Source organism: Musa acuminata, chromosome BXJ1-9 (assembly GCF_036884655.1).
Source record: "Musa acuminata AAA Group cultivar baxijiao chromosome BXJ1-9, Cavendish_Baxijiao_AAA, whole genome shotgun sequence".
Taxonomy (NCBI): domain Eukaryota; kingdom Viridiplantae; phylum Streptophyta; class Magnoliopsida; order Zingiberales; family Musaceae; genus Musa; species Musa acuminata.
The window spans coordinates 33,155,031-33,227,119 of NC_088335.1; the positions used below are offsets into that span (position 1 = coordinate 33,155,031).

Here is a 72,089-nt window from a genome sequence, read left to right on the forward strand (position 1 = left end):
GATCCCAAGTGCTGATCCCGAAGGAACCTTCATAAGGCACATTGCAAATTACAGTAGAGAAAATTGTTATAATTCAACAAAAGCGATCCTCTAAATCTTTCTTACAGAACTAAAATGAAGACATTTCATATATGATTAAATTTATTGATGATGATCTAACATGGCAACTGACTGGAAAGCAAAGAATTACCTTCCATGACTAGCACGACCGAATACAATTGCATCAACATCTAAATCTCATGGTACTTACTACTTGTTTTGAAGCCATTTCCCTATATGTAGAACAAACCACACAAATGAAAAGCAAATAAAGTAGCATGTAAAAGTGTAGTGTGATGTCGGTAACCTAGTAAACACTTTTGCAAACAAGGGTAGCATCAAAATGATCGACATTCATATCACCTTATTGCAATGCACTAAGCATTCTTACAATCCAAGTTCAAAATACTAGTTCGAATGCTGACATAAAAAATAGGAGCAGGAATCATATGCAAAATGCACTCGGTGATATTATGATAACTAAAATTTCTTAAAGAAAGTATCCAAAATGCGGTGTAAATGTGATTCACCATTTAGCATCTTAAACTGGAAAGAAGCATGACAAACAAACATGACATACAAGCATAAGAAGGGCACTTCACCGAGTGTAAGATAGCTGCCACATTACAAGTCAGCAGCTTTGTTGCTAAATTCTACTTGACTCCCACCAGGGATGTTCCAAACATACACGGGAAGCTTTGAAGCAGGAATCTCCCAACTGTGGCACCAGACCAAGTAAATAATTTAGCAAAATCCAGCTCCTGATCCATACGGTTTTCGATGAACCAAATCAAAAGGCATAAAGAATAGGATGGAGAACACTATTACTCTATTATAATTAACCTGAATCGAAATGGAAAAAAGGTACTCCTAAGCCCTAACTTAAACATATCTATACTAAAAGTTTCTATTTTATTTAATTTTAATTTTAATTTTAATTTTAATTTTATCACAATTAATAAATATTTTAATGTTCATAAATTGCTTGAACTTAGGCCCATATTGTTGACTAGTAGAATGCGTTTGACATAACACTGAATCAGACTTAAATAGGAACACGATTAACTGTTTTCTTTATAAGCTAAGCTACTCGGTTTGATTGTGTTCAGTCTAACAAAACATCGATTTGAAAGAAAATTAATAGAATATATCATGAGATGTAGATCAAATAGATTTTCTAAGTTATAAAGTATAATTCTTTCCCATTTGCATCATATATTTTCCTCTCCTCTTTCCTTACTCCCTGAAGACCCTTAACATCTCATAAAATTAAATTTTGATAACAGCATGGACTAGAATATACCCCTATTCAATGGTCAACAATTATGCAGACTAGATATTTTTTTTTATCAAGAATTCTATACTTATAGAACTCATTAACTTAGTATACTTAAAAACAATGACAAAATCTACACAAACAACCAAAAAATTGATACATGCATCGAAAAATATAGATGAAATTCATCTAAAGATACTTACAACAATTTGTGCCATCTCAAATAACTACAGGTAACTTAGTTAATCAATATAGATGAAATAAAAAATAACAATGCCTAGACTAATTATTGACTCCATATAAAGTGATTCAGCTGTAGTGTAGGCTAAATGTAACTTAATCTACATCAGAGTTTAATGTGGAGAATAACTACGACAGAGTCACATCCTTTCTTTAAAATAAAAAGTCCCATGAGTGTTCACATCACCCAATGCACTGAGAGCTACATAAATGACCATGCAGAGACTTTTGTCAAGCACCCCAGTTTTGTCTGATTACATTATAAAGACATAGCTTAAGGATGAGTCTTCACGAAACAACTTTTGCTAGAGGTGAAGTCAAGTGACTTCACTTTGTTATTGTGTCAAAATAGATCCTAACTCACATACAATTTCATGGAAAAAGTATTCACTATCAGAACAAAAAGATTGACAGGATTATCTTCCCTATATTGTTATTTTATACTAACAATATATAGCAGAATAAACAAAACATAACTTGGTATGGCATGTGACAAGTTTCCCAGAATACATATTCTCCAGTACAAAAATATATTAGATATTGTTCAACAGATATGACAATGCTACTCTCATAAGTAATCTTAAGACAAAGCAGCAGGCCCTACAACCATAGAAACTCACTAGTGTTTGTGCTATATGGACTTTCAGTATTATCTAATACTATATAACTAAATAGTATGTACTTTATGTAACGTTTTCTCTTTGCAGGCTAATCATATTAATGTTTCTCCTCTATATCCCAGTAAAGCATGCCAGAATTATGGTTAACATAGAGTCGTAACCATAACAAGCAATAACTTGGCCTCACATAATTTAGCAGGAAGGCAATCATAGTAGCCAATGCATCATCATATAATTTCACTATATGTAATAACAATAACAATTCTAGGATATAGTAGTTAATCGTAGTTCCATTAGATATTGGTTCTGCCCCATAAGCTGATCCAACTCTAATTAAAACATGAAGCTTGCTTCTCGATAAACATCCGATTCTTGGCATTTACATGTTATCAGAAGTGCTCTATTGCGGATGCAGTTTTTTCCTTTATACATTATTTGTTTGAAAAATTATGTGCGACACATGTTTTATCCTATGATCTTATTTAATATAAAACTAGGAAATTTTGCCGTCTAAGAGATTTTCACCAGTATAGAAGGCCAAAGAAATCTCACCAAAAATTAAAATAAACAAAAAAAAAACCAATGAGTGGATCATATGACAGCATGTCAATATATAATGATGTTTATAAAAAAAATAAAAAATAAATAGCAAATCAAAAAATATTTTTAAAGGTTTTTTTTTATCTTATTTTAATTTTTTATTAAATTTAAATAAGAATAAAGTGTATATGAGGCATAAATGACTAGGAATATCTAAGTTATAAATATAAGAAAGTGGCTATATCATTTTTTTATCCATCTAGGAGAAACTTCATCACATGATCCAAGAAAATTGCTTCCTTTAATCTTGAATCACCTAAAAAGAGATAAGTTAAGATATTATAAAAAAAGGTGATTATTGTCACTTTCTATGATAACCTCGATGATGAAATAAAATAGACATGGGGATGTTCTACATCTATAAATAAAAGATTTTTTAGATTCCTATAGCCTCATCAAGCAAAATTATTTTCAAATTAAGCCGAAAAGTAAGATGATGTACTTAATGATTCATAAACTCCAGAGAAAGACACCGATCACCCTTAAAAAATATGATTATGCCTAATTATCCTAAATTTAAACTTAAAAAATAAGATAATGGATGTAATTGAGGCCAAACTTAAGAAATAGATTCCAATCATCATTAACAAACTTTGATTAGGTATAATTAATGCTTGTTTCAGCCTAAAAATAAGACAATAGCCCTCATTGAGCTCAAACTTAAGATATAGATATTAATCACTCATTAAGATATGATTAGTTAAAATTATCATCATCTTGAGCCTAAAAATAAGATAATGGATCGATATAATTTTTATTTATTATCAACTAATACAGTCGATACATATTTGTAATAGTCAAATTTTGACTATATCAAGTGAAACAATGGGTGTAACACCCATATAGGGGGGTGGTGAATTGAATGGTATATCCCGGGTTTCAATTGAAATAAAACAGTCCGCATGCCGATCATTGGGTGGATTGATACCTATTTTTGACTTGGGGATAATCACTCTTATAGTGTCCCGGCTTTTTGCACTCATAGCAAATAACTTGGTCCTTCTTGGGTTCAAATTTATTTTTTGTTTCATTCTTAAACTTGTTTCTTTTAATAAATTTTTTAAATTTCTTGTTAGAAGTGCAAGTCATCGTCACAGTCCTCATCACTTGAGTTTTCTCTCAAGTGGTCTTCTGAAGTTCTAAGTGCCATATCCTTCCTGTTCTTTGGAAGGATGTCTTCTTGCTCTTCATGAGCTTTGCAAGTCATCTCGTAGGTCATTAATGACCCGATTAGTTCTTCAAGAGGGAAGTTGTTTAGATCTTTCGCCTCTTGAATAGCAGTGACTTTAGGATCCCAACTCTTAGGAAGGGATCTTAGAATCTTATTTACGAGCTCAAAATCTGAAAAGCTTTTTCCGAGTCCTTTTAGACCGTTGACGATATCCGTGAAACGGGTAAACATGTCGCCAATAGTCTCACTCAATTTCATCCGGAAAAGTTTGAAAGAATGTATCAAAAGATTGATTTTTGATTTTTTCACTCTACTTGTGCCTTCGTGAGTCACTTCGAGTGTATGCCAAATATCAAATGCGATTTCACAAACCGAAACACGGTTGAACTCGTTTTTATCAAGCGCACAAAAAAGGCATTCATAGCCTTTGCATTAAGAGCGAAAGCCTTCTTCTCCAATTCATTCCAATCGATCATTGGAAGAGAAGACTTCAAAAATCCATTTTCGACAAGATTCCAAAGTTCAAAATCCATAGAAATAAGAAAGATCCTCATTCGGGTCTTCCAATAGGTGTAGTCCGTCCCATTGAACATGGGTGGACGTGTAATAGAATGACTCTTTTGGTTTCCGGCGTATGTCATCTCTCTTGGGTTTTAATCCGTTTGAGAGTTAAACCCGCTCTGATACCAATTGTTAGGATCAAGAGCACTAAGAGGGGGGGGGTGAATTAGTGCAGCGGAAAACTTTCGACGATTAAAAAGGTGTTCGTACGATAAAAGCGATTTCGGTAGAAAAGTCGATTCGTAAATCTCTTTAACTTGTAATCAAGCGAGATGTAGTTAAAGGAAATCTATGAAGGCAGTTTGCAGTTATGATGAAAGTTAAAATGTAAGCGCAAACTGAAATATGATGTTCGTACGATAAAAACTGATTTACGTCTAAACGCCGATTCGAAAAATACTGAACTTTAAAACACAATCATAAATGTGCAGAATGTTAGGATCAAGAGCACTAAGAGGGGGGGGGGGGGGTGAATTAGTGCAGCGGAAAATCTTCTGCGATTAAAATCGAAAACTGCTTTCGTTCGATAGAAGTGATTTTGGTAAGAAAGCCGATTCGTAAATCACTTCAACTTTTGACTAGGAGAGATGCAGCAAAGATATGAACGCAGTTTGCAGTTATGATGGAAATCAGAATATAAGCGTAAACTGAAATACGACGTTCGTACGATAAAAGCGATTTCGGTATAAAAGTTGATTCGTAAACCACTTTAACTTGAGATAAGGCGAGATGCAGTTAAAGCAAAGATATAAAGTCAGTTTGCAGTTATAATGGAAATCAGAACATAAGCGCGAACTGAAATACGACGTTCGTACGATAAAACTGATTTGCGTCTTAAACCTCGATTCGGAAAGCACTGAACTTTGAAACACGTTCGTAAAAACACAGAAGGCAGTAGCTATTTAGGAGGTTTGCAGTAAAGATAAGATGCTCAAAGTAAATGCAAACCGAGATTTAGAGTGGTTCGGTCAATCTTGACCTACTCCACTTTTGGCTTCCTCCACCGACGAGGTCACTGACGTCAACTAGAGGCCTTCCTTCAATAGGCGAAGGCCAACCACCCTTTTACAGTTTCACTCCTTTTGACGGGCTTAGGAGACAACCCTTACAGAATTTTCTCTCCTCTCTTTATAACTTAGAACTTGGAAGAACAGAGGGAGAAGAACTTTTGGCCTTTACAACAATTTTGAGCTCTAAGAATCACAGAAAAAGATCAAGATTTCAGTGTAAGTTGATACCCTTTTAGTGTTGAATGAGTGGGGTATTTATAGTCCCCAACCCAGTTCAAATTTGGAGCTCAAAACTGTCAATTCCCGGAATTCCAGGATCAGGCGGTTGCACCTCCTGACTGGAGCGGTTGCACCGCCTGGCAGAGCTCGAAGATTGAGCCTCTGGGTGGTGCTACCTCCTATCAGGGGCGGTTGCACCTCCTGACAGAGCTCGAAGACCGAGCTCAGGCGGTTGCACCTCTTGACTGAGGCGGTTACACTGCCCGGCAGAGCTCGAAGACCGAGCTCAAGCGGTGCCACCTCCTGTCAGGGGAGGTTGCACCGCCCAATCTCGCTCGGAGACTGAGCCCCAGGCGGTGCCACCGCCTAGCTGGAGCGGTTGCACCTCCCAGTCTCGCTCTAAGACTGAGCCCAGGCGGTGCAACCTCCTGCCTTGGGCGGTTCAACCGCCTGGCAGAAATTAGGGTCCGAATGGGTTGATCCATTCGGCCCAATTTGGGTTTTTCAGGGGCCCAATTGCCTCAAGATTAAGTTAATGGGATCACCTCCCATTTCCAACTTAATCAATGTGCTAACTACGATTTTTCCTAAGACATTTACTGCAACTTGCTCCGGTGCATCAATCGCTTCTTCCGGCGGGCTTCCGGCGAACTTCCGTCGATCATCCGATGAACCCTCGGTGATGCTCCTGCGGACTTCCGGCAAACTCCTGGACTTGCGACGATTCACTTGGCGAGTTCTGACGAGCTTCTTTGGCAAGCTTATGGACTTCTCGGATTTGTTCCCGCAGAACTTCTGACGACTGTCCGAACTTCCGTCGAACTCTCGAACTCCCAATATGATCAATGTCTTGACTCCGGCGCAACTCCTGCTGCATATCTCACTTCATCGTAGTTAATCCTGCACACTTATCTCAACATATAGATTAGGTAACAAATGACAATTGACTTCATCATCAAAATCCGAGATTCAACAATCTCCCCCTTTTTGATGATAACAATCAATTGATAATGGAGTTAACCTTAACTCCCCTTGTCTATATGCCATACTTGAGATAAGTCATTCTTGAATTCAAAACCTAAGAATTCAAGATACATATTGATAAGTTAAAATCATTTGAACTTATCAATACTCCCATCATGATTCCCATCATGATGTATCTCTCTGAAGATGATGTCAAGGCTCGACATTCATTTTCAAATATAACAAGTTTGAATGATGGTAATAGTAGCAATTCATCATATAGTAAGATATCAACATGTAAAGCTGTGAAGTAAGATTTTGATATCATTACATGATGTACACATTTCAAATATTTTAACAAGTATTGTGTTTCTTCACATGGTAAGATATCAACTCAAGGCAAAATGCAAATTAATGCATGGCATCTGTTCATATATCTCTTGGTGATGCAAGCATGGCATAATCATAGCATCAGTGTTTATAGCATCAATTCATATATTTCTCCCCCTTTGTCATCAACAAAAAGCATGGTAGTTGTGATACCAGCAAATTATCAAGCATATAAAGGAAGGCATGATACGTAGATTGCGTTGAATATTTCTTCCTCTTTTTTGTTATAATTATTTTTGCATGAAGGAGGAAAGCCATTTGTGATACCAGCTATTTGTGAGTTTACTTTAGTGTCAAGATATATGTGTGAAATAGCTTTTTGTAAGTAAAAATACTATTATCCATATTTCAAGATGGAATTCATAAGCAGGAATCATTTCATCAAATCCATTTCAGAAAAAAATATTATTCATAAGAGTGTATGAGAGAATTCGATTTTTAGCATTCTAATTGTTAAGCGAATCCGAAAAATGAAATGAACTCTTTCATGCATTCGGACAAAACTATGCTATAGATTTTCAGATACAATACAAAACATTTTTGTATTCAACACATAATTTCCAACATGTTATTTAGGCATGTAATGGCAATCAAGTGATTTGAGCATTTAATAAAGTCTGAAAAATAATTTTAACTAGTTTATGTATTCGGACACATCAACATTCCTAATTCTCTTCTTATGAAATCAAATTGCTCTTCACTCAGAGATTTTGTAAAAATATCAGCTAGTTGATGTTTAGTGTTAATGTCATGACTTATCAACTGCATTGGTATATCACTTTCTCAAATTATATTTATCATGGAAATCAAGGCACAATGTTTTCAAAACATTTAGTTTTAATGTAAAATCCGAGATAAACAATGAGAGATGTTTGTAATTCTACATATGCTCAAAAAAAATATATATCAGGTAACCATATCAAGGATCAAGGCAAAGCCCATCATGGTGAGTAGCATAAGGAATTTACAATAACAATAGATGATTGTGTTCATACAAGCTCATTCATGAGGTGGAAAATTAAAGTGCCTAAACAAAGAATCAAATTGTCGATGAATTTGCTGCAGCTCAGATAGGATTTGATCTTATTGATGTTCAAGCCGTTCTTGTCTTTGTTTGAATCGGTCCATCCGAATCTCAATATCTTCAACAGATGATGTATGAGTTTGCTCAAATGGATGTGTTTCCTCAAAGGGACAGATCGGAGGAGATTAGGTACCCCTAAAGACTGGTGTTTCCAGTTCTGATTCTGGTTGAGGGGGATCGGTTCTTCTTGGCATTCTAACCCAGTTACCGTTTCTATAAAAACATCTCAATCGGTAAAGTAGATTTTTATTTATTATGCTAAACCTATCTACTTTTATTACTTCTTCTTCCGGTGGTATTAGAATATCGTAGGCTTTCATTATTCTAGTGATTATACCACCATATGGGAGCATCATGTCTTTCTTAGATAGTTCTAACATGTTTTGTTGGATAAGATAACCAAGACAAATGTCATGTCCTTTCATGATCAAATACATAGTTCCTAATTCTAATTGGCTTACCTCATCATGATGGTATTATTTAGGGAGAATGATGCTAGTTAGGATATGATGAAGTACCTTAGTGTTTAGAGGCAGTAGATGTTCACAAATTTTAGGAACAAATGCTAAGTTGGGATTGGCAAAAATTTTTCCTAAGGCTTCAACATATGTTGTTCCAACAGTTTCATCATCCCATGATCCTCTAAAGTAAAGTCCTCTACTTTTTATGGGAATGCCTATCATGTCGCAAATGAATTTATCTGTAATGGAGATGTGTTGTCCTAAAAGATAGGTAAACATTCTTTCTTCTTCATCTATTTGTATGTTGTTGTAAAACAATCTAACAAGTCTTGGATAGATGGGTTCATTAATTTACAAAATGGGGAGTAGATCTAAGTTTGCAAACCATTGGATTGTCTCTAAGTCTCTTAGTTCATTTAAATCTACATATTTTCCCTTATTGACACTCCTAAGTTCGAAAGAGGAAAACTTTTCAGCATGGTATTTTGAATCGAAAAGGGTGAGATCAAAATCTTCCACTAATCTCCTCTTCCCTTTGTCCCTTGAGGATCTTCTAGATCCCATAACTACTGTTATTTAGAAGAATAGTGATGAGCAAGAGTAAATGAATCAAAAACAGAATTTAAGGGTTTCTTAGAGAATACCTTAGTGAGATCTTCAAGAGAGGGAAGGATTGTTGATGTTTTGCTCCAAAATGAGGGCTATTCGGGATGCTATGAGAGGAGAAATGGGGATGGAGGAGCCTTGGAAGAGTAGAGAGGGGAAGGGAGTGAGTTGGGGTCGGTTTCACCGCCGGCCCTAGCTTGGGTTAAAAAGGGCAGAGTTGCGGGCGGTTGCACCTCTGGCTGGGGTGGTGCAACCGCTTGCAACACGTGACAGCCGGAGGTGCTACCTCCAGCTGGGGCGGTGCCACCGCCTACAGGCGGTGAGCACTTGTTCTGATCGTAGTGTGATCTAATTTGAGAGTTTTTATCTTGAGAAGAATTTTCATTTAGAGCAATCAACTTTACTTACGTAATTACGTAAGAGTTCTCATTTTAAGACAAGAACTTTTGCACGATCAAGATAGATCTTTTAACGTGCATACTCTCAATGTCGTACACATGTTTGTGACAGTTTGTTCAAGTTGGTAAGCCTTGCAAGTTCATGACAGACTTAGTCAGTTCATGATACAGAGTTGGATTCGAAAGTTATGAACGGATGAAATTGATGGGTTCGAAAATCCAGAGGATATGTGAATTGAGAATCATGCGTTTCTAATTCTGAAAAATCAAATAGGATTGTATCTAAATCGCATTTGTGATTTTAAATTTCTAATCTCCATCTGTTATTTAGGCTAGAGATCATTGCGAGTTCTTTTTGGATCTTGGGTCATGAATATCGAGAATCCAAGGAGGAGAATATTATTTCTTGCTCCAGCTTATAATTTTTTATGTTTTTACAGGAAAGGGTGATTTTTATGTACCCATTTGCTTTTGGGTGCCTCAAAAATAGATCTACATTATTTGTCATGTTGCATAGAATTTATTATGGTTCCTTTAGAAACCCAAATTAATTTGTTTGGACTAATTTTCTTGAATGGACAATAATGCGTTTTATGTCCAAATTTGCAACAAAAGTTGCATTTGCTTTGGTGTCGAACATGTAAGATGGGGTTTTTTATGAAGGTGGTTGGATTTTGGTGAGGACTTCTCACAAATCCAATTCCACTTCTTTTGGGAACATGACCCTTGTTTGCAAGGATCATGTTCAATGACTTGCTACCAACCTCGAATTTCTTCAAGGTGTCCTTAAGTAGTAAGTTTTTTTTTTGGAGAGTTTCTAGATCATGGAATTTTATGCATGAACTTAAACTATCATGATATTCAGTTTTTAACTTATCAAAATTATAAGTAAGACTATCATGCTCCTTTTTTAGCAATTTGTATTTTCTACTAATAATCTTGCATTCATCAAATAAGTCATGGAAGGCATTTAATAATTCATCAAATGATAAATCTGCATCTATTAAATTTGTTACCTCCTTTCCGATGGCCATTAAGGCGTAGTGAGCAACTTGCTCGGTGTTGGACTCCTCTTCTTCGGATGCGCTTGAGTCATCCCATGTTGCTTTGAGCGCCTTCTTCTTTGATGTTGTCTTCTTGACTTGGGGACAATCACTCTTGTAGTGTCCCGGCTTCTTGCACTCATAGCAAATAACTTGGTCCTTCTTTGGTTCGAATTTATTTTTTGTTTCATTCTTAAACTTATTTCTTTTAATGAATTTTTAAAATTTTCTTGTTAGAAGTGCCAAGTCATTGTCATAGTCCTCATCACTTGAGTTTTCTCTCAAGTGGCCTTTTGAAGATTTAAGTATCATATCCTTCTTGTTCTTTGGAATGATGTCTTCTTGCTCTTCATGAGCTTTGCAAGTCATCTCGTAGGTCATTAATGACCCGATTAGTTCTTTAGGAGGGAAGTTGCTTAGATCTTTCGCCTCTTGAATAGCAGTGACTTTAGGATCCCAACTCTTAGGAAGGGATCTTAGAATCTTATTTACGAGCTCAAAATCCGAAAAACTTTTTCTGAGTCCTTTTAGACCGTTGACGACATCCGTGAAACGGGTAAACATGTCGCCAATGGTTTCACTCGGTTTCATCCGGAAAAGTTCAAAAGAATGTAACAGAAGATTGATTTTTGACTCTTTCACTCTACTTGTGCCTTCGTGAGTGACTTCGAGTGTGTGTCAAATATCAAATGCGGTTTCACAAGTCGAAACACGGTTAAACTTATTTTTATCAAGTGCACAAAATAAGGCATTCATAGCCTTTGCATTAAGAGCGAAAACCTTCTTCTCCAATTCACTCAAATCGATCACCGGAAGAGAAGGCTTCGAAAATCCATTTTCGACAAGATTCCAAAGTTCAAAATCCATAGAAATAAGAAAGATCCTCATTCGGGTCTTCCAATAGGTGTAGTCCGTCCCACTGAACATGGGTGGACGTGTAATAGAATGGTCCTCTTGGTTTCCGGCGTATGCCATCTCTCTTGGGTTTTAATCCGTTAGAGAGTTAACCCCGCTCTGATACCAATTGTTAGGATCAAGAGCACTAAGAGGGGGGGGGGGTGAATTAGTGCAGCGGAAAACCTTCTGCGATTAAAATCGAAAACTGCTTTCGATCGATAGAAGTGATTTTGGTAAGAAAGCCGATTCGTAAATCACTTCAACTTTTGACTAGGAGAGATGCAGCAAAGATATGAACGTAGTTTGCAGTTATGATGAAAATCAAAATATAAACGCAAACTGAAATACGATGTTCGTACGATAAAAGTGATTTCGGTATAAAAGCTGATTCGTAAACCATTTTAACTTGAGATAAGGCGAGATGCAGTTAAAGCAAAGATATAAAGTCAGTTTGCAGTTATAATGGAAATCAGAACATAAGCGCAAACTGAAATATGACGTTCGTACGATAAAACTGATTTGCGTCTTAAACCTCGATTCAGAAAGCACTGAACTTTGAAACACGTTCGTAAAAACATAGAAGGCAGTAAGCTATTGAGGAGGTTTGCAGTAAAGATAAGATGCTCAAAGTAAATGCAAACCGAGATTTAGAGTGGTTCGGTCAATCTTGACCTACTCCACTTTTGGCTTCCTCCACCGACGAGGTCACCGACGTCAACTAGAGGCCTTCCTTCAATAGGCGAAGGCCAACCACCCTTTTACAGTTTCACTCCTTTTGACGGGCTTAGGAGACAACCCTTACAGAATTTTCTCTCCTCTCTTTACAACTCAGAACTTGGAAGAACAGAGGGAGAAGAACTTTTGGCCTTTACAACAATTTTGAGCTCTAAGAATCACAGAAAAAGATCGAGATTTCGGTGTAAGTTGATACCCTTTTAGTGTTGAATGGGTAGGGTATTTATAGGCCCCAACCCAGTTCAAATTTGGAGCTCAAAACTATCAATTTTCGGAATTCCGGGATCAGGCGGTTGCACCTCCTAACTGGAGCGGTTGCACCGCCTAGCAGAGCTCGAAGACTGAGCCTCTAGGCGGTGCTACCTCCTGTCAGGGGCGGTTGCACCTCCTGACAGAGCTCGAAGACCGAGCTCAGGCGGTTACACCTCCTGACTAAGGCGGTTGCACCGCCCGGCAGAGCTCGAAGACCGAGCTCAAGCGGTGCCACCTCCTGTCAGGGGAGGTTGCACCGCCCAGTCTCGCTCGGAGACTGAGCCCCAGGCGGTGCCACCGCCTGGCTGGAGCGGTTGCACCTCCCAGTCTCGCTCGGAGACTAAGCCCAGGCAGTGCAACCTCCTGCCTTGGGCGGTTCAACCGCCTGGCAGAAATCAGGGTCCGAATACGTTGATCCATTCGGCCCAATTTGGGTTTTTCAGGGGCCCAATTGCCCCAAGATTAAGTTAATGAGATCACCTCCCATTTCCAACTTAATCAATATGCTAACTACGATTTTTCCTAAGACATTTACTGCAACTTGCTCCGGTGCGTCAATCGCTTCTTCCGGCGAGCTTCCGGCGAACTTCCGTCGATCATCCGATAAACCCTCGGTGATGCTCCTACGGACTTCCGACAAACTCCTGGACTTGCGACGATTCACTTGGCGAGTTCCGACGAGCTTCTTTGGCAAGCTTATGGACTTCTCGGATTTGTTCCCGCAGAACTTCCGACGACTGTCCGAACTTCCGTCGAACTCTCGAACTCCCAACGTGATCATTGTCTTGACTCCGGCGCAACTCCTACTGCATGTGTCACTTTCATCGTAGTTAATCCTGCACACTTATCTCAACATATAGATTAGATAACAAATGACAATTGACTTCATCATCAAAATCCGAGATTCAACACAGAAGGCAGTAAGCTATTGAGGAGGTTTGCAATAAGGATAAGATGCTCAAAGTAAATGCAAACCGAGATTTAGAGTGGTTCGGTCAATCTTGACCTACATCCACTTTTGGCTTCCTCCACCGACGAGGTCACTAACGTCTACTAGAGGCATTCCTTCAATAGGCGAAGGCCAACCACCCTTTTACAGTTTCACTCCTTTTGATGGGCTTAGGAGACAACCCTTATAGAATTTTCTCTCCTCTCTTTAAAGATGGAAGAAAAGAGGGAGAAGAACTTTTGGCCTTTACAACAATTTTGAGCTCTAAAAATCACAGAATAAGATCAGGATTTCGGTGTGTTTTTGGTGCTCTTTCAGTGTGGAAAGGGTGGGGTATTTATAGGCCCTAACCTAGTTTGAATTTCGAGCTCAAAACTGTTAATTCCCGGAATTCCAGGATCTGGCGATTGCACCTCCTGACTAAGGCGGTTGCACCGCCTGGCAGAGCTCGAAGACTGAGCCTCTGGGCGGTGCCACCTCGTGTCAGGGGCGGTTGCACCTCCTGCCAGAGCTCGAAGACCGAGCTCAGGCGGTGCCACCGCTTGACTGAGGCGGTTGCACCTCCTGCCAGAGCTCGAAGACCTAGCTTAGGCGGTGCCACCTCCTGTCAAGGGCGGTTGCACCGCCCAGTCTCGCTCGGAGACTGAGCCCAGGCAGTGCCACCGCCTGGCTAGGGCGGTTCAACCGCTTGGCAGAAATCAGGGTCCGAATGGGTTGATCCATTCGGCCCAATTTGGGTTTTTCAGGGGCCCAATTGCCTCAAGATTAAGTTAATGGGATCACCCCCCATTTCCAACTTAATCATTGTACTAACTACGATATTTCCTAAGACATTTACTGCAACTTGCTCCGGTGCGTCAATCGCTTCTTCCGGCGAGCTTCCGGCGAACTTCCGTCGATCATCCGATAAACCCTCGGTGATGCTCCTGCGGACTTCTAGCAAACTCCTGGACTTGCGACGATCCACTTGGCGAGTTCCGACGAGCTTCTTTGGCAAGCTCATGGACTTCTCGGATTTGTTCCCGTAGAACCTCCGACGACTGTCCGAACTTCCGTCGAACTCTTGAACTCCCAACGTGATCATTGTCTTGATTCCGGCGTAACTCCTACTGCATATCTTACTTTTATCGTAGTTAATCCTGCACACTTATCTCAACATATAGATTAGATAACAAATAACAATTGACTTCATTCTCAAAATCCGAGATTCAACACCCACAACATTGAAGGCTGTGATATATTCGAAGCTGATGGATGGATTTTAACTTATGATAGCAAAGACTAGGAATTTCTTGCAATGATTACTACACTGAAAGATCGACCTATTGCTTACACTGTCAAAAAGTGGAGACCATACTTACTTGATCAACGGGTTGTGATGCATTGCAGATAGCCTTTAACTGAAGTGCTAAAAGATAAGCTCCCCGAGATTGATGCTGCTCAGCCTTGAGGACAAGGCTGATTTGAAGAGGGAGGAACTGTTAGGACCCTTTTTCTGAGCTTTTGAATAATGTTTATTGAGTCTGTTTAGTCCAGTTGTTTATTGAGTCGGTTTGGTTCAGTTAGAGTCAAGTAGAGGTTTATTTAATATTTATTTATTATTAGAGTTCAAGTCTTGATGGATTTTGGGTGGAACTCTATAAATAAGGATGTAACTGCTTCTTTTCGGTAATCTATGAAAAATACTATTCTGTCTTTTGACAAACCCTAGGAGGCCGATCCCCTCGAAGTGATCAAGGAGGGCCGATCTCCTCGAAGTGATCAAGGAGGCCGATCCCCTCGAAGTGATCATTATCATCCCCTTTCTCTTCTTTTTTTTTACGATAAGACTTAGGGTCTTATCATTTGGTATCAGAGCGACGATAAGACTTTAGGGTCTTATCACAAGATAATAAGAACAAAGCTTTTACTGTTGAGAACACTTGAGATAAATCAGTGTTTCAAATGTTACAAGTATGATCACTATGCCTTACACCTATAAGAGAATAGACCAACATATGCAAAACAAGATTATAATGACTAAAAAAATTATTTTACTAAAAATGATGATACAAAGAGTACACAAATAATGATGAAGGATCACCAAATTGTCGTTATGCACTGTGTTTTAGCTTTGCCCAAGACTTCTGAAGATTAACATCACATAATTGAGTGGATGTATCCATGTCGGACACATGTGAATATATTACTAACACAATTGGGCACATGTATATTTTATTTTAGGATACGATAGATCCGTGTATGATATTTCCTTCTTCTATGCGCTCTTCGTCTCGCATGACACTCACATGTGACACTAAGCTCACGTGGCCATCACGTGAGGACAGCATGAAATTGAAGGAATGAAGATGTAAAAGCTTGATGGTTTCGGGATTTCTTGTTGAACCTAGAGGATTGTCAGTGAGGTGGGCACGCACAATTCGTCGTTGGAACTACAGTCGCCGTGTGCTACTCATCGCAATCACCGCAGTTGCCCACTTGCTTCTCACCTTTCATCTTCCCTCATTCTTATAAATGGAGATTTGGGAAATGACAAAAAAAAAAAAAAAAAGGAGAGAAGGAAGAAAAGAAGACGATGTGAGAGATCTCCCGCTCAGCCTAAATCTAACCAAGACGTCGAAGATTCTTCTCAAGTGAGTCCTCTGTCAGCTTGCCACTATGCTCGTGGCAGCAACAACATAGAGGAAGAAAGTTGACCATTGACTCTACTCAACTATAGTCAACATCAGTCAAATCTTGGTCAATAAGGGTACTTTGTAATTTTATTACTTGGTTGTATTTGGGAAAGTTTCTTTCTCATTTTCTCCCGAAAAGACCATCATCTCCCTTATCGCTGTACGATTCAAAGCCTTTTAAAGAGAATTCTTTTTTCTTCTCATGGACATAGAAATGATGTTTGTATTATAATCTAACAAAGTTAAATCACTTGCATTTGTTTTGTGCTTTGTTGTTCGATTATTTTTGTTTTTTGGACTCGGTCTATATCTTATGACTATGTAACTTACTAAGGCCTTCTCCTGTGAATCCTCCGACTGAACTGATCTACTATTGTGCTCATGACAACAATCATAAAGAGGAGGAAGAAGTTGGATTGTTGACTCTAGTCAACTCTAATCAACATTGATCGACTTTTAGTCAATAGAGGTATTTCTATAATTTTTTATTGCTTTCCATTTTTGTTATATTTCAGCAAGTTTGTTTTGGGTTTTATGATCGTGTACAGAGATTCTTTCTTCTCTCCATGACGTAAAAACGATATCTATATTGTAATTTAAATCATATTAAATTATTAATATTTATTTTATGTTTTATCATCTTATTGTAATTTTTTTTTTGTTCGACTCGAACTATATATATCTCACCAATACGTATAATCCTTCCCAATGCTGAAAAATAAGTAATGAAGGCTCAGACCCGATCTTTGGTTATAACAATTACTTAAATAATCGCTACTGCCAAAAGAGAAATATTTAAATAAACTCCATGGAGAGTATCTGCACAAATAAATGACACCGACAAGCACTGGTGCAGCCCCAATCAATGTGTATGAGTATGAATATGAGCTCAGCATTGTCGCTCTCATCCCATTTCCATATTAGAATTCTCCCCTCGTGTCCGTCCATTCCTTCTCGCCTTCGTCCAGCGGCCCTGCGCCTGCTGCGATCAACTCCTACCGGCCTCTCACTATCTCTACACAACTCCGAGCGAAGGTCTTCCCTGCGAACCCTCACAATCGCAGCTTCCGGTTCTTCTCCCTCGCCGGCGCCGAAGATGGTGAAGGCCATCAGGGTCTACGAGCTTGGCGGCCCCGAGGCAAGATCAGAACGAACTCCGATTTTTATTTTCCTTATTCCTTCTTTTTCTTCTTCGTTCGTTGTTCTCTTCTTGAGTTCCGAGCCTTATGCCCCGTCCCGCCTGTAAATTTAGGTTTTGAAGTGGGAGGACGTGGAGATCGGCGAGCCCAAGGAGGGCGAGATTAGGGTCAGGAACAAGGCCATCGGCGTCAACTTTATCGATGTTTACCACCGCAAGGGAGTGTACGTTAAAGAAACGCCCTTCACTCCTGGTGCGATTTCGTCGAGTTTGTTATTCGCTTATCACTTGTTTGTCGTTATGTTCAATGGAGATTCTTTATATATTATACTCTGCGATGCCTTAAAACATTATAGAAACACTTGTAATATGTAGATCAAACACATTTTAGTGTCACGTCCGAGCTGCTTCATATCTTACCTTTACAACATTTGCACAATCAACTAGTCCGTATGGTGTTGCATCGGTGGATCATGTTGATAACTGCTCTCCATGTGTTTAATCTGCTGGATAAGGATGAGACAGTAGGTTGTTGAAGACTTTGTCTTGGAGTGCTAATGTTCTGGTTTTCATATTTTGTTTTAGATTTTCAAGTTCTAGAGAACATTGAACATAATTGTTACTTCAGATTTCGGTTGTCTGACATGTTAGAAATCCAAATCCAACCCAAGTTCTACATCCTAGCTTGTTGCACGTCCAATTTCGGGAAAATTGGAGATTTCATAAATATCCTATGAAAAACTACGTCGAGAATATACTCGATAAAAGGTATCTTCAGCGCTTAAGTTAGCAAAAGTTTGAAGGATCTGGGAGTAGAAAATATATAATATTCTCAAATGGGTCATAAGATGCACCTAAAGGCCTTCTTATAGTGAGATTGGGTAATCATTAAATCGAAGTGGAGATCTAATTTGCAAGATAGGTATTTACAGTGATTTAAAAAAGGCACTTGGGCGCTCGAGTGAGGTGAGGCAAGGATCCAACGCCTCACACGGTAGTTGGGTGACGCGCTTTAGTGAAGCGCTGCATTGAACTTAACTAAGCAAAACATTTAACCCAACTGCCATCGGCGCCCCCCCACCCCCCCCCACCCCAACCCCGACCCATAAACCCTACTTCGCCACCTTGACTCACCTATGCTCCCATCATTGCTTTCGTGCGCAATCGTTGCCTCCTCCATTGATGCACAGGTCCGATGCTTCCTTTGTCGTCGACAGGCGAGTCCAAAGGCCTAGCTTTCATGCGCAATTCCCTTTGGCACCGCTACTTCTGTGTGTAGCTCCTTCCACGTTTGAGGGATAGGATTGCAGCTTCCTTTGCCCACAATGTTACCCTATACAACTTTCGTCGCCACCGTTGTTGCCACTCGAAGCTTTCTTTATCGTTGCTGTCATCGTCTGCAGCTTCCTCTGCCGCCGTTGCCGTCGTCTGAAAGCTCCATCATCGTTGTCGTCATCTGAAAGTTCCTTTGTCATCGTCACTCTCTCCTTCCCCACGTTCCATCGTCGATGACTCTTTTCTCCCCTCTAATTACTATTTATAGTGGATTAAATACTATTAACAGTAGATTGTTAATCCTTAATCGATATTAAAATCAAGGTTTGAAATTTCGTTCCATACCGGTGTATCGAGCTTTGCTCGATACGATACGGTATGTTGTATTGAGCGGTATGCCTAAAAAAAATATATATAATTAATATATAAAAATATAAAAAATATATTTTTTATAAAAAATAAAAATCAATGTATAAAAATATAAAAATTATATAAAAATATTTAAAAAAAGGCGTATGCAGCCTCGGCGATGTTGCCTCTTCTTCTCCTCGTCGCCTCGTTTGCGGCATTCGGCGAGGAAGACGGTGAAGACGTCGAAGGCCACAGACGTCTCTGACTTTTGGCGAAGAAGGCCGTAGAGTTGCATACGAGGCAGTGAAGGAGACCGCCTCTTCCGCTGCTCTAATTGCTGCCTCCCCTGATCCCTGTGCCTCTAGATCCTCCTCTTTACGACTCTCCTCGTCGTTACCTCTTGGATCGGGATCGTCGAGGGAGGGCGGCATCGGATCGGGATCGAGAAAAGGCGTGGAAGCAAGTTTGCATCGGGGTTCTCCCAATCTCCCTCTTCTCGAATGCTCTCTCCTTCCTTCTTCGACGCTTCTCTCTCAGCCTCGCCGCAGCTAGGCCGTTATATCGAGTGGATCACCCGATAGCAAGCTATCACGGACTTAGCTGGTTTTGCCTAAGTCGTGCGGCACCCTTGCGTGTCCGTCCGCAAAGGTCAGCCTCCCCGAAGCCTCCTATTGTCCCTTAGGACCAACAAAAGAGAGAACGGGTTAGAGAGAACGCCTCAATCGGGATCCACAAGCAAACATCTCCGAAAAACACTTCATAGACAATGCAAATTACAAACAGACTTTACAAGCTCTGAACAGTGGCACAACAAAGGGTAAAATGGTCCATTACAGATCGAAAATCTCTCGCACGTGTCCACATGACACAACCTTTATTTACAAGCCTAAAGAGGCCACCAACCCAACTAAAATGTGACTATTAAGCCTTCGGCCGCCCCTCTACATTCTGTACAAGGCATGAACATGCCAAAAGACACGGACATACATAAGCATTACATCAAACATCCTGTTTAGAAGTTTGTCCGTGACATTCTCCCCCACTTATTCCTTCGACGTCCTCGTTGAAGCCTTTGTCGACACTGTAACTCCTCGCCTTTGCTGAGTCTTCAATCTTCTGCTCTAGCTACAATGCGCCTCTTGGCTCCTAGCTGCTCTCCGCTGCTGCTTTTGAGTAGTCGAACCTTTGATCCGCCATGCTGCTTCAACTCACCAATGACTCTGACTCTGGTGTGGGGTTGGCTGAGTTGTGTTGATCCTTGTTGATTCCTGCGGATCCCCCAGATAAAGGAAAAGACCATCCTTACTGCGCCAGTCTCTCAAATTTCTCATGCTGCTTGAACTGGGTGGATGCTTGTTGGAGCTTTAACGAGCATCGTCTCGCAAACTTCTGAAGTTTTGGGTCCTTCCTCCACAAAATTTGTTCATTGACTCTTCTTTCACTTAGTTGTCGCATCCAAGTAGGTTCGCATCACTTCCGCTTTCGATTGACATTTCGTTGGGAAATGAAGCGGACAATCTACTCTCAGTAGCATTGATCACTGTTGGTGAGGATTTGACAACTATTGTCTTCCATTATCTTCGAAGGGTCTTTGAACATATGCAGAGCTCCTTTGCTGGATAGATAAGAGAATTGGGGTACTCGGTTTCGCCCATTCTCTTAAGAGTTGAGAAGGCAAAGGTTACTTGACTTCGCCCGCCTCCTCGAGGTTGTACTTCATGCATCGAGCTGGTTACTGGCCTTCGCCTGCTCTTTGCTCACACTTCTGAAGCACATGAAGTGTTTGCACTCCTTGCGTTGAGTTAGCTACTGTGATTCACCTTCTCAATGCCATTGAACTTCTGGAATGCAGGAAGTTTTCACCCCAACTTGGAGTAGTTCTCTCATAGGTTTGGTCGCCTCTGGGATTGTACCGTCTTCTCCATCAACCCTGCCGCCTACTCCACTGAGTAGCAAAGGTACAGCACCGCGTACTGCCTGCTTCGTTCCTTGGTTATGCACTCTTGCATGACCCGAAGTCCTTCACTTTCGGCTATCTTGATGAGAAGCACATTGACACCGGTCTTACGAAGTTCTTCGGCCTCTGCCCTTCAGCCTTGTCTCGGTACTTGGAGATTGCCTCTGCATTCTCTACCTCCTCGGCCCCTTTCACGACTAAGCGCTCTCCCTCCATGAGAGCAAGGGATCAATGACTTTCACGGAAGTCCCGCCTCTGCGGTACCATAGCGCTGCCATGCCCATGGCCCTACTATCCGTCGCCTCGCATCTGCATCCCTTTTCTTCACGATCAGTAGATATGTCTCCGTGGCACTCCTCTGAGTCCACCTCCATACTAACTGATGCTTGATTTTGGGTAGCTAAGTCCCTCTGGACTTATCGTCGCTTCCTCGCTCCTTTCGACCCCCTGCTTCAACACCTCTGTGTTCTCCAAGCAGTCTGTTTGGTCGATGGAGTGACAGACTGCAACTCCCATGCATGGCCTCTGCCATCAAGTTGTAGGGTTTGCACCGATTCTGTTCTCCTTAGCTTCCTTGGTAGCAACGTTCGCTTACTCGGCCTTGTCCTCTGACTTGTCGGGCTCCCTTAAGCGAATATGAGCTCTGGAGCAGTCCAACTCTCCAGCTGCTTCAACCATACCTCTGTATGATCAAGTCCCTCCCATGGGACTCACTGGTACTTGCATTCGAACTTTTCTCTTGGTGGAACATAGCCCTCATATGCTAATGACCAAGGCTTTCATCCGATGCAAAAATTCGATGCACGCCCGGAAGACCCGCCTCTGCGGTACCATGGCCTTCACTCCTTGAATCCATAGTCCTTCTTGCCGTCGTGTTGTTCACCGAAGTGGAGCTCCCAGTAGCTCCCAATCATACCTCCATATAATCTAGTCCCTCCCGGGACTAAGTCGTGTGTATCGCATTGCCACGAACTGTTCCACCACGATCCGCTGCACCATGTCGCCTCCTGGTGACATCTCCATTGCATTCTGATCCTTGTGGAATAAACTCGAATTGTGAACCCTCCATGTGTGGCCTTTGCTAATACATCGCAGGGTCTCCTCCACCTTCGATTTTGTTCGCTCCTTTGGCAATCGACCTTCATCCACCCACTCTTGGGTCACACCTAGATGAAGCACCGCTCTAGGACAGTCCGTCGCCTAGTAGCTCTCGAAGTCCACCGATTTCACTGTAATTTGTGCACCATTGTCTGGATCCTGGGCCTCTGCCCCTACCAGCACAATCTCCGCTGCGCACCGCTTCCTTCATGGTAACTTGAATGACAACACTGTGGCATATTCTTCAAGAGTACCCGCCTCTGCGTCCTCTTGCCCCATGCTAAGGCCTTCTGAACTCAACTTCACCTCCGCAAATTGAGTCGCCTTAGTTCCTCCATCAAATGCTCCTCCGAGATGAGGTGCATGTGCCCCGAAGCTCCCTTCGTCTTTGGCACCATGCAAGATGAGTCCGCTCCGTCAGAATGAAGGACCCATGGAACAACATGATCTTACTCTTGCCTCTGCAAGAGTTCATGTCCTTGACCTCTGTCTAAGGAAAGCACTGTGCCTCTGCTCCATGTTCCAACTTCTATGCTGGCTCCCTTTAAGCGGCTTGAGTACTTCGCCAAGTTACCCCCAAGTTGCTCCGCTCCTCGTTTTTGCATTGAGTTGATGGTGGCCCTCGCGCCTACCATTCCACGGGTCAGCCCTCCCTTGAGTCCGATCTCCATATCGACTCCAAGTGTGCCTTCATTTAAGTTGCTTTGGGTCGCTCCCCCACTTGATCTCGCAATGCATTCACCAATGCATTCTCTCAAGCGAGATCATGCGACGACTCCTCGCCGCTTGCTCAGTCCATTGAGCTTATGCATGGGAATAAATAAATCTACATCTATTCAATAAATATTTATTTGTTATTTCTTCATGTTTATTTTTTCCCTCTTGCTATCGATCGATAATCTCCTGTTCCTTTACATGTTTTTCCTGTCATACATTGTCACAGAAATAGTTTTGCAAGCATATTGCAGATTTTGTTTAGACACTGTAATCATTTATGTCATCCACTGCTACATCTTTTTCCTTCTCTTAACTCTTCTTTATATAAATTAGAGAAATACAGTTTTTACGTCTAGCCTAATCATGTTAATTCTTAATCCAACCAAGATCAATAGCTCAAGGATTACAATTTTGAATAATACCGCCCGTATCGGGCGGTACGTACTAGTCCGTCAGTAGATACGGGCGGTACATACTAGTCCGTCAGTAGATTGATATATGGACCGCCCACTACCGAGCGATATGTTATATATAATATATATATTATAATATATATATTATATAAATATGCGACGTCGTCGAGGCGAAGTCGCCTTTTTCTCCCTAGGCGGGAAAAGGCGACGTCGTGTCTCCTCGGCAATGTTGTAGAAAAAGGCGACGTGACGTCGCCTCGGCAACGTTGCCGAAAAAGGCGACGTCGTGTCGCCTCGGCACCAAAATTTTTTTTTTTATATATAAATATATATAAGTTTTTTTACTTATATATATCTCGACAGCATCGCCCCGCTTGGGGAGAGGAGAGAGGCGATGTCGACGAAACGTTGCTTCGACGATGTCACCAAATTATATATATATATATATATATATATATATATATATACTGAACGATATATCGTTCTGTATACAGTATGTACCATACCGAGAGAATGTCGAAACTTCGGTACGTTACAATATTTCAATCCTTGTAATAGCTTTCATGACCAAACTGAAAGAAATTCCTTTATGGTTGGTAAAGACCAAGGACAATGGTCCATTCACATTCAATCTCCATTTCACAATAAGGAAATTTATGTGCATGAATGGTTATATCTTGGCGTCAAGCACATTTTGCTTTTAATTTCTGATGTGGGACTCAAGTCAGAATATGCAAGCAGAAGTTGATGTTGATCCTCTTTAAGAGGACATGAATTTAGAAGCATAGTAAGCTTAGAATTTAATACATATGTATTTATGGATTTTAGATAATGTTATTAATGGGATTCTTGCTATAGTTTGTCAATGCATATAGGTGATGAAAATTCTGAAATTTTTTTTTGTAATATTCAAGATGTATATATGGTTTCTTTTTGGCATCATAAGACGATGCATTTTTATTGTTATTTTTTAATGTAATTGCTTGTACCCTTGAAAATATTACTTCAATCAGGAAGCAGTATGGTGACGTTGGACCATTTGGATGCCCGAACTATGTATATGAACAAGTGTGTGTCTGCATTTCTTTCTAGAGCACTTGGATTTTGTTCTGCTTCCTAATCTACCATATTTGAGATGGAGACTGAAGCAACTATGTTTACCATACTTTCTTCTCACCTCGAATAAGTTTCGAGGGGCATATGGAATCAATATTATAACAAAATAACAGTACCAAGGCCTTTCTTTTGTACTTTGAGATGCTTTTTAATTGGGAAGATGCATTTTGATTGTTATGTTTTCTATATTTGTAATTGCTTGTACCCGTGAAAATATTAGGAAGCAATATGGTGGTGCTGCTCATTTGGACACCCAAAGTATTTATATGTCCAAGAGAGAGTGTGACTGTGTTTCTTATTAGAGTACTCAGACTTTTTCTTGTTAGGATCGAGTCGGCACTAAGAGAGGGGGGGGTGGGGTGAATTAGTGCAACGGAAAAAATTACGTCGGTTCGAAAATCTTTCGTTCGATTAAAATCGATTTCGGAAAGATGTTAATTTGAAACACGTTCGTAAGAGTGTGCAGCTAAAGTAATGAGGAAGTATGACAGTTTGCAATAAATGTAAATAGCAAAATAGAAATATAAACCGTTTTATAGTGGTTCGGTCGTCGTGACCTACATCCAATCCATCGATTCCCCTTCCATCGAGGCCACCAGCATCCACTAACGATCTTCCTTCAATGGACGAAGATTAACTACCCTTACAACTCGATTCTCCTTTTGACAGGTTCAGGAGAGAACCTTTATAACCCCTTCACTCATCTTTTAAACAAAACTAATACTTAGAGCTTTTAGAGGAGTTTTCACAAGATTACAACAGCGTTTTTCTTCTTTCTTGCTCTAAAATCATGTGTATGTTAATCAGGGATGAGAGGGGTATTTATAGGCCTCAAGTGGATTTAAACTTGGAGTCTAAAAGGGTCTCATCCTGGGTTTTCGGGGTCCTGGCGGTACCACCGGCTGCAGCACTGACATTGGGCGGTACCACCGCCTAGTCTAGCGGTACCACTGCCTAGAAGACTGTGTCTGGGCGGTACCACCGCCCAAACTAATAGTACCATCGCCTAATAGTCTCTCGGAGACTATGTCTGGACAGTACCATCGCCCAGATCGACGGTACCACCGCCTGACATAGTCTTGGAGACTGTGCCACGACAGTTTCACCTGTTGGATCACTGTTTGGGCATTTTCACTTGGCCCAACACAGCCCAAACTTGGGCTCAATTGGCCCCTAAATGAGTTGGCCTAATTCCAACCCAATTATGTGCTAACTACGAATTTTAAGGCATACTCTAAGCAAATCAATCCTGGTTAGTCTAGGTTTCTTCCGGCAATCTTCTGGCGAACTTCCGACGATCTCTCGGCAATGTTCCAATGGACTCTCGGCAAGCTCCTGGACTTCTCGGTTAATTCTGGCAGAACTTCCGACGAACGTTCGGACTTCCAATAAACTCTTGAACTCCCAACGAAATCTCATTCTTGACTCCGGGACTTCATTTTGCTTTATGCCTTGATCGCTATCGTAGTTAATCCTGCACACTTAAAACCTACTTCGATATAGACAATTATTATAAAGCAAATCAAATATTGTCCGGCATGTCATTGGTTCGTTGGCGCTTCGTCTGAATCTTCGGCGCATCGTCCTCTGTTGTGGCCTATTGTCCAATTGACCAGTTGACCTCCGCAACTCCGATATCCTTGGCGCAATTTTCACTCTTTTTAGCCCGATGCCCGAACTTATTGCCCAAAGCCTTCTGCCGATACGTCGATCGATCCTCCGGCTCGACGTCCAATCTTTTAACATGTTCCACTCCGGCCCAACATGATTCTTCATGCTTTAATTGTCTCTCCCTGATCGAAGCTTCCTGCGTCACTCAAAACACAGATCAAATCATAAACACTATCAATTGGTTTCATCATCAAAATCCGAGATTCAACATTTCTTATTTCCTAGTCTACCATATTTAGATTGAAAACTAAAGCAGCTAGGTTCAACATACTTCGTTTTCACCCTGAATGAAATTGATGGGGCATATAGAATCACTATTATGAAAAACTAGCAGCAATAAAGAGTTACTTTTTGGATTTTGGGAAGAAATATTTCATGTATGCATATCATGAGAGCATTATTTGAGAAGAAATACTGTGTGCATGCATAATTTGATGCTCTTTCGGATTACAAGTGCATGTTTGCATCCAACAGTATTTAAATCTTGAATTTCTTACATAGTACACAACAAACACACAATTTTGCCCCATTATTCTTATCTAGGGACTAAGAATACATTATCTCAATGGAAAGTTCTTTAAGCATGTCTAGTTTTGGGACTTTGTTTATGTTCTCAGACAGACCACCATCAACTTAGTTGCATCATAACATTCTGCAAGTCACTAACTGTCTTCATAGGATACTTGAAGAGTATGTAAACTTGATGCTAGAAGACTTCTACTTCATAGATTTGCTTCTGTTGTTCAAGTTATGTATGGATCAAGAATTCATGCTATTTTTGATATGTGAGAAGTTTGTCTAAGTTTGCCTTGAGCAATTTTCATTGTTGCATGTGATAATCAATGTTAGAGATTCTTCTTAATGCATGGTTTGAAAGATTATCAGAATTGTGATTGGCTGGGGACTATGAAAGGGCCGAGAGGATTGGTCGGCTCAGATCTATAGGTCAGAATTGTTTGAGAAAATCCTTTAAAATAAAATATAAAAATAAAGTATTGAAAATATTAATAAGATTTGGGATACAATAAAGTATATTTTGAAATATTTTATCTTCATAAGAGGAGAATGACTGTTATTTCTCTCCTTGTCACTTTTTCTCTTTCTATCCATCTTGTCCTCCGCTGCACATTATTGTGGCTACCTCCTCACTGTCATATCGCCATTTCACCTTGTTGTGTTGGCCTTGTGACCCTCTCCTCCTATCTATACTTGTTACCATCATTGTTTCCTTGACTACTTCCTTTTTATTCTGCTCTTCCTCCATATTGGTTGTCAATGAGCAGTCAAGTATATGGTATGTTGAACCATGTCGTTATTGTATTGGTTTGCCCAAGGACCAGAATCAGTACTCAACAAAGATTTTAAACCTTGAATGGAAATACATGAACATATGAATGTGTAAATTCTATAACCACAAAATATGACATGCATATTTTGACAAAATCTTAGGGTGATTTTGTAACATCCCATTAGTCCCACATCGGAAGTGGGCAATGTGTATGATTAGTTTATAAGGGCCTGATGAGTGTACTACGTTAACTCTCGCTTAAGTATTTTGGTCCGCGGTTGAAGGACCAAAATGGAGTTATTGGCCAGTTGGCTCATCAAACTCGGGTCGTGACATTTGGTATCAGAGTCGACCTAGCATTTGGGCAGGGTGAGAGGGCTCGAGTAGGAAAGGGCTACCCGTGGATGGAGTCGAGAACTCATCACGGCGTGGAGCCACCACTGAGTTAAACCTCACATGCACTATGCTAGGGTTCGATCTGGGTTATGTCGGGCCTTGACGAGGACGTCAAGCTAATTGAGTTTGGGATATTGTAACATCCCATTAGTCCCACATCGGAAGTGGGTAATGTGTATGATTAGCTTATAAGGGCCTGATGAGTGTACTACATTAACTCCCGCTTAAGCATTTTGGTCCGCGGTTGAAGGATCAAATTGGAGTTATTGGCCAGTTGGCTCATCAGACTCGGGTCGTGACAGATTTCCCAAGAAAAGTTCCATATTTTGGGCTTTTCTCATATAGCATCCTCTTTTTTCATAATGTGCCTAAAGAGCTCCTATCTTTTTCAAATGCTCTCCAATAAAGAAAAGCTATTTCCTTTACAAACCAACCAGTTGAAGCAGTCAAATATTGAATTGGACTAGTTACAATATTTTTTGAATTAATTTACATTGTTTTAGTTGCTCGAACTGGTTATAATGTTTTTGAATGCAGTTATAATACCTTAGTTTAGTAATTCACTTACAATACCTGAGTTTATAGTATGTTGAACCATGTCGTTATTGTATTGGTTGGCCCAAGGACCAGAATCAGTACTCAACAAAGATTTTAAACCTTGCATGGAAATACATGAACATATGAATGTGTAAATTCTATAACCACGAAATATGACATGCATATTTTGACAAAATCTTAGGGTGATTTCCCAGGAAAAGTTCCATTTTTTGGGCTTTTCTCATATAGCATCCTCTTTTTTCATAATGCGCCTAAAGAGCTCCTATCTTTTTCAAATGCTCTCCAATAAAGAAAAGCTATTTCCTTTACAAACCAACCAGTTGAAGCAGTCAAATATTGAATTGGACTAGTTACAATATTTTTTGAATTAATTTACATTGTTTTAGTTGCTTGAACTGGTTATAATGTTTTTGAAAGCTGTTATAATACCTTAGTTTAGTAATTCACTTACAATACCTGAGTTTATTAAAAACATTGTAATTCACCTTTTTTTATTACAATTGTTCCACACTGGATGTATAGTTATAAATATATTATAAGGTTCTACAAGATACATAAACATAAATTTAAGATTAAGTGACAAAAAAATAAAATTTTTATTATCCTTTATTTTTAAAATATATCTAAACCACTAAAATTCTCATTTAAATTTATTTATGTATATTAAAACTTGTACTAGAGTTAACAATTAATATTTATGAGGATTTAAACTAATTAAAGCCTGCTTAGGTGTTGTTCAATAAAATTACAATGTTTTTATTAGTAAAAATTGTTATGTCTATTAAAAAATATTAGAACTGAGTATTTTTTTTCACCCTTATTTATTATCATTGTGCCACAAAAAATAACATAAGAATAGACTTAAAAGTTTTATGAATTAAAAAAAAAAAATTTATCATCATTTATTTTGAAATATATCAAAATCTTCTTACTTTTCATGTAAAACTACTTAAATTCTCAAACAAATCATTTTATAAAATATCAAAACTTATAATAAGGTTGATAATGAAGGAATGTGAAGATTTCAACTAATTAAGTCTTAATTATAGTGTTTCTGAATACAATTATAGTGTTTCAGTATAATAACATAAAACACTGTGGTCCATTTAAAAACATTTTAACTAGTTATTGTCTCACCCCTTTGTTATAATTGTTATTTATAATAAATAAACATAAATATTATAAGTTTTTCTAGATTATATATATCTAAATTTAAGATTAAGTGAAACAATGAGGATCTATCATCCTTTATCTTGAAATATCAAAATAATCCTAATTTTCATCCAAAATCATTCAAAAATCTTAAATAAATCATTTTATGAAACCTTAAATCATGATAAAATTTCTATTTTAGTTTGATGGAATTTAAAGTAATTGAACTTCAGCCTTAGTGCTGTTGAATGAATTTACAGTATTCTTAGTTATTAAATTAAGACACTCTGACCCTAATAAAAAAAAAAAACTAGAATCAGTCTAGTGATCTAAAACACCATAACCAGTCTGTCTGGTCCAACACTGAATAGGTTTGACTAGATAGGTTACAACAGAAAAGGTGGTTTTTTGACATGTGGGCATTTTGATCATTTGGAAAAACTAGGAGCTCCCTACGAGAATTATGAAAATAGAGGGCGCTTTCTGGGACATCTAGTTGGTCCATTATTCCCCTATGACAATTATGAAAATAGACATCTAGTTGTATCTTTTATTTTATAATTTAAATAAATTTAATAATTATATATAGTATTTGATGTTTTATCTTTTCAGTTTTCATCACTTGAATTGTGATCAAGAATACCATTCATTTGGCATGATGAGCTGTATGACTTGGTTTTGGATTATGCACACTGTGGACCAATTCTGCTTCCAAGATACAACTAAATGGGCTCTTGATTGAACTCAATCTGACATGTACATTTTTTGTAAAAAAGTACAGCTTAATGCATGACGCTCCCACAGATGTAGGCTTTTGGGGAGGGTCAATCTATAGAATCCTCATCCCTGCATCTTTACCAGTAGGAGAACTATGATTGGCCCATTACTTGGAGTATTCCCCTCAAAATGACATAGACCTTCATGAGAGTCTGCCTATCGCATAGATGTTATGTAACATTTCCTGCTATTGAATAAACTAAGACTTCGGAAGGAAGACCAAGAAACTCCTACTGTGAGAAATTAACATCCTAGCAGAATATGGGACGAACCATTATCCTTTTTTTAACAACAAATTGATGAGAAATCTGAGGGCTCCACACAGGGGATCTAATTCTGTTGATGATGATGAAACTAAAACTTATTTGGATTACGAGAGAAAGAGGAGGGAAGAAAAATGTGTGTATGACAACACCGACCTTTTCCACCACTAGCAGTTCCAAGATCCTACCACATATTTGTACCTCTAGCACCATCCACATGACTAATATTATGTTAAGGAGCTTGATTGTGAATCAGGAATTGATGTGACAAGGAAATCAAACTTGATTCTTGGCATGTTGTTTTTTCTGCATATCTTGCTTTAAAAAACACTGCTGGCTTTTCTTTTTTTCATGTAAGTTATGAGGAGTAAAATAAGCATCCGTTAGAGAAGTTTCTAAAATGGAGATAATTGCTATGTTTACAATCATTTTGATTCTTGTACATCTAATATTTGTTACATGTCTTAGGAATGGAAGCTGTTGGAGTAGTGACTGCTGTGGGCCCTGGTCTGACTGATAGACAACTTGGGGATGTTGTTGCTTATGCTGGTAATCCAATGGGTTCCTATTCCGAAGAACAAGTTCTTCCTGAAAGTGTTGTGGTTCCCGTTCCACCCTCCATTGATAATAAGATAGCAGCATCCATTATGCTTAAGGGAATGACTGCATATGTTTTACTCCGCCGATGCTACAAGGTCGATCCTTCTTTTCTTTTGACTTTGAGTTTCTAAACCTTTCAGAAGCCTCTGAACATTTTACAAGTTAAAATGGCATCTATTATTTCTCCATTTAGTGTAGATATAAAATAATCCACCTTCAAGCAATTTACTGGATTGCCTTGAACAAATGTGGGGCTCTTTGGAGTATCTGCCACAATTACCAGTTTATGAGGATTTATAACATGTTGCCATTTTCCTGTTCTTCAAACTTGTAGAGAACCTTGAAATGTTCTAGGAAGGTTTAGATATTGAGTCTCCTTCAACCAAGTTCACAATATTATGTGGAATATGGGCACCATCAGGTGGAGAGATTTAGTTTCTTTCTTAAATTTGTGCAACTATCTTTTAATATACATTTATATACATACACATACATCTATGTATGCACATGCAACTTATCAGCTTGAGCTCATGTTTTGATTTTGATTTAACAATTATGACTCATAAGCTTCTCAGGTCTTGAGATGGTCAGTGATCTAAAATTGTTTGCCTGTTTCTGTGAATACCAATTCATGCATTTAGAACATAATGTGAGTCTGGCATCATGAGTATACATTATCCTTACTCGATAAATTATCAAGATTGTTTATCTAATATGTGAAACTTGTATATACTCTTTAAGAGTTCTAGAATTGGTTGAAGTGTTATGTCTCTGCTTGTGGACTGATTTTAGTTTGGCTAGTAAGTTCATGCAGCTAATCTTCTTGTGCATTTACATATATAAGCCTGAGCTCATGTGATTATTTTGCATTAACAAGCTACAACTCAAAAGCTTCTTGGATCTTGAGATCACCAGTAACTAGGTTTGTTTACTTGGTGTGTGGAAGCAATTCATGCAAATCTGAACATAATGGAACTCTGAGATCTTGTATATACACTATCCTGAACTGTCATTATTAAAACTAATCTTGTTTGCAAAGCAGGTTGAAGCTGGCCACACTGTTCTCATTCATGCTGCTGCAGGTGGGGTAGGCTCATTACTTTGTCAGTGGGCAAATGCACTTGGTGCCACGGTCATTGGAACTGTTTCAACCGAAGAGAAAGCAGCCCAGGCAGCAGAAGATGGATGCCACCATGTCATAGTATACACGAAGGAGGACTTTGTAGCCAGAGTAAATGAAGTAACATCAGGCAATGGAGTCAATGTTGTCTATGATTCTGTTGGAAAAGATACATTTCAGGTGGTATTACAGTTCCGCTATAAATTATATGATTGTTTTTAGATCTGCTTACTTTAGTTTATTTGTTTGTTTCCTCTGTTGCACCATGTGTTTCTGATGCAATACTGGTTGGTGTTCCCTTCTGAAGTACGAACGTTAGTGACTTATTCTATGCAATTAATCAGGGATTAAATGTTTGCCTGAAAATGTTTATTTCATTTGATCATATTTTAATGAATATGCTCTTCATTTTTGTGTGCTACTTGCGAACTAGGATTTATCGTACTATGAAGATTAAGCTAAACTAGAATCTCACTCACTGATGCAGGGATCTTTGTCATGCTTGAGGTCCCGAGGTTTCATGGTCAGCTTCGGGCAGTCATCTGGAAGGCCAGATGCGGTTCCACTGAGCGACCTTGCTTCCAAATCCCTGTTCCTAACTAGGCCTAGTCTAATGCACTACACTGCAACTCGTGATGAACTGCTTGCTGCTGCAGGAGAGGTCTTTGCTAATGTTGCTGCAGGGATCCTGCGAGGGCGTGTGAACCATATCTATCCACTATCCGATGCAGCTCGGGCACATGCCGACCTGGAGGCAAGAAAGACTTCTGGTTCTATTGTGCTTATTATACCATAGATGTGATGCGGTCTGGTCTTGAACACTGTGGTGAATAATTATGTTGATCATCCTGGAGATTGTCAGACGGTGTCATGAGGTCAGAACCTGCTTACCAAACTATGTTTTATCACTTGCTTTGGGTGTTCTAATAGTTTACAAATGAAAATTTTACTGGTTAATATGATGTGCATCTTTGTTTATGTCGGTTCAAAATCCTTTGGGTTAGGCTCTATATAGAGAGACAAAAGTAGAGGGTTAGACACTGTTGTTGTCAGAAATCTGAAAGAAATAATTTCTAACCAAATCAACTGAAAATCGGTAGATCTGCAACTGTTGATTAGATTGATTGATAAATACCAGTTGATATGGATCAGTTTGATCGGTTTTAAAAACTATGCTAGATTAAACATTCTCCAATACGTATAACAAACATTTGAAAGTAACAGCCGATGGAGATAATAAATTGCGTTACATTTACTACGGTGGCCTCCATTTGAAACTATCCTCCTCAAACTGCTTCTAATCCCTATTACTATTACCTGTTGATTAAAAAAAAGGTCTCCCTCTCTTTAACCCCGTCGTCGTTTGGTCTGCTTCCTTGTCCGACCCATTCTGCAACCACCAGAGGGAGAAATGGCTGATATCAGACCAAACCCTTTTTAACTTTTCGGTGATTGGCAGGGTAGGCAAAAGGGTAGATAATGACTCTGGTAGATAATAAGTTGTCGTGACATCCCATTTGGCTGCCAATGATACTGAAGTAGGGGAGGGTTGGTTACCTTTCCTCCCTCTAATGATGCCAGGATGATAGAGAAAATGTGGTGGAAAGAGTATGAAGTATTATTAACTCTTACTGCTATTAAACACAATACTAAGAAAAAGATGATGAATCTTGTTGATCTTATTGATATGGATGGAAGTCAATCTGACAGTATGCCTAAAGGATTGCTTAACAGCTGTTTTGTTTCTTGATGATCATCCTCTCATGGGACTGCAGGAGCGCCCACACAGTCCAAAACACTGCTTAAAACCCATAAAATTTTTTAAAGAGACTTGGAAAGGGCTGTAACGGAACAATTTATATAGCGGCCTTAAGGTCGAGAGGCGTCTTGGTGAATCTGCGCAATGATAGTATTCAGGTTACGATGATTAACACTTTTCAATACATCTATCTGCTTGGTTGTGTAGAAAATGGGACTTCTTCGACTGCTTACTAGTAGTATGCATACAAGGGTTGTTTGCTACATTAGAAGTTGCCTTTGGAACAGTTTATGTAGCAGGCGGAAGGTCAAGAAGCATCCTAGCGGCTTGGTGCGATGATAGATAGTATTCAGGGTATGATGATATGGGTAAGGCTATTCGACTTGTTGCTATTCTTTATACGAGGATTGTGTAGTGACTTATCAATCGGTGCTGGAAGCTTAGATCATTAAAGAGTCAACGATATTAAGAAGCCAATCCAATAAGATATTAGGCAATTATGTCCACCGTAGGTGTTTGCAATTATATATTGCTTCACAAAGAATCATATATGATAGTTTTAGGTTCGATGGCAAATCGACTAGAAAGTAGACAAGTAAGGTTTGATGGTAGAACTATTTCATCGTCGTTACTAAAAAGGTGGATTTTTTTTCATGGCAATGCAAAAGACATATTTGGCCTCAAGTTGAAGTAGGATAACAACTGTATGTTTTTAAGTGAAAAGAATAAGATAATATAATAATATCTAAGCTCTAAAGGGTGCAAGGCTTCTTCTACTAAGTGATTCATGGATGATTTTTTAGCTTTCCTCAACGACGAATACACAAGTGATTGTTTATCTAATATTTTTTAGCAACATCGAGTCTAAATATTTATGAGTTTGAAGGTGATAGCTGTTAGGATCGGAGCGGCACTAAGAGGAGGGGGGGGGGTGAATTAGTGCAGCAGTAAAGTACGATAAACTTTTGACGATTTAAACACTTTCGGAAACTTCGTATGATAAAAGTAATGTTTTCGTTTGAAACCGTTTCGATTGTGTTTTAACTTGAAGGGATAAGTAAGACGGAGACAAAGAAGTAGAGCATTAAAGTGCAAATGGTTTGCAGTAATGTAAATGACAATAAGTGAATGCAAACCAAAGATCACGCCGATTTTACAGTGGTTCGGTCAAATGACCTACATCCACTTGCGAGGCCCCTCTTCGATGAGGTTCCCACCTTCCACTAGCAAATCTCTTGAAGGGGAAGGATAAATACCCCTCTTACAACTTTTTACAAGGGTTCACTCTCTTACAGATTTTCAGCAAGAAAGAAGGAAGTGAACACTAGCAAATTGAAAACAAGACTAACAAAGACTTTTCTAAGACCTTTCTCTCAATCAATTGCTTCTCAAAAAGTTGTAATCTCAGCTGAGATTTGATGGGTATTTATAGGCCTCAAGAGGATTCAAATTTGAGCTCCAAAATTTGAATCTTCTTTGGTTCCCGATGTTGGCGGTGCCACCGCCTGTCAGTTTCTGACACTGATAGTGGACTGGCGGTGCCACCGCCTAGCCTAGGCGGTGCTACCGCCCAGCTCTCGGGTGCTGGGCAGTGCAACCGCCCAGTCTGGCGGTGCCATCGCCAGACCCTTCAGTTCATTGGTTGGGCTTCAAATTTAGCCCAAACCAAGTCTAATTTTGGGCCCAGTTGGCCCCTAACCAGGATATAGGATTATCTCTTAATCCTAATCCTAATTACAAGTGAACTACATAATAAAACACATCCTAAGCAAGTTTTCAACCGCGAACGTCAAGTCTTGTTCTAGCGAGCTTTCCGACAAACTTCTTCCGACGGACTCCCAGCAAGCTCCTGAACTTGTGATGACTTTAACGAGTAGCCAAGCCTTCTCGGTGATCTCCGTGAACCTCCGACGAACTCTTCGGCGAACTTCCGAAAATTCCGACAGGTTCCCGATTTCTTCTCGGTTGGTTCCAGCAGCATCTCTGACGATTCTTCGGACTCTTAAACATCCATCGAACTTGACTCCGGTATTCTTGCTTTGTGTTTTCTGGTTATCGTAGTTAATCCTGCACACTTAACTCAATAATGTGGATTAGATCAATTAACCCATCAATTGATTTTATCATCAAAATCCGAGATTCAACGATCTCCCCCTTTTTGATGATGACAATCAATTGATGATGGAGTTAAACATAACTCCCCCTATCTATATGACATATTATGAGAAGATGAAAACACTTGAATTTCATCCATTGAATTCAAGCATAAACCGATAAATTCTAACCGTAGAACTTATCGTTATTCTCATTAAACAATAGTAAATACAAAACTTCGATGAAAATCATTTTCAAGTCGAATGATAAGAGAATTTTTACTATGGCAGGAGATAAAGATTTTCAACATGAATTTCATGATATAAATGTAAGGCATGCTTTGATCAATCAATTTTGCAATATTCTCAAAGATTTTGCAAGGCATATAAGACATTCATATCACTCAAGCTTTTGTAATTCATATAAGTCATATTAACGATGCGCATAAGTCATTTTCTTTAAGTTATGCTATTGAAATGGTATAAGTCATCATTTAGTCATCACTTCTCCCCCTTTGTCATCAACAAAAAAGGGAATGAGACTTAAAGCATATAACTTGTGATTATAATATCAGGAATTCAACACTGATCATACAAAAATTCATCATCCAAAATTAAGTATGCTAAAATATTTACACAGAGTTCATCTTAAAGGAAAAATCAGCATTCATCCAAAAGTATATATCCAGAATTTTAAAATTACATGTAAAAAGAAGGTCCAGTTTTCGTTCAAAAGATGACCAGCTTCGAACTTGATATTAAGAGTAAACAGAACAGAATAAAAAGATACATCAATCCTTAGGAGGTAATGCATAGTGCTGATACATAACATCTATTTTTTGATTTAGTTGTCGTAGTTCCTTCAAAATTTCAATTTGCTGGAGTTGAATTTGTTCTTGCTGCGATTTGAGTTGGTCTTGTTGGAATGTGATCTGAAACAGTTCTGCCATAATGAGTCCTTTAGAGGATGAAACAGGAGCTGAATATGCTGCACCAAAGGGACTAGGAGGAGGAGATTCATTTCCCCTAAAAATTGGTGTTTCTGGTTGTTCTACTGATGGAGGAATAGGATCTGTCCTTCTAGGTTGCCTTACCCATATTCCATTGTTAAATGTGCACCTAAGTCTCTTTAGTAGATTTTTATTGATGATGTTATATCTATAACTTTGAATTGTTTCTTCATCGGGTGGGATGCAAATGTCATAGGCACGAAGAAATCTAGTGATTAACCCCCCATATGGCAACATAATATCTTTAGCTGTAATATCCTGCTTGTGTTGCCGTATTGAGTATCCAAAACAGTTATGTTGACCGGTCATAATCCAATACATAGTGCTTATCTCTATTAGACTCATTTCATCAAGATGATATTGCTTAGGGAACAGTATGCTTGTCATGATATGATGAAGAATCTTAGAGTTAAAAGGTAGTAAGTGTTCGCAACTCTTGGGTATTATTCCAATGTCCGAGTTTGCAAAAATGGTTTCGACAGCTTCGGTGTAAGTTGCTCCTATTATATTAACATCCCATTTTCCTCTAAAATAGCAGCTCCTATCTTTTTCATTGATTCCAATTAATTCAAAAATAGAATTATCAGAAATCCTAATTTGTGTTCCTAAAATGTAAGTACTTAGGCTATCGTTATCTACCCATAGGTTTGCATAAAAGAGCCTAACTAACCTAGGATAAATTGGTTCATCTATTTGTAAGAGAGGTAGGGCCTCTAGATGAGCAAACCACCTAATGGGTTCTAAGTCTCCTAGTTCATCGAGATCAACGTGTTTACCCTTATGGATATATCTTGTTTCAAATTTTGGAAACCTAAGGGCTTCTTCTTTGGATCTAAAAAGATCGTGGTCATATGAATCTCCTTCAATCCTTTTCCCTTTTGATCTCTTAGGAACCATTTTCTAGACAAGATGATAAAAGAAATATGAAATTGTAATGAGTAGGTAAAACAAGAAGAAAGGGAAGGGAAGATTTTACCTTATGAAGTGTTTCTTGGATGATGGAGAGCTTGGACCACCAAGAATCCCTCTCCAAGGTTTGTAGAGGTTAAAATGAGGGATTGAGAGAGTTTGGGAGAGTTGGAGCAAGGCTTCCATGGGTTGGGGGCGGTGTCACCGCTAGCCCTAACCATTTGGGATTTATAGGGTGTCTTGGGCGGTGCCACCGCCAAACCGAGCGGTGCCACCGCCTAGCGCCCGAGCGCTCAGGCGGTGCTACCGTCGGTTCTGGCGGTGCCACCGCTGGTGTGCTGCGGCTTTTTTTTTTTTTTTTTTTTGAGGTGTTTGACTCATGATAGGTTAAGATAATGAGTTGTACTTTAGTATATCATCTTGAATCGAGGGAGAATGATGAAGTCAAATCCATAGAAGAACGGAAAAGGATGAGACATTTTTCGAAAAATATATTCAAACAAGCTTATTTTCAGGGACAATTTAACATGCCTAGTTCCCTTCTAATGAATTCAAATTGGTCTTCATTCAAAGCTTTTGTAAATATATCTGCTAATTGATGCTTTGTGTCAATGAATTCTAGAACAACATCATTGTTAAGGACATGATCGCGTATGAAATGATGTCTAACGTCGATGTGCTTAGTTCTAGAGTGCTGAATTGGATTTTTAGTAAGACATATGACACTAGTATTATCACATTTTATGGGAATGTTTTTAAAGTGAATTCCATAGTCTTCTAATGTATTTTTCATCCAAATAACTTGTGCACAGCATGCACTTGCAGCAATGTATTTAGCTTCCGCCGTAGATAGTGCAACTGAATTTTATTTCTTGGAAGTCCAAGAAACAAGTGCATGTCCTAAAAATTGGCATGTTCCGGATGTACTTTTTCTATCTATCCTGCATCCGCCAAAATCGGCATCTGCATAAGCTATTAAATCGAATTTTTTAGATTTTGGATACCACAATCCTAAATTTGGAGTTTCTTTAAAATACCTAAATATTCTTTTAACACTTTTAAGATGAGATAATTTAGGATTTGATTGAAACCTAGCGCAAAGTCCTACACTAAACATAATATCCGGTCTTGTCGCGGTGAGGTAGAGTAAACTACCTATCATACCCCTATATATTTTTTGATCGAAATTTTCACTATTTTCATCCATATCTAACTTAGTCGAAGTACTCATAGGGGTGTTTATTGCTTTTGAATTATCCATGTTAAATCGTTTGAACAATTCTAATGTATATTTAGATTGGTTAAGAAATATACCATCACTAAGTTGTTTGATTTGTAATCCCAAAAAGAAAGTTAATTCACCCATTAAACTCATTTCAAATTCATGACTCATACATTTGGCAAATGATTCACATAGTGATTCATCCGAAGAGCTAAAAATAATATCGTCAACATAAATTTGCACAATAAGAAAATTATTTTTAAAATATTTGATAAACAATATAGTATCAACCTTGCCTTTGTTAAAATTATTTAAAATAAGAAAGGAACTAAGCCTTTCATACCAAGCTCTAGGAGCTTGTTTCAAGCCATAGAGAGCCTTAGTCAATTTGAATACATGGTTAGGAAGAAGAGAATTTTCAAATCCGGGAGGTTGTTGGACATATACTTCTTCGGAAATAAAACCATTCAAGAAAGCACTTTTGACATCCATTTGAAATAGTTTAAAATTATTACTACTAGTATAGGCAAGGAGCATCCTTATGGCTTCTAATCGAGCCACGGGAGCGAAGGTTTCTTCGTAATTGATACCTTCTTCTTAGTTGAAACCTTTGGTCACTAATCTAACCTTGTTTCTAACCATGATACCATTTTCGTCTTGCTTGTTTCTAAAGACCCATTTAGTACCAATGACTAAATGGTCACTAGGTCTAGGAACAAGCTTCCATACCTTATTCCTCTCAAATTGATTCAATTCCTCTTGCATTGCAATAACCCAAAAATCATCTTTTATGGCCTCGTCAATGCATTTAGGTTCGATTTGATAAAGGAAGGCGGCGTTAGCACAAAAATTCTTGAAAGAAGAATGAGTTTGAACCCCTTTTGATGTATCTCCAATAATTAGCTCCTTTGAATGAGCATCTATATACTTTCATTCCTTGGGTAAGGAAATTTCGGAAGAAGGTGCATCCAAGTTGCTATTTTGAGGAGGGGATTCATTTAAATTCAAATTATCAAAACCAAGATCATCATCAAAATCATTTTTCTTTAAATTAGAAATTTCATTGAAAACTACATGAATAGACTCTTCTATTACTAAGGTTCTTTTGTTAAAAACCCGAAAAGCCTTAGAAACGGAAGAGTAACGAAGAAAGATGCCTTCATCGGATTTAGCATGAAATTTTCCTAAGGCATCCCTTTCATTCAAAATAAAGCATTTACAACCGAAAACTTTAAAATAGGAAATATTTGATTTTTTGTTATTCCATAATTCATAGGGAGTTTTTGATAAGGATGGTCTTATTAGGACTCGATTCATGATGTAGCAAGCCGTATTTACGGCTTCGGCCCAAAAATACTTAGGTAAACTATGTTCATTTAACATAGTTCTTGCCATTTCTTGTAGGTTTCTATTTTTTCTTTCAACTACTCCATTTTGTTAGGGATTCCTTGGAGTGGAGAAGTTGTGATTGTATCCATTAACTTCACAAAAATTTTGAAAGTCACGGTTTTGAAATTCGCCACCATGATCACTCCGAATTGATGAAATCATGAATCCTTTTTCGTTTTGAGTGAGTTTACAAAATTTAGAGAAATACTTGAAGCAATCACTTTTGTGAGCTAAGAAATAGGTCCAAGTGTATCTAGTATAGTCATCCACAATTACAAACGCATATTTGCTTCCTCTTAAACTTGTCGTGTCAATTGGTCTAAATAAGTCCAAATGAATTAATTGTAATGGTCTAGTGGTACTAATTTGAGTTTTTGGTTTGAAACTAGTTTTTATTTGTTTACCTAGTTGACATGCATTGCATACTTTGTCCTTAATAAACTTTATATTTGGAATTCCTCCCACTAATTCTCTAGATGAGATCTTAGATATTAGTTTCATGCTTGCATGGCCTAGTCTCCTATGCCAAAGCCAAGCATCATCATTTAAAGCGGAGAAGCACATTTCATTACTTAGGTCATCAAGGTTGATGGTGTAGACATTATTTTGTTTTAATGCAATCATAGTTATGTTATGGTTTGGTTTTTCAATAATACACACATTTGATTCAAATCTAACGATATAACCTTTATCGTATAATTGACTAACACTCAAGAGATTATGTTTCGATCCATCAACTAGTAAGACATCATCAATAGAAAATTTTAATTTGTTACCTATGGTTCCCTTGCTAATGATTTTGCCTTGGTTGTTGTCTCCGAAGGTGACGTACCCTTCTTCTTTACTAGTAAGCATAGAGAAATGAGATGGATCTCCAGTCATATGTCTTGAGCATCCACTATCTAGATACCATCTCTTGCTCCTAGCTTGTGATGGTGTATGTTTCTATAAGAAGGGATTATTTTTAGGTACCCATTTTCTTTTGGGTGCCTTAAAAACTTGTTCATCATAATGCATAGAATTGATCATGGTTCCTTTAGGAACCCAAATTAGTTTGTTCGGACTAATTTTCTTGAATGGACATTTATAAGTTTTATGTCCATATTTGCAACAAAAGTTGCAATTGCTTTGGTGCCGAACATGTAAGACGAGGCCTTTAATGAAGGTGGTTGGATTTTGGTGAGGACTTCTCACAAATCCGATTCCACTTCTTTTAGGAACGTGACCCTTATTTGTAAGGATCATGTTCAAAGATTTGCTACCAACCTCGAATTTCTTCAAGGTGTCCTTAAGTAGCAAGTTCTCCTTTTGGAGAGATTTTAGATCATGGCATTTTATACATGGAGCTAAACTATCATGATATTCAGTTTTTAATTTATCGATATCACAAGTGAGACTATCATGCTCCTTTTTTAGCAATTCATATTTTCTATTAATTGTCTTACATTCATCAAATAACTCATGGAAAGCATTTAATAATTCATGATAAGGTAAATCTGCATCAATTAAATTTGTTACCTCTTCTCCGATGGCCATTAGGGCGTAATGAGCAACTTGCTCGGTATTGGACTCCTCTTCTTCGGACGCGCTTGAATCATCCCACGTTGCCTTGAGTGCCTTCTTCTTTGATGTTCTCTTTTTGGCTTGAGGACAATTGTTCTTGTAGTATCCCGATTTTTTGCATTCATAGCAAATCACTTGGTCCTTCTTTTGTTCGAATTTATTTTTTATATTATTTTTAAATTTATTCTTTCTTAAATATATTTTAAATTTTTGAGTCAAAAGTGTAATGTCATTGTCACTGTCCTCATCACTTGATGTTCCTTTCAAGTGGTCTTCTTGTGATTTGAGTGCCATATCCTTCCTGTTCTTTGGAAGGGGGTTCTCGAGCTCGTCATGAGCTTGACATGTCATTTCGTAGGTTATTAGAGACCCAATTAGTTCTTCAAGAGGGAATGTTTTAAGGTCTTTAGCCTCTTGAATAGCCGTAACTTTTGGATCCCAACTTTTAGGGAGGGATCTTAAGATTTTAATTACTAGTTCAAAGTTAGTAAAATCTTTACCAAGAGCTTTGAGTCCATTGATGACATATGTAAATCGGGTGTACATGTCTCCGATGGACTCACTTGGTTTCATTCGGAAAAGTTCATAAGAGTGCACAAGGATGTTGATTTTGGACTCTTTCACTCGGCTAGTGCCTTCATGAGTGACCTCAAGAGTTCTCCAAATATCAAAAGCCGAATCACAAATTGAAACACGATTAAATTCATTTTTGTCTAGTGCACAAAACAAGGCATTCATAGCCTTTGCATTTAAAGCAAAAACCTTCTTCTCCGATTCATTCCATTCGTTCATCGGAAGAGAAGATTTTTGAAATCCATTTTCAACAATAGTCTAAAGCTCGAAATCCATAGAAATGAGGAAGATCCTCATACGAGTCTTCCAATAAGTATAATCCGACCCATTAAACAAGGGTGGACGTGTGATAGAATGACCCTCATGTATGCCGGAGTAAGCCATCTCTCTTGGGTATCAAACCAAATATGAGAGTGAGCCTAGCTCTGATACCAATTGTTAGGATCGGAGCGGCACTAAGAGGGGGGGGGGGGGTGAATTAGTGCAGTGGTAAAGTGCGATAAACTTTTGACGATTTAAACACTTTCGGAAACTTCGTACGATAAAAGTAACGTTTTCGTTTGAAACCGTTTCGATTGCATTTTAACTTGAAGGGATAAGTAAGACGGAGACAAAGAAGTAGAGCATTAAAGTGCAAATGGTTTGCAGTAATGTAAATGACAATAAGTAAATGCAAACCAGAGATCACGCCGATTTTACAGTGGTTCGGTCAAATGACCTACATCCACTTGCGAGGCCCCTCTTCGATGAGGCTCCCACCTTCCACTTGCAAATCTCTTGAAGGGGAAGGGTAAATACCCCTCTTACAACTTTTTACAAGGGTTCACTCTCTTACAGATTTTCAGCAAGAAAGAAGAAGGTGAACACTAGCAAATTGAAAACAAGACTAGCAAAGACTTTTCTAAGACCTTTCTCTCAATCAATTGCTTCTCAAAAAGTTGTAATCTCAGCTGAGATTTGAGGGGTATTTATAGGCCTCAAGAGGATTCAAATTTGAGCTCCAAAATTTGAATCTTCTTTGGTTCTCGATGCTGGCGGTGCCACCGCCTATCAGTGGCAGTGCCACTGCTTGTCAGTTTCTGACACTGACAGTGGACTGGCGGTGCCACCGCCAAACCCTTCGGTTCACTGGTTGGGCTTCAAATTTAGCCCAAACCAAGTCTAATTTTGGGCCCAATTGGCCCCTAATTAGGATATAGGATTATCTCTTAATCATAATCCTAATTACAAGTGAACTACATAATAAAACACATCCTAAGCAAATTTTCAACCGCGAACGTCGAGTCTTGTTCCAGCGAGCTTTCCGACGAACTTCTTCCGACGGACCCCCAGCAAGCTCCCGAACTTGTGATGACTTTAATGAGTAACCGAGCCTTCTCGGTGATCTCCGTGAACCTCCGACGAACTCTTCGGCGAACTTCCGAAAATTCCGACAGGTTCCCGATTTCTTCTCGGTTGGTTCCAGCAGCATCTCCGACGATTCTTCGGACTCTTAAACGTCCATCGAACTTGACTCCGGTATTCTTGCTTTGTGTTTTCTGGTTATCGTAGTTAATCATGCACACTTAACTCAATAATGTGGATTAGATCAATTAACCCATCAATTGATTTTATCATCAAAATCTGAGATTCAACAATAGCTAGTTGCTAAAGATCTTGTTAGATTATGGTCCTAGGATTGAATCTAATCTTTACATTTATCTTTGTCAAACAAAAAGAAAAAATGTACAAAAGAATTCAATCGCTGGTTACCAATCCAATTCATCACGTCAGTCGTACGAAAGTGGTCTTGGCGAATCTTAATCGGAATCATAAATTCATCATCTATAGCAGCAAGTTAATTACTGGGAAGATGATTGAAAATGATAGCACCGTTGCTTATATGATAATGCTCGGTAAGGGACGACAGATTGGCGTAGCTTTGAACAATGACCGTATAATAGCATTTTGTGGATTGCATTATAATTACAAGTCATATTTTGAGCGAGAGTAAAGAGAAAAAAAAGGGAAAGGAAATATATCGGTTTCAAATTAGAGTCAAAAGTGATTTAACGGTGAGATATGTTAGTTTGACAAGTTTCATAGTCCTACATCAGAAAAATCAGGTTTGTTATATTGGAACTATAAATAAGGGTTTGGACTTTGAAGTCAGAGGTACCGCAAGTGGCACCATAAGAAAAACCTAAGTGATTACTTTGGATTTAAGTCCACGTTCAATTAAATAGTTTGAACTTATAGTTTTCATTTTTCTTGTTTAGTATTTTCAGATGTTTTATGACCTACGAATATCTTCCTAAAATATTTATAATTATCTCTTTTATAGTAATGATTTGTTCTTATTTCGTCTATGGATGTAGGTCAAAGTCAATTGATTGAACCATGTAAATTTAAAATTAGTTTAAATTAAATTGCCGATCTATCTTTTCAACAGCACCGGTCATGGGCTTCAAATCATTCTCAACTATTTGTTTCAACGATATATACTATTATATCCCGATCACGCTTCATAACATTGTTTACTTGGGTACACTAGGAGTTTTGCTGTCTGCTTTGGATTCCTGTTGGATGTGAAAGGGGCCGTGCACATGGGGACAGCTGATGCCCCTCCGCAGGTGCGGTTCGCATCCCCAGGTGCTTCCGATGACTACGATATGTTCGATGGATCATCGGACGGCTGTCAAGAGTCCTTCGACGCGAAGCAACTCCTACGATGGGAAGAACAAGGATACGGTACTCCTTTCGATGGGGGGACGGTGGTTTGACCGAACGTGCACGTGAGGGATTTGGCCGTACGTGCACCTCGCTGTCGTCCCGCCGGTTCCCTCGGCAAGCCACGTCCGCGCCACATGCCTGCACGGGCCAGCACTTAATCGCACTCGTGGGAGTCTAGAAATCAGCAACGCGCCGTGGACATAAGCGACGGGATTCGTAGGTAGGGGCTGCCGAGGCACGTGTGATTCACGTGATTGGGAGGCAGCCCTCTCGCTTGCTTTCACTTTTATTTCCTTGGCCAATGTGATGTGATACGGGGGGGCTTAGTAGTGGTGGTTGAGATGGGAGAGACACGTGGGACAGCTAGCAGGCAGCCGTGGACGGGGACACTCGATCATCGATGCCCGACATCATGCCGGGTTTAAATCCACAAGTTTCGGGGAGGAAGGGGAAGAAAGAAAAGACCAAATGGACTGGGTCCCACTATTCCTCCTCTGCGCGCCCACCCACCACTCGGTGCTGATGGCTACTCATACTGTCATTTGTACCCCACTCAGATGCTTACTTCTCGTGGAGGCAAAATTGTCATCACCACCGCATGCTTCGTGATTCTTGGCACGCAATTAAATAGAATATGCAGATTCTACGTTCAACTTCATATTTTATCTTCTTAACCTTTTTTTATTTTTTTCTTTCTCGAATGAAAAAGAAATTTGCAGGGCACTGGATACGTGCGTGCTATGGGAGAATAGCGAGAGAGAGAGAGAGAGAGAGAGAGAGGGCGTGATAGATTATTAATGCGGGAAAAGGATCAGAGAGAGAGGGGTTTAGAATCGGAGGGGCTGTGGCTGCAAATGATTGCGCGGTGTGGGTGTCGGGGCATGGGGAGACCCGATGGCACGCGTGGCTGCGAACAGGCCGGCGGTGTCGTCGGCATGTTCGCACGTGCCCAGGCAAGGACATGCTCGCCCGCGTGATGGGGAGCTTCCCTCCCCTTTCCTCCCACGTGAAATCAAACCCCACCCGCGTCGTCCCACCTGGCACGCCTCGGCTCAAATGGACCGCCGACGCAACTCAACGTGCCGCAGTTTACGCTGTCCTGTCCGTCCGTCCGTCCGTCCATGGTATGGATCATACGATCGTCTCCTCGCTGTCACATTGTGGAATAACAAGGATATTCAAACCCTCGGCTCAGAAACAGACACAATCATCAAACTAGCTGGAGTCAATTGTTTTTTTTTTTCTTTTTCACTTAGCTGACTCGTATTAATCGTAAGAACGATCAATATGAGATCGCTTGATCTAAATAATTTACTGTGTGATGGAAGCTAATGATGATGTGATGATTTGGGAGCGTACCAGTCGTGATTGGGGCGTTGCCGTGAAGTGAAGGGACATAATGATGAGGGGAGAGGAGAGTCGTGCTCAAATGGCCACTGAGTGGTGGGGCCTCGGTGTTCGTGAGGATCGCATCTCGTATCAACACCAGCAGCTGTAATAATTGCACGGCTCCAAGGCACCGATAGACATATACTGGTACTGTGGATGCTCATCATGATGCCCTTCCCTGGCCCTCCTCCGTCCTGACAAAAATCACCAATCGTATGGCAGAGATGGCAGATGTGGACTCCCCTTGGCTATCTTAGTATCCACTGTCTGCTATACATATTTGATGATTTATACATACATAGCCAATTTTATTCTTCTAAGAAGGTTTCCATCCTGCGTGAAACTTATGACATCGATTGGATTAACATAAGTCGCTCAACCTCGTATGCATTTCGAACATGTTTTTGACTCTATCATGATATCATTTGCAGGGATTGTCGTGTTCGTAGAATTCGATTCTCTGACTCTACCGTAGAGGCTTAAAACATGGTACGCCGTAGAGCCCACATTTTTCTGCACAGGCAGGGCCAACATGTTACTGCTGTAAAGATGAGAAAGGAAGAAAGAAAGATGCTGAAAATAACCGATAAGTCAATGGTCAAAGTACCAGAAGCCACCGGTCCAAGGTTGGCCGGACCGAGCCACGGGTTTCTCGCGGAGAGGAGCAAGCAAACCATGATCGAGGTGAGCTTAACCAAGGTTAACATCAAAGAAAGCCAACGAGGAGGAAGAGGAGGAGGAGGAGGAGGAGGAGGGAGATAAAAAGTGCCTCTCACAAACACACGTACTGATCGAAACCAACAGGAAGACACCAACTATATAATACCCTCCTACCAGTGAGCTGTTGATAGCATTTCCGACCTCCATTACTTCCATTCTTCTCCTGTCCATCTTTCTTCCAACTGCTCTGCTTTAGTTACTACCTTCTTTCGACCCCAAGGAAAGGAGAGAAAAAGTGACGGGGCGTATTAAAGCCATAGCCATAGCAAGCAAGAAAGAAGAAAGAGAAGTGGTCAAATATGAAGATGGGAAAGGATGATGATTTAGGGCTGAGCCTCAGCCTGAGCTCCTCCTCCTCCTCCCCCCCCAATAATCACTTGCCTCTGCAGCTCAACCTCATGATTCCTTCCTCGTCTTCTGCTTCCTCCCCGTCACCACCTCTTCCTTGCCATCAGAAGACCCAGTGGCGTGATCTCCTTGTCCACTCAGGTAAATATAGCTATTCTTTTTTGTTCTCCATGTTTGTTTTTCTATTTAGCTTAGGAAAATGATTGCACTAGTATGAGTTTCTTATCCAATATGTTGGCTACGTTTCGTGGTGGCAGAGATCAGACGGGTGTTGGACGTGTGTGGGGCAGCAGCGGACCCACGGCCGCGGCCCCTTCACCGAGGAATCGACGTGAATCAGGAGCCGCCGGGTGCCGCAGAGAGGGACAGCGAGGAGGACGCTGGGGCGTCGTCACCCAACAGCACGCTCTCCAGCGCGAGCGGCAAGCGGGCGGAGCGGGGCCACCACCTGGGCGTCGACGAGCACGACACCGACCGGGACTGCTCGCGCGGGATCAGCGACGAGGAGGACGGCGAGGGCTCCCGCAAGAAGCTCCGTCTCTCCAAGGACCAGGCCGCCATTCTCGAAGAGAGCTTCAAAGAACACAACACCCTGAACCCCGTAAGCCGCTTCTATCCTCTTCCTCCCCCCCATCCTCTTCGAGTTGTACGACATCAGGGTGTTCGTATAGGTGTGAAAATTGTTCCTATAAACTCTCCATGCTTATCTTGTGCGACAGAAGCAAAAGCTGGCGTTGGCCAAGCGGCTCAACCTGAGGCCAAGACAAGTGGAAGTGTGGTTCCAAAACCGCAGAGCAAGGTAGTCGACCGGACAAAGTTCTTCTGCGTGTTTTATTCTGGTTCTTGCCACTGATTGGCTCACGCGATGCTTAATGTGGATGTTAATTTCAGGACAAGGTTGAAGCAGACAGAGGTGGACTGCGAATTCCTCAAAAGGTGCTGCGAGACCCTCACAGAAGAGAACAGGAGGCTGCAGAAGGAAGTGCAAGAGCTGAGAGCTCTGAAGGTGTCGCCTCGGCTCTACATGCAAATGACTCCGCCCACCACCCTCACCATGTGCCCTTCCTGCGAGCGCGTTTCCAACGCCGCCACCACCACCACCGCCTCCACCCCCACGCCCGAGACCAACACGCCACATCCGATGTCGCAGCACCATCAGTTCATCCATCATCGGCCGTTCCCAGCTCCGTGGGCGCCGATCCCACTCCGGCCCTGTCTCAAGACTCCTCCGCAGCGCTCTTAACTGAGTACACATGGATTAGAGCTTAAGTTAATCAGTAAGGGAAGAATAGTTGTCGTCAGCGGATGATGGATGACGCAGTTGTGGGATATGGTGGAAGGGAGAATCCTATTAGCTATTTATTTTTTTACAGCTATCAATCCTCAACTTTCCTCCGCTCCACTCAAAAACTGGTTCTGTGATGGATTTGGTTCGAGCAACTTCATCTTTATTTTATTTAATTCTTCTGGTAAGTCCCAAGTGTTCCACGTAAATATGTTTAGTGGATGTTCCTTCTTTTCTCCGTTCTATTTAACTGCAGTTCTTCTTCCTGGAGGCCACGAGTTGATGCATGCTGCTGGCTCCGTGGCCATTACAACAATATTAATATACGGACAGCACTTGCATGTCTCAGCCGGCTTTTCAGGCATCTTAGTTAACTATGCTAAGTAAAGGTAGGCATTATTAGGTCTTCATCACCATTACCCGCATGGCGGACCGCCCAGCGTAACTTGGGGAGCCAAAGCAGGGAGTTGCCCCCGAATGATGATGGATAAAAATGTTGCTGTGACATGCTGTTCTCGTGTGCTGTCCCTGCTTTCGCAAATCTTTAATGTATACATGAAGAAGACAGACAGGCGGGCGCGATTCCTGCAAGTACTACCACTGGCCTTCCTCCTCCGTTTAATTCCATCTGGTTGATATCTGACGATGCGATTCCTCTCTCACAAGTCAAAACGTTCAACCCCATTAGGAAAAATATATATATACATATATATATATATATATACACACACTCATGAGAAATGGTCCTCTTCTCGGATGTCATATCCTGATTTGAGTGTTGGAGAAAGATATAAGCAGATACGTTACCAGCCTTATCTTCCTTTCCTATTTGTAGGTTGCACATTTTCACTGATACAGATCGAAGCGAAGGTACACATATTATCAGGTACACATCATCCTAGCTATCTATCACCTTGGCAACAAAGCGTGTTGGCTGCTCTAGATGTTACTAGGTCCCTCTCTAATGTGTCTAGAGAGGACGCTCTATAGGATTTCTAGAGAGGCGGAAGAAAGGTATAAATTCTTCGAGGTTTACTTAAGAGGATATATAAAAGATTGTGTTTGAGTAGATATAACCAAAGAGTCTCATAATTAATTTTACATGATAAATAATTTGATTTTCTTCGTGGACATAGGCAAGATTTTTAAACCATGTTGAATTTTATATCTGATTATTGATCTCTTAATTTCTCCCTTGATTTTTCAGTTTCTCTCTTCCTTCCCATAATTATATTCTGTTTTGATTGAGAAAAGTGAAGTACTAGGAGATAAATTAAAATAAATAATTTATTGGAAAAAACCTCTAGTTTTAGGCTTTTATCAATTGGTTCCCCGATAATTGATTTTTATCAAAGGCACCCCTTTTTTAAACTTAACCAAAATACCCTTATTTAAATCAAGAAAAGATGACGATTATTCCTTGACTCAGTTTTTTTGAGCTAGATTGATTTTTTTAAAGATGAATCAAACCAAATCGGTTCAACTAAACCCTAATTGACTCATTTGATACTCAATTTTTGAGCTAGATAGATTGATTTTTGAGCTAGATTTGATACTCAATTTGACTCATTTGAGCTCCAGATTGTCCCTTGATTTTTCTTTTTTAAATTATCCTGCATTACCTAATCAATTGAGTGAGGAATGGAATAGGGAAGACCCCACTCATGACCTTTGGAGCATCAGTGATTAATAATGAACCCCAACAGTGCAATACGATACCCTAGCCTTGTCATCGCTAATGTCCCCGCTTATCGCCATCACCAATGTCCTCCTTGCAATGGTGATTAGCCTTGTTCATCGATAAAGTCTTGTGAAGCCTTGGTGATCAGCGATGCGTAGCCTTGTTCATCGGTCCATTTAGCTTTTTAGTGGTGCATCTTTTGTAGGTGAAAGGTTTGGCTAGTGAAAAGTTGGTACATCTTCTATAATGTTGGATGAGGAAGGCTTGTTTGCGATCATGGCTTGGCTACGGTTGAAGTCTTCATACATCATGTGTAAGGCTGCAAGGCGAAATGTGGAATAGTTGTGAGGCTACATGACCGACCACTATATCAGTGAAGCCTTCGTAGTGTTGTTAAAACTTTGAATGTATTTATGAAGTGTCGACAGTATCAACTAATTGTTCAGTGCATTGTCCACTCATTCGTTGCAACAACAAAAATGCATAGTATTAAATAAATATATCTTTATTTCGTTCATAATAATTTGGTATTATTAATTTTGAATGTTATTTATATATATGACAATAAGACTACTTTTGACAGGGATGATTCTCTTCTGAATGAAACATTTGATATTCTAGATAAGATGGATAATTTCAATAAAGGATATTAGAATTAAAAGTACTTTTAGAAATTAATCATTCGATACTGATCAAGTTGAAGGAAATATCTCTACACAAGTTCAAACATGAGTTATAACAGCAAATTGAAGTATCTTCTTCTTTACGACCTCAAATTTATAACTTTTAATAAGGATGATTTTCTTCCGAACGAAACATTTAGCGTTCTAGATGAGATAGATACTTTGAATGAAACACAACCTTTGTCGATATTAGAATCAAAAGTACTTTTGGGACATAATCATTCGATACTAAGTTGAAGGGTCTATCTCTACACAAGTTCAAACATCACACTTTGTTTTGGAAAGTAGTCATGAGTTATAAGAGAAAATTGAAAGATTTTCTTTTACACAATCTCAAACTTGTAAGTTTGATTTGAATGAGATCTTTGAAATAGATGATAATGAAGATAGTTATAAGATATTTGAAAATGAATGAACTGAGCAATCAATAACAAAACGAGTTGAGGATTACTTCAACCTTAATGCTTTAGCTCCCTATCTAGATAAAGATGAACTCGTCATCAATGAGCAGCTATACGTTAGATAGGTAACAATTTGTCAAATGTAGAATTTGTTGACATTATAATGTTATAATGATTTATTTATGATATTTGACACATAATTCCTTGTTTTGTAGGTGTTTAAGGATATTTCAGAGTTTAAAAATATTCAGCAAGAATATGTTATAAGGAGCAATTTTAAAATTAACATCATTATTTGTAGAATTTACGAGATTAAACCATGATGTAAGGTTGACCATTATAGATAAATTATAGTTGCTCATGGCAGTAATACATGTAGAATTATAAATTTCATCACTGAGCACCAATGAAATATGCTTAGAGGAAATTGAGATCATCCCTCTTGAATTTTATAACTGAAGAAATTAAAGAATAAATTCTTGTAAATGAATAATATACTCTGAAGATCATTATAGATATTAAAAAAAGATTTAGAGTGGTGGTTGGCACGTAAAATCGTATTGAATATAGTTTGTGAAGACTTTGATGGATAATATGGCGAGTTAATGTCCTTTTATCACAGTTGAAAGTTTATGACTATGAAATAATTATTTATTTAATTACTATAGAAGATTAACATTTTTATTGATTTTTTGGGGCATTTGATATATGTTTGCAGAGTTTTATGTAGTATATTAGTCGAGTTATCAATATAGATGTGACATATTTATCTAAAAAATATCCTTATATTTTGATGAGTCGGGCCGGGTAATAAGGAGCCAATTATTTTATATTGCTATAATAACGGGGTGATTACTCAAGGAACCCAGGTCTCATCAAAAGTCTAAACAAGGAGATTCTACTTGATTCGAGATATTGTGGCCTGAGGAGATGTAGTAGTGGAAAGAGTTCCATCCGAAAATAACATCGTAGATCCATTGATAAAGTCATTGTCTCATATTTTCTTTAAGCATCACAAGGGTTTGTTGAGGATCATACACATTAGTGATTGGCTTTAGGTCAAGTGGGAGATTGCTAGTCATAGGTGCCCAACAAGCCAATTATATGAGTGATGGTATGTGTGACATGACACACACTTTTTTTGTTTATTATATTATTTGATATTTTATCACTTTATATTGCTTGTTCTATGAATATATATTGTGAAGTCTATGGATCTGTGCAATAGAAATTGGATCGTAATGAGATCATAATAATGAGACCGATTCGTCATTAAACACAGATTCTAAATAATCCTGGTCATAGGGTACTCTAAAGGGAAATCAAGATAACCGAACAGACTAGTGTGCTATGTACCCGTCCATATGATAGAGGCAGATAGTCTCAAAGTTGCTTATGTGGAGACACTAGGGCTACAATATAGGTACTCATTGGAGAATGAGTTTACTGATTGATCCACTCACAGAATGTTGGATGGTTAATTATACCTCATTGTCAAACAACGATTCCGTTATCCTAGTGGTTTGCCTGGTCCTTAGACTTGAGACACTATAGATGTCCTATATGAGTACTCCACTCTTTGATACCGAACTTATAGGTTTAGAAGTTCTAGATCTACCATAGCCAATCATCGGGAGTGACAGTCAACCTTATAAGGGCTATTGAGTGTCGATAGAGGATCATCTACTCTTGGTGTCATGGAAGAAATATCTCATGTGTTCTTGCTTAAACAAATCTTTGGACAAGGGCATTTAGATTGAGAGAGAAAGAGTTCTCCGAGAGAATATGATTAGAGCGAGACTCGAGTAGAAACCATATGAGTTTGACAGCACCATACTCGGTATACAGTCTTTGGGGTATCAGATAGATGAAAGACTATATATACATAGTAATTGAGGATAGATATATCCAGTGGATTGGATTCTCCTATATCGTATATGGACTATGGCGTAGTGGCCTAGTACTTCTGTAATCGATGAGTCGAGTGAATTATTATAAAGATAATAATTCGCTAAGCCATAAGATAATAATTCACTAATAATTCCTAAAATAGTTTAATATAATTAGATATTCTAAAATGCCTACTAACCCTAACAATCTTCATCTTGGTAAGTAATTTTTCACTTTGTGCCCACTGCAAAAACTAAACAATTGGCTTAAAAAATTTATTATAACTATATAAATCAAATCAATTCATGGTCCAACACCTAATTTCAACAAACCTATCAATGCATTTTATGTATCTAGAATCGAATCAATGATGCTACTTGATTCTTATTAGGAACGAGTCGACACTAAGAGGGGGGGGTGTGAATTAGTGTAGCGGATAAAAATAATGTCGGTTCAAATTTTCATTTTGATTAAAACCGATCTTAGAAAATATTAACTTGAAAGCGTATGAGAGCATAGTGAGAGTAAGAAATCAGTTTGCAATGTAAAGTAGATTGCAATAAAGGTAAATAGCAAAACAGAAATACAAACTGATTGATAGTGGTTCCGTCGTCGTGACCTACATCCACTCCGCCGATTCCCCTTTCGTCGAGGCCATTGGCATCCACTAACGATCTTCCTTCAATGGGCGAAGATCAACCACCCTTACAACTCGATTCTCCTTTTGACAGGTCCAAAAGAGAACCTTTATAACCCCCTTCACTCCTCTCTTAAACAAGACTAACACTCAGAGCTTGAGATGAGTTTTCACAATGTTACAATAGCGTTTTTATTTCTTTTTGCTCTCAATTCATATGTTTGTTAACTAAGGATAAAAGGGGTATTTATAGGCCTCAAGTGGATTCAAACTTGGAGCCTAAAAGTGTCTCATCCCTGGTTTTCAGGGTCCTAGCTGTCACGACCTTAGCTGGTTTTGCCTAAGGCGTGCGGCACCCTCGCGCGTCCGTCCGCAAAGGTCAGCCTCCCCGAAGCCTCCCATTGTCCCTTAGGACCAAACAAAAGAGAGAACGGGTTAAAGAGAACGCCTCAATCGGGATCCACAAGCAAACATGTCCGAAAAACACTTCATAGACAATGCAAATTACAAACAGACTTTACAAGCTCTGAATAGTTGCACAACAAAGGGTAAAATGGTCCATTACAGACCGAAAAGCTCTCGAACGTGTCCACATGACACAACCTTTATTTACAAGCCTAAAGAGGCCACCAACCCAACTAAAATGGGACTATTAAGCCTTCGGCCGCCCCTTTACATTCTGTACAAGGCATGAACATGCCAAAAGACAACGGACAGACATAAGCATTACATCCAACATCTTGTTTAGAAGTTTGTCCGTTACATTCTCCCCCACTTATCCCTTCGACGTCCTCGTCGAAGCCTTTGTGAACACTGCAACTCTTCGCCTTTGTTGAGTCTTCAATCTTCCGCTCCAGCTGCAATGCGCCTCCTGGCTCCCAGCTGCTCTCTGCTGCTGTTTCTGAGTAGTCGAACCTTTGATCCGCCATGCTGCTTCAACACGCCAATGACTCTGACTCTGGTGTGGGGTTGGCTGAGTTGTATTGATCCTCGTTGATTCCTGCGGAGCCACCAAATGAAGGAAAAGTCCATTCTTACTGCGCCAGTTTCTCAAAATTTCCACATGCTGCTTGAACTGGGTGGATGCTTGTTGGAGCTTTAACGAGCATCGCCTCGCAAACTTCTGAAGTTTTGGGTCCTTCCTCCACAACATCTGCTCATTGACTCTTCTTTCAGTTAGTTGTCACATCCAAGTAGGTTCGCATCACTTCCGCTTTCGATTGGCATTTCGTTGGGAAATGAAGCGGACAATCTACTCTCAGTATCACTGATCACCGTTGGTGAGGATTTGACAACTATTGTCTTCCATTATCTTCGAAGGGTCTTTGAACTTGTGCAGAGCTCCTCTGCTGGATAGATAAGAGAACTGGGGTACTCGGTTTCGCCCATTCTCTTAAGAGTTGAGAAGGCAAAGGTTACTTGACTTCGCCCGCCTCCTCGAGATTGTACTTCATGCATCGAGCTGGTTACTGGCCTTCGCCTGCTCTTTGCTCACACTTCTGAAGTACTTGAAGTGTTTGCACTCCTTGCGTTGAGTTGGCTACTGTGATTCACCTTCTCAATGCCATCGAACTTCTGGAATGCGGGAAGTTTTCACCCCAACTTGGAGTAATTCTCTGATAGATGAGGTCGCCTTTGGGATTGTACCGTCTTCTCCATCAACCCTGCCGCCTACTCCACTGAGTAGCAAAGGTACAGCACCGCGTACTGCCTGCTTCGTTCCTTGGTCGTGCACTCTTGCATGACCCGAAGTCCTTCACTTACGGCTATCTTGATGAGAAACTTGTTGACACCGGTCTTACGAAGTTTCTTGGCCTCTGCCCTTCAGCCTTGTCTCGGTACTTGGAGATTGCCTCTGCATGCTCCACCTCCTCGGCCCCTTTCACGACCAAGCGCTCTCCCTCCGTGAGAGCAAGGGATCAATGACTTGCACGGAAGTCCCGCCTCTGCGGTACCATGGCGCTGCCATGCCCATGGCCCTACTATCCGTCGCCTCGCCTCTGTATCCCTTTCCTTCACAATCAGTAGAGATGTCTCCGTGGCACTCCTCTGAGTCCACCTCCATTCTAACTGATGCTTGATTTTGGGTAGCTAAGTCCCTCTGGACTCGTCGTCGCTTCCTCGCCCCTTTCGACCCCCTGCTTCAACACCACTGTGTTCTTCCAAGCAGTCCGTTTGGTCGATGGAAAGACAGACTGCAACTCCCATGCATGGCCTCTGCCATCACATTGTAGGGTTTGCCCCGATTCTGTTCTCCTTAGCTTCCTTGGTAGCAACGTTCGCTTACTCGACCTTGTCCTCTGACTTGTCGGGCTCCCTTAAGCGAATATGAGCTCTGGAGCAGTCCAACTCTCCAGCTGCTTCGATCATACCTCTGCATGATCAAGTCCCTCTCATGGGACTCACTGGTACTTGCATTCGAACTTTTCCCTTGGTGGAACCCAGCTCCCATATGCTGATGACCAAGGTTTTCATCCGATGCAAAATTCGGTGCACGCCCGGAAGACCCGCCTCTGCGGTACCATGGCCTTCACTCCTTGAATCCATAGCCCTTCTTGCCATCGTGTTGTTCACCAAAGCGGAGCTCCCAGTAGCTCCCGATCATACCTCCATATGATCTCATCCCTCACGGGACTATGTCGTGTGTGTCGCATTGCCACGAACTGTTCCACCACGATCCGCTGCACCATGTCGCCTCTTGGTGACATCTCCATTGCATTCTGATCCTTGTGGAATAAACTCGAATTGTGAACCCTCCATGTGTGGCCTCTGCCAATACATCGCAGGGTCTCCTCCACCTTCGATTTTGTTCGCTCCTTTGGCAATCGACCTTCATCCACCCACTCTTGGGTCACACCTAGATGAAGCACCGCTCTAGGACAGTCCGTCGCCTAGTAGCTCCCGAAGTCCACCAACTTCACTGTAATTTGTGCACCATTGCCTGGATCCTGGGCCTCTGCCCCTACCAGCACAATCTCCGCTGCGCACTGCTTCCTTCATAGCAACTCGAATGGCAACACTGTGGCATATTCTTCATGAGTACCCGCCTCTGCGTCCTCTTGTCCCGTGCTAAGGCCTTCTGTACCCAACTTCGCCTTCGCAAATTGAGTCGCCTTAGTTCCTCCATCGAATGCTCCTCCGAGATAAGGTGCATGTGCCCCGAAGCTCCCTTCGTCTTTGGCACCATGCAAGATGAGTCCGCTCTGTTAGAATGAAGGACCCAGGGAACAGCATGATTCTACTCCTGCCTCTGCAAGAGTTCATGTCCTTAACCTCTGTCTAGGGAAAGCGCTGTGCCTCTGCTCCATGTTCCAACTTCTATACTGGCTCCCTTCATGCGGCTTGGGTACTTCGCCAAGTTACACCCAAGTTGCTCCGCTCCTCGTTTTTGCATTGAGTCGATGGTGGCCCTCGCGCCCACCATTCCACGGGTCAGCCCTCCCTTGAGTCCGATCTCCATATCGACTCCAAGTGTGCCTCCATTTGAGTTGCTTTGGGTCGCTCCCCCACTTGATCTCGCAATGCATCCACCAATGCATTCTCTCAAGCGAGATCATGCGACGACTCCTCGCCGCTTGCTCAGTCCATCGAGCTTCGTGGAGTTGTTGTTTGTGAGGTACTCCTCCTCAACATGTGAAGTCCGTCTCACATGATTCTCCCTCTGGAGTGCCGAGACTTATCCCTCCTGGATAACTATCCCGTTGGAGCAATATCTCTCTTCGTTTCGGAGACCACCATCCCCTTGGACTACTCCGATCTGCTGAACAAACTGTGCATTGTTCTGCCTCTTGCAAACGCACTTGCTAGATTGCGCCTCCACGTCAATACAGCCACCGCTGCACCCCTCAAGGCCTAGCATCATGCTGAACTCGTTGCACACTTCAGCCTTCTCCGGACGTATCCTTCGCATGTCGAAGAGAAAGTTTCAATGCTCCATGGCGCCGAGTCTCGACCGCCTTGGGATGGCCACGAACAATCCATCGTTCGCATACAAGCCCATGCATGAGTACCGAATTCTTCGAGTTAGCAATTCCCCTCACCTCTGTGAGCTTTGCACAACTCTTTCGGTCGCTGAGCAACTCATTCCACTTTGCATGGTCTCGTCCTTTGCCAAGCGCCTCGCTTGCCTTGAGCACCATCAAGTAAAGTTGTCAACGTTGAGCCGTAGCTCAAACTCAGCCATCCCAACCTTTGTGCGCTCCAAATTCTTCCAAGCTTGCCTGTTCTCGTGGTGCCTCTTGCGCGAAGGGTTGGCCATTCCTCTGAATGCCAATCTCAGATGCCCGCTCCTCTGAGCGACTCTTTTCCCTACATCTCCATACCCGTTTTCCCTCAAACGGTCGCGCGTGTGCTGACTGCCCTCAACGCAGCCCCGCTAGGTCCCCCACGTTTGCATGTCAAGTGTTTCTATGAGTGCTTGTCCCGCTCTGATACCATAATGTCACGACCTTAGCTGGTTTTGCCTAAGGCGTGCGGCACCCTCGCGCGTCCGTCCGCAAAGGTCAGCCTCCCCGAAGCCTCCCATTGTCCCTTAGGACCAAACAAAAGAGAGAACGGGTTAAAGAGAACGCCTCAATCGGGATCCACAAGCAAACATGTCCGAAAAACACTTCATAGACAATGCAAATTACAAACAGACTTTACAAGCTCTGAATAGTTGCACAACAAAGGGTAAAATGGTCCATTACAGACCGAAAAGCTCTCGAACGTGTCCACATGACACAACCTTTATTTACAAGCCTAAAGAGGCCACCAACCCAACTAAAATGGGACTATTAAGCCTTCGGCCGCCCCTTTACATTCTGTACAAGGCATGAACATGCCAAAAGACAACGGACAGACATAAGCATTACATCCAACATCTTGTTTAGAAGTTTGTCCGTTACATAGCGGTACCACCGCCTGCAGCACTAACACTGGGCGGTACCATCACTTAGTCTAACAGTACCACCGCCTAGAAGACTGTGTATGGGTGGTACCACCCCCCAGATTGGCGGTACCACTGCTTGATAGTCTCTCGGAGACTGTGTTTGGGTGGTACCACTACCTAGACCAGTGGTACCACAACTTGACACAATCTCAAAAATTGTGCCATGATGATTCCACCTATTGGCTCACTGTTTGGGCCTTTTCACTTAGCCCAACACAACCCAAACTTGGGCTCAACTGATTCCTAATTGGGTTGGCCCAATTCTAACCTAATTACGCCTAAAACCTACTTCGATCTAGACAATTATTACAAAGTCAATCAAATGTTGTCTGACATGTTATTGGTTCATCGACGCTTCGTCCAAATCTTTGACGCTTCGTCCTCTCTTGTGGCCTATTGCCCAATCCACCAGTCGATCGATCCTTTGGCTTGATGTCCAATCTTCTGACATGTTCTACTTTGGCTCAACATGATTCTTCTTGCTTTTAATTGTCTCTCCCTAATCGAAGCTTCCTACGTCACTCAAAACACAGATCAGATAAATACTATCAATTGGTTTCATCGTTAAAATCTGAGATTCAACAATTCTAAGGAGAGACCTATATCTCATCATCTTACCACCAACAAATTTTTTTCCCTCACAAACATCGAAACCATGAATATCACCTTCATTTTTATATCTCGAATGAAGCTCCCTATAATAGATGCGTATCATCTCTTGTACATGAGACCAATTTTCAATCCTTCGAGATCTTTACTGTACTTCTTTTTAAATATACAATCCTTGATACAATATTGAGTAACTTTTAGAACTTCACCTTCATCCTTGTAGCAATAATCCTAGAAATATAAAAAATAAACAAAATTAGATTTTTTTCATATCTTTGAAAGATAAGTTACATCCTCAAAAGTATTAACTACTCCATCAAATGTCATGATCTTCACTTTACTGAATCCCATGACCTCTATTATTAAATTATTATCTAGATTCTAACTCTAGTAGTCAACTTATCATTCAGTGAATAAAAAAACTTTCTTTTGAGTGCAAACATGAGCAACATAAGGAAAATCTAAAAACTAACTCTTTTGTTACCAAAGAGATTGTGAGGTCATCTCTATTATCATCTATCATAAAAGAATACTCAACCGTCTTTTATTTTTTTTAAATAGTTTCACATGATATATTCGTACTTTTTACATATATAGTATTAAACATAATTTAAAGGCGTAACTCATAATCTCGCTATGCACACTAAAAATCACCTCATCGACTATCACCTTTAGTAATTAATATCTCACCAACGAGGATGAGAGGACACATCCCGCTACAAACGACACTCAAGTCGGCAGGCCTCGGAGCGCCAACCCCCAGCCACTCGAGAGGACTCAGCCGACCTTGCTGGTCTAACCCTCGCCCGAGACGCTCAAGTGGCGCAGCCACCTCATCATCCTACTCATTCCACTAGAAGTTCCCCATGTCGGCCCGCGGACCAAACAATACTGACTCACCAGCCATGGTACTTTTGTTCATTAACATTTTGGCGCTAGAAGGAGGGCCCATGTCGCGATAACAACTAGCAGGAACTTGCCCCAGGAGGGAACCCCCGACCGACCTCTCTTCCGCCGAGCCAGAAAGTCAAGCCCTCCTCGCCCTTGCGGACGGGAGGATACCGTCTTTGACACCTTATCGCTATTAGTGTCTGTTTAATGACCCGGGATTGTCGCCCCCGGGGCCCTCGGCCGTGACACCCGAGGCATTCCTTAGCCTAACCAAGCAAGTGCAGGCTATGGCGAGCATGATGCAAACGCTCACCCTGATCATCCCTCAAATCGTGCACTGGCGATGCCCCCGACCGATCCGGCCCAGCATCCCCCGAATGGGGAGCAGGTCAGGATCAGAGAAGCCCCTGAGCGAGCGACATACCCGAGGAGTCCTCCTGAGCAAAACTCACCTGCACCCTACTGAGCCACGCTGTCTCCTCTTGAGCCTGACACCATATTGTCCGACTCGGCGGACGACTCGCTTAGAGCCCAACTGTCCCGGGTTAATCAGCGCCTGGATGCGTTCCAGTGCGAGCTTCGAAAGTCGCAGAGTGAGTCCAGCGAGAGCGCCTCAGGCAGGTCCCTCTTCACCCAGGAAGTACAGGATAAATCGGTACCCCTCAACTTGAGGCTCCCGACATTGGAAACGTATGACGGAGGCTCCGATCCCATGGAGTACGTCTCTGTATTCCGGGCCCAGATGGCCCTCTATGGCGCCTCTGATGCGCTGATGTGCTGAGCATTTCCGACCACTCTGAGAGGGCCGGTGCGAATGTGGTTCAGCCGGCTATGCCAAGCCTCAGTCTCGTCCTTCGACCAGCTTGCCAAGGAATTTGAGCAAAACTTCCTTGCCAGCACGTGGCCCAAGACTTCCATGGCCACTCTGCTTGAACTATCCTAGTGTGAGGATGAGTCGCTCTTTCAGTTCGTGGCATGGTTCACCACCGAGATTCGAGGGTTTTCAGATGCTCACCCTTCTCTAATCTTGCAGGCCTTTCTAATGGGTCTGAAGCCTTTGAGGTTCTTTTGATCATTGATCGAGAAGCCGCTAGTGACCATCTCTGAAATGCTCCAACGCGCCAACCAGTACATCGTCACCGAGGCTTTAGTGGTGGGGAGGTGCGTAGAAGGCAAGAAGCCAAGAATGGAGCTATCTCGGGGAACGACCTCGGCGGTCCCGACACCTCTTCGTCGTGGGCTCAACCGACAAGAGCCACCGCTCCCAAGGCCCCCTCCTCTTCCCCTAAATGCACCCCGCACTGAGATCTTCCTCTAGATCAAGGAGACGGGTCTCTTGTAGCATCCTCACCCTATGAAGGCCGCTCGTAGAGATCAATCCAAATATTGCAGGTTCCACCGGAACTACGGTCATGACATGGAGGATTGCCACGATCTCCGGAATCAAATAGAGGCACTAATCCAAAGAGGCCACCTTGGATGCTACCTCAAATCCTGGGAGGTGACTCCACGCCCTAGAGGACCCCTCGAGAGACAAATCGACGTCATCTCTAGAGGGCCAATAGCCGGCGGTAGTAGCACGACAGCAAAAAAGGCCTATGCACGTAGCACGGTGGAGAAGTGTCCCTGGCCCGAGCACGAGCCTAAAATTACCTTTGGGACAGGAAAGGTCGAGCACTCCCACCATGATGACGCTCTGATGATCTCCATCCAAATCGCCAACGCTTGAGTTAAGAGGGTGATGGTTGACACCGGGAGTTCCACCGATGTTCTCTACTTCGATGCCTTCAAGAGGCTCGACCTGACCGAGGGAGATCTTACCCCTGTGGTGTCAGCACTTACAGGGTTTAGTGGGGATTCCATCTCCCCGCGCGGGATCATAGTACTCCCCATCACCATCGGGGAGGAACTGAGGGCGAAAACAGTAATGACCACCTTCACGGTAGTCGACCTGCCCTCTGCATACAACGTCATCCTTGGCCGCCCAACCCTCAACAAGATCAAGGCGGTGGTCCCCACCTATCACAGAACCATCAAGTTCCCAACCTCAGCTAGGGTTGGGGAGGCCCGAAGTGACCCAGGGGAATCGAGGCGGTGCTATCTCACCGCGATTGCTCTCCCAGCAAAGCCGCACCCAACTCCGGTTCCCGACCCCCATGAAGCACCCATACCACAAGGGGCGCTAGAGCCCCCGAAGCCGCTTATCGAGGTACCCCTGAAGCGGAGTCGACCCGACCAGACCGTTAGGGTCGGGACCGCACTCCCCGAAGCGGACCAGCTCCACCTTGTCGATTTCCTGAGGAAGAATGTCGACGTATTCGTGTGGTCCCCTGAAGAGATGCATGGGATCGACCCAGAGGTGGTGTAACACCGGCTCAACGTCGACCCTAAGGCGCGGTCGGTTAAGCAAAAACTAAGAAGGTTCGCCCCCGACAGGCAGAAGGTGATCCGAGATGAGGTCGATCGCCTTATAAAGGCCAGGTTCATCGCCGAGGTTAAATACCCCCGGTGGTTGTCTAATGTAGTCCTCATCAAGAAGCTTAATGGAAGTTGGAGAATGTGTATTGATTACACTGATCTGAACTGAGCATGTCCCAAGGACTGCTATCCGCTCCTTGGGATAGACCAACTAGTTGACACCATCGTAGGCCATGAACGCCTTACGTTCCTAGATGCGTTCTCCGGCTACAACCAAATCTGGATGGCGACCCAAGACCGAGAAGACACTGCCTTCGTCACCAATCAAGGGGCGTATTATTACAAGGTGATGCCTTTCGGCTTAAAGAACGCTAGCGTGACTTAGCAAAAAATGATCGATAAACTTTTCAAACATCAACTCGGGAGGAACATGGAGGTATACATAGATGACATAATTGAAAAAAGCAAGGTTGTAGGGACACATTTGGCCGACCCAGCGGAAACATTCCAAACACTTAGGCGGTTCAACATGCGTCTGAACCAAGCAAAGTGAGTCCTCGGGGTCAGCTCGGGGAAGTTCCTCGACTTCATCATTCACCAGCGAGGGATAAACGCCAAACCCAGAGAAGGTGCGTGCCATTACCGAGATGCACTCCCCCCGCTCGATCAAAGTGGTATAGTGACTTGCCGGGAGGTTGGCAGTGCTCAGCAGGTTCATGTCGCGTTCGGGTGACAAGTGTCTCCCCTTCTTCCGGGTTCTGCGGTGGGTCAGCAACTTCACTTAGACCCCGGAGTGCGAGGAGGCCTTCGAAAAGTTGAAGGAGTGCCTTGCCCGCTTACCCCGACTCACCTTGCCTGAGCCGAGCGAGACCCTCGGCCTCTACTTGGCGGCTTCGACACAGGCCGTCAGCTCGGTGTTAGTTCGGGAGGTACCACTAGTGCAGCAGCCAGTGCATTACATCAGCCATATCCTCGGAGGGCCCGAGACACGATACTCCCCGATCAGAAGGTAGCTCTTGCCCTTATCATGATGGCCTGAAAGTTGCAGCCCTACTTCCAAGCCCATACGATCAAAGTAATCACCGACCAACCGCAGCAGCAGACCCTTTCCAATTTTGACACTTCGAGTATGCTACGATGGTTGGTTGAGCTCAGCAAATTTGACATTCAGTACTTATTGGGAAATCTTGGGGGTGACATCACATGCGCAGTGGAAGAACAAGAAACTAAAATCCCCGATTCCCAAAGAGATGTCCATCATCGTGCGAAGATTGGTGCGCAAAATCCGTGAAATTGAAAAAACTGCATATAGGGTAGATTGTGTTACCTAGGGAGATCGTATATCCCTATTTCCTTGCAGATCTTTAGGAGAGGGTGAAGGAGGTCAAGCGTCCTCCTCTCTAGCGGTGTTCCACAAAGCAGGGCTACGACGACGCTCCTCAAAATTCCAAGCCTGCTCTGAGGTGGAGAGGGGAAGGAAAATAGGAGACGCAAGCAAAGGCTCTAGCCTATGAGGCTCTGAATCCCTCCTATTTATAGAGGTCCCCTGTCAAACCCTAATGGATCCTCCCCTAGTGGGTATTGGATCTGCATCCAATAACCCAAGCCTTTTAGATTAGTGGATCTCTATCCAATAATCTCTCATGGGCTCTTATTGGATCTCGTTTATGGGATCCAATAATTCAGGGGCTTATTGGATATCCAATAAGATAAGGGCTCCGTCGAATATCTCATATCCGAACCTCTACTCATCGCAATACCTACCATATGTGTGTGACCCTCTAGGCCCAATATCGAGCTGGTCGTGAGTCAAACCTGTCAGAACTCCTTCTAACTTAGTGAATTATTATCTCTGTAATAATTCACTCGACTCATCGACTACGGACGTACTAGGCCACTATGCCATAGTCCTCAGACAATACAAGGGAATCCAATCCATTGGACCTATCTGTCCTCAGTTACCATGTACCTATAGTTCCTTATCCATCTAATATCCCAGAGACCATATATCGAGCATGGTGTTGTCAGACCCATATGATTTCTACTTGAGTCTCGCTCTAATCGGATTCTTCCGGAGAACTCTTTCTCTCTCAACCCGAATGATCCTAGCCAGGGATTTGTCTGAGTAAGAACACATGAGATATTCCTCTCATGACACCGAGAGTGGATGATCCTCTATCAACACTCAATAGCCCTCGTAAGATCAACTACCACTCCCAATGACCAGCTGTACTAGATCTGGGACAGCCAAACCTATAATTCTGGTATCAAAGAGTGGAGCACTCATATAGGACATCCTTAGTGTCTCAAGTCTAAGGACCAGATACACCACTAGGACTACGGAATCGCTGTTTGACAATAAGGCATCATCAACCATCCAGCATTCCGTAAGCGGATCAATTAGTGAACTCATTCTCCAATGAGCACTTGTACTGTATCCCTAGTGTCCCTACACGAGCAGCTATGAGACCAACTGCATCCATCATATGGATGGGTATATAGCACACCAGTCTGTCCGGTTATCACGATGTCCCTCTCGAGTAACCTGTGAACGGGATTATTTAGGATCTGTATTTAAAGGTGAATCGATCTCATTATCGTGATCGCATCACGATCCGATTCCCATTACACAAATCCAAGGACATCACAATATATATATATATATATATATATATATATATATATATATATATATATATATATATATATATATATATATATATATATATGCAATAGTTATAAAGTGATATATGCCAAAATATAATAAGCAAAAAGATTCTGTATCAAGTCACACGTGCCATCACTCACGTGATTGGCTTGTTGGGCACCTATGACTAGCAATCTCCTACTTGACCTAAAGCCAATCACCTATATGTCTGATCCCCATCAGACCCCTGTGACGCTCAAAGACAATATGAGACAACGGCTTTGTCAGTGGATCTGCAATGTTATCTTTGGATGGAACTCTTTCCACTACTACATCTCCTCAGGTTATGATCTCTCTGATAAGATGGAACCTCCTCAGAACATGCTTAGATTTCTGATGAGACCTAGGTTCCTTTGCTTGAGTAATCGCCCAGTTATTGTTGCAATATAAGGAGATCGGCTCCTCGCTACCCGGCATGACTCTCAAATCTGTGATGAACTTCTTCAACCAGACTCCCTCCTTTGCTGCATCTGATGCAGCAATGTACTCTGCCTCTATGGTCGAGTCAGCAGTAGTATCTTGCTTGGAACTCTTCTAGCACACTGCTCCTCCATTCAAGGTGTACACATACCCTGAATTCGACTTGCTATCATCGACATCAGACTGAAAACTTGAGTCCGTGTAGCCTTCAATCTTAAGGCTATTACCTCCATATACTAGTAAAAGATCCTTAGTCCTTCTCAAGTACTTAAGGATACACTTTACTGCTTTCTAGTGCTCCAAGCCTGGATCCACCTGATACCTGCTCGTGACACTCAGAGCATACGTTATATTAGGCCTAGTATATAGCATGGCATACATGATAGACCTTATTGCTGAGGCATAAAGTATCATATCTATGTTCGCCCTTTCTTCTGGAGTCTTTGGGGACATACTCGTAGAAAGCGATATCTCATGTCTCATCGGTATGAGACTTCTCTTGAAATTTTCCATGCCCAACCTTTTGATAATGGTTTCTATGTACCTAGATTGGGACAAGTCAAGCATCCTCTTGGATCTATCTTTATAGATTCTAATCCCCAAGATATAGAATGCTTCCCCTAAGTCCTTCATGGAGAAGTGTCTAGATAACCAAGCCTTTACTATGGATAGCATTCCTACGTCATTCCCAATGATCAGGATATCATCCACATATAACACCAAAAAGGTGATAGCGCTCCCACTTACCTTCTTGTACACACAAGGCTCATCTTCATTCTTAACGAAGTCATAAGATCTGATTGTCTCATCAAATCTTATGTTCCAACTTCGAGAAGCTTGCTTTAGTCCATAAATGGATCTAAGCAACCTACACACCTTATCTAGGCAATTCTTGGACACGAATCCCTCAGGTTGCATCATATACACCTCCTTCTCGAGGTTCCCATTGAGGAATACGGTTTTCACATCCATCTACCAGATCTCATAATCATAGTGTGCTGCAATAGCCAATACAATTCTGATGGAATTTAGCATTGCTACGGATGAGAAGGTTTCATCGTAGTCAATACCTTACCTTTGACGATACCCGTTAGCCACTAGCCTTGCTTTATAGGTCTCTACCTTTCCATCTACTCCGATCTTTTTCTTAAAGATCCACTTACAACTGATGGGTACAATACCTTCGGGCGCATCAACTAGGTTCCGAACCTTATTGGAATACATAGAATCCATCTCAGAATTCATGGCTTCTTGCCACTTCTCGGAGTCTATACTCATAATAGCCTCCTCGTAGGTCTGAGGATCAATATCCTCAACATCCTCTCCTCTAATATGTCCCACATATCTCTCAGGAGGATGAGATACTCTATCAGACCTACGTAAAGTTGAAACTTGTGTATTAGGTACTTGAACAGACTCGGGTTGTAGAGTGGTGCTTGAGCTTGGTTTTCCAACCTTGCTTAACTCTATCATTCTCCCACTATCTCTGCCAAGAATGTGTTCCTTCTCAAGGAACACTGCTCTCTTAGCTACAAAGATCTTTTGGTCCTCGAGATGATAGAAATAATACCCACAAGTTTCCTTGGGGTATCCTACAAATTTGCATCGCTCTGTCCTTGATTCTAACTTATCGGGGTTGTGTCTTTTAACGTGGGCAGGGCAGCCCCAAATCTTAACAACCTTAAGATCAAGCTTCTTCCCTTTCCATATCTCATATAGTGTAGACACTACCGATTTAGTTGGAACTCTATTCAGAAGGTAAGCTGCGGTCTCTAGGGCATATCCCTAGAATAAGATGGGTAGGTCAGCGAAACTCATCATGGACCGTACCATATCTAACAGCGTACGATTCCTCCTTCTAGAGACACCATTGAGCTGAGGTGTATAAGGAGGTGTCCATTGGGATAATGTCCCATGGTCCTTGAGGAACTGAGTAGACTCTGTACTTAAGTACTCACCTCCTCGATCTGATCAAAGAGTTTTGATACTCTTTCCAGTCTGGTTTTCTACCTCATTCTTATACTCTCTAAATTTCTCAAAAGCCTCGGACTTGTACTTCATTAAGTACACATATCCATACCTTGAGAAATCATCAGTAAAGGTAATGAATTTGGAGTAACCACCAATGGCATTAGTTGACATGAGTCCACATACATCACTATGTATGAGTTCCAACAGCTCAGTGGCTCTCTCTCCAGTTCCACTAAATGGAGAGTTGGTCAGTTTTCCACGAAGGCAAGGCTCGCAAGTTGCATATGACACATAGTCGAATGGATCTAGATATCCATCATTTAGCAACTTTTGAATTCTTCTTTCATGGATGTGACATAGCCTACAATGCCATAGGTATGCACTGTTCATCTCATCTCGTTTCCTCTTTGACACATTTACATTCATGATATGTACCTGAAGCTTCATCAAGCCTTTGTTTCGCCCTTTCTGCAAGGTACTCTTTGCAGTTCCTCTTCCAGTGCCCATCTTTACCACAATAGAAGCACTGGCCTTTGTCCTTTGCTGGGTCTTTCTTAGCAACCTTTGCTTTACCTGGTCTACCCTTGCCCTTTCCCTTCTTAAGGGACCTTTCTGCTTTCCTTTTCTTTCTGGCCTCACCAGTGTAGAGAACTGGCTTCTCTTTCTTAATAGTACTCTCTACCTCCCTCAACATATTGAGGAGCTCTAGGAGAGTCACCTCAAGCTTGTTCATATTAAAATTCATTATGAACTATGAAAAGAAATCTGGTAGGGACTGAAGCACAATGTCTACACACAAGTTATCCTCTAGGACCATTCCTAGACCTGTGAGTTTCTCTATCCACTCAATCATCTTTAGGACATGGTTCTGAACCGGTGTCCCCTCAGTCATCCTAGCGTAGAAGAGGCTCTTGGATATCTCATATCGCTGAGTCCTTCCCTGTTCCTCAAACAATTTACGGACATGTAGGAGAATAGATCTGGCATCCATCTTTTCATGTTATCTCTGTAACTCAGGAGTCATAGAGCCCAACATATAGCACTGAGCAAGAGTGGAGTCATCAATGTACTTCACGTAGCGAGCGATATCATCCTCGCTTGCCCCTTCTTCGGGCGTAGGCATCACTGTATCAAGGACGTACACGATTTTCTCCGTCGTGAGAACAATTCTCAAGTTACAGAGCCAATCTGTATAATTTGGACCAGTGAGGCAGTTGACATCAAGTATGCCACGTAAGGGATTTGAAAGCAACATTTTCTGAAAATAAAAATGCAACAGAAATGAATAAAATGCATATTTTGCAAGAAATAAACTATCAAGATATGGACTTCTATCTTAATATGCTCCCACTATTTTACTAACGAGTCACACGACACCCTCAACACATGAAATGGAAGTCTCCGACAGACTTCTAGTGGGGATCAGGATCCAATAAGCGTCTTAGTATAACCTCGAGGGACTCGACCAATCACACTAAGCCTAAAAGGTAGGCAACTCTTGCCGATCACAAGTCCTTATGATTCCCGTCCTGTTCACCCTCCGAATCACCATGGTCTCGAGGGACTCGACCAACCATGATGCTCGGTTAAGTCAACACCTTCGTTACAAGATGTGTCAGATTTGATGATATACCCTCGAGGGACTCGACCAAGCATACCATGTCCTCAGGTCACCGATGACATCTCTATGTCGTAAGCAAGATAGCGAATCGCGATATAGGTGAGTCTCGAGGGACTCGACCAACTCAACCTACACCGGGAATCGGTTCCTACTTATAACGATGGAAGGCCACGTGGGTCAATCTAATTGCCTCACGTTTACGGACTTAATATTATCGAGAGAGATGTTTCTATGATTTGGTTTCCTTATATGACATGTCACACATATACATATTTAATATATATCTACATCGCATGCAAATATATATACATATCTAGTATATGTATCAGAAATCACACCAGATGATCATGGACCATAACCTAATGTGAATAGGCCCGAGCCAGTAGGCTTAATCACTCACATCAAGATCTATGTGTGCAACTGTGCATCTCCATGCTCTGTGATCATCCATCTCGTCCTCATTGGTTCCATCGACATCTCAATGCATCTTCATGTATTGCAATCGTCCGTCTCGTGGGTCCCGCTATCGCATCCACGCTCCCGCTGCGCCTCTTCATGTGATCACAACTTAATCATAGGCACGCATGCCCGACAATAAATGAGAAATATAATGGAGGCTCGCAGACCCCAATAATAATAATCACAAGTACACACATCACACGGTCCATGATCATCCGTCCACAAATCATACATCACATGTATAAATAATCATCATCATGTAGGACTACTAGATAATGATAAAAATAATAATCAACTAAATGTTTTAATTAATTAGTATTTTATTAAATCAGGGATATATAAGAAATTTCTAAATTTATAGGGGTATTTTTGTAATTTAGATAAAAGGACATAATTTGAATTTCTAAAATTCACAGGAGTAAAACTATCTTTTTGCCCAAGAATGCCCAGATGCCCTACTCCCCTACTGTCGTCGCCGTCGCCACCCTACTGGCGGCTCGCCTGCAAGCGGCACGCCCGTTGGCGGTGCTGCCGCTGTAGGTGGGCGCCCCTGCGGGCGGTTCTGCCAACGGGTCAACACACGCAGGCGGTGCTGCCCTTGCAGGTGGGCGCCCCTGCGGGCGCCTCCGCCTCTACGAGCGGTGCTGTCCCACCGGGCGACCGCCCCTACAGGGGGGGTTTCGCCCGCGGGAGCAGTGACGGCAGGCGCCGCTGCCCAGCAGTGCCTCACCCCGCGGGAGAAGCGGCTGCAGGCGCCTCTGCTCGCGGGCTGCCAGCACCGCCAGACGCAAGCCTACTGCAAGCAGGCCGCCGGCCAACTACTGCAGACGCAGCCCCTGTGCTGCCTGCCTGTGGTTGCGCTGCACGCACGCAGATCGAGGGCGACAACTGTTGCTGCCCTTTCTTGCTTTTGCATGATTTTGACGTCAAAAGTTTCTTCAAAACACAACATACACAGTTCAAAACCAATCTATCGCACGAACAACCTGGCTTTGATACCACTGTTGGGAAATCTTGGGGGCGACATCACACGCACAGCGAAAGAACAAGAAAACAAAATCCCCGATTCCCAAAGAGATGTTCGTCGTCGTGCGAAGATTGGTGCACAAAATCCGCGAAACTAAAAAAACTGTGTATAGAGTAGATTGTGTCACCTAGGGAGATCGTATATCCTTGTTTCCTTGTAGATCTTTAGGAGAGGGTGAAGGAGGTCAAGCATCCTCCTCTCTAGCGGTGAGCTGCGATGATGCTCCTCAAAACTCCAAGCCTGCTCTGAGGTGGAGAGGGGAAGGAGAATAGGAGAGGCAAGCAAAGGCTCTAGCCTATGAGGCTCTGAATTCCTCATATTTATAGAGGTCCCCTGTCAAACCATAATAGATCATCCCCTAGTGGGTATTAGATCTGTGTCCAATAACCCAAGCCTTTTAGATTAGTGGATCTCTATCCAATAATCTCTCATGGGTTCTTATTGGATCTCGTCCATGGGATCCAATAATTCAGGGGCTTATTGGATATCCAATAAGACAAGGGCTCCATCGGATATCTCACATCCGAACCTCTACTCATTGTAATGCCTACCATATGTGTGTGACCCTCTAGGCCTAATATCGAGCTGGGCATGAGTCAAACCTGTCAGAACTCCTTCTAACTCAGTGAATTATTATCTCTGTAATAATTCACTCGACTCATCAACTACGGATGTACTAGGCCACTACGCTGT

At 41.4% G+C, this 72,089-nt stretch overlaps 2 protein-coding genes across 2 annotated transcripts; both read left to right on the forward strand.

The window, feature by feature from the left end:
- The first annotated feature begins 17,057 nt into the window (after window positions 1-17,057).
- Window positions 17,058-33,041, forward strand: LOC103973525 (uncharacterized). Its single transcript, XM_009388111.3, has 5 exons — window positions 17,058-17,327; window positions 17,442-17,580; window positions 30,828-31,054; window positions 32,002-32,259; window positions 32,567-33,041. Exons 1-5 carry the CDS (start codon window positions 17,061-17,063, stop codon window positions 32,873-32,875), a joined length of 1,200 nt encoding a protein of 399 aa, XP_009386386.3. The 5' UTR covers window positions 17,058-17,060; the 3' UTR covers window positions 32,876-33,041.
- Window positions 33,042-47,457: 14,416 nt separating this feature from the next.
- On the forward strand, window positions 47,458-49,317 carry LOC135593447 (homeobox-leucine zipper protein HAT4-like). The gene is made up of 4 exons (XM_065083498.1): window positions 47,458-47,907; window positions 48,024-48,367; window positions 48,486-48,565; window positions 48,658-49,317. Exons 1-4 carry the CDS (start codon window positions 47,718-47,720, stop codon window positions 49,007-49,009), a joined length of 966 nt encoding a protein of 321 aa, XP_064939570.1. The 5' UTR covers window positions 47,458-47,717; the 3' UTR covers window positions 49,010-49,317.
- Window positions 49,318-72,089: the final 22,772 nt, after the last annotated feature.

Bases quoted from the DNA above. Each gene is read 5' to 3' on its own strand.
- LOC103973525 (XM_009388111.3), top strand. From the start codon at position 17,061: ATGAGTATGAATATGAGCTCAGCATTGTCGCTCTCATCCCATTTCCAT. The intron at 31,055-32,001 runs GTCGATCCTTCT...TTTGCAAAGCAG, and splicing joins TACTCCGCCGATGCTACAAG to GTTGAAGCTGGCCACACTGT. The intron at 32,260-32,566 runs GTGGTATTACAG...TCACTGATGCAG, and splicing joins TTGGAAAAGATACATTTCAG to GGATCTTTGTCATGCTTGAG.
- LOC135593447 (XM_065083498.1), top strand. From the start codon at position 47,718: ATGAAGATGGGAAAGGATGATGATTTAGGGCTGAGCCTCAGCCTGAGC. The intron at 48,368-48,485 runs GTAAGCCGCTTC...CTTGTGCGACAG, and splicing joins AACACAACACCCTGAACCCC to AAGCAAAAGCTGGCGTTGGC. The intron at 48,566-48,657 runs GTAGTCGACCGG...TGTTAATTTCAG, and splicing joins TTCCAAAACCGCAGAGCAAG to GACAAGGTTGAAGCAGACAG.